The sequence below is a fragment of the Oratosquilla oratoria genome, chromosome 24 (assembly GCF_046742065.1).
Source record: "Oratosquilla oratoria isolate Oo_2021 chromosome 24, ASM4674206v1, whole genome shotgun sequence".
NCBI lineage: Eukaryota > Metazoa > Arthropoda > Malacostraca > Stomatopoda > Squillidae > Oratosquilla > Oratosquilla oratoria.
Window position 1 is genome coordinate 2,943,470 of NC_134800.1, and position 54,016 is coordinate 2,997,485.

The 54,016-nt window shown below is 38.6% G+C and overlaps 4 protein-coding genes across 5 annotated transcripts; all 4 read left to right on the top strand.

The window, feature by feature from the left end:
* Positions 1-2,948: 2,948 nt before the first annotated feature.
* On the top strand, positions 2,949-7,361 carry LOC143038388 (uncharacterized). Its single transcript, XM_076207494.1, has one exon. It carries the CDS (start codon positions 4,602-4,604, stop codon positions 5,934-5,936), a length of 1,335 nt encoding a protein of 444 aa, XP_076063609.1. The 5' UTR covers positions 2,949-4,601; the 3' UTR covers positions 5,937-7,361.
* Positions 7,362-14,075: 6,714 nt separating this feature from the next.
* On the top strand, positions 14,076-34,467 carry LOC143038390 (uncharacterized). The gene is made up of 3 exons (XM_076207496.1): positions 14,076-14,560; positions 29,583-29,619; positions 31,309-34,467. The coding sequence occupies exon 3, from the start codon at positions 31,721-31,723 to the stop codon at positions 33,176-33,178; it is 1,458 nt and encodes a 485-aa protein (XP_076063611.1). The 5' UTR covers positions 14,076-14,560; positions 29,583-29,619; positions 31,309-31,720; the 3' UTR covers positions 33,179-34,467.
* On the top strand, positions 14,483-24,117 carry LOC143038389 (uncharacterized). Its single transcript, XM_076207495.1, has 2 exons — positions 14,483-14,567; positions 21,182-24,117. Exon 2 carries the CDS (start codon positions 21,538-21,540, stop codon positions 23,161-23,163), a length of 1,626 nt encoding a protein of 541 aa, XP_076063610.1. The 5' UTR covers positions 14,483-14,567; positions 21,182-21,537; the 3' UTR covers positions 23,164-24,117.
* Positions 34,468-42,484: 8,017 nt separating the features above from the next.
* Positions 42,485-53,151, top strand: LOC143038391 (uncharacterized). Of its 2 annotated transcripts, none has more exons than XM_076207497.1 (2): positions 42,485-43,020; positions 48,082-53,151. In XM_076207497.1, exon 2 carries the CDS (start codon positions 48,864-48,866, stop codon positions 50,442-50,444), a length of 1,581 nt encoding a protein of 526 aa, XP_076063612.1. In that variant the 5' UTR covers positions 42,485-43,020; positions 48,082-48,863; the 3' UTR covers positions 50,445-53,151. The 2 variants fall into 2 exon arrangements, with proteins under 2 accessions (XP_076063612.1, XP_076063613.1); XM_076207498.1 differs by having other exon boundaries at positions 42,485-43,013.
* Positions 53,152-54,016: the final 865 nt, after the last annotated feature.

Sequence of the window (54,016 nt, forward strand, 5' to 3'; positions counted from 1 at the left end):
TCTGATTTGTAGCTACTACATCAAGCTAGTAAATTATATTCATATACCTACTGTTTTTTTATTTATGTTACTTCTAATGTCTTGAATTAATTAAATAAAATATCATTTCCATTTATGATTACATAAATGGATACACATGTATATTTCTAGTATCATTATTAATATCATCTCAATGTAGATATGGTAATGCAGTCCTGGTCATTGGAGCTACACCAGTAGAGCATTGTGGTGATACTTGTTGACCTCAATACTCCAAAGTGTTGTGACATTATTAATAATTCTTAAGTTTTTGTCAAGGCTTTGGTGATTATGTGATGAATTATAGAGAGTCTACTATATAAAGATGCAACAACATCTTAACAGGGCCCAAGATTTCTTGCCAACACAGAGAGTCACATACCTGGGTATGGTCCTGGACTCATACCTAATTAAGTCCTTCCCAGTAGAAAAGAGGATCCAGAATCTCACTTCTCTCGTCACACAAGCACTATCGACCGGGTTCCTGACGGCGAAACAGTGCCAAATCCTCCTGGGCCATATGGCCTCCGTAGAGAGATTAATCCCCAGGAGCAGACAAAGAATGCGACCGCTACAGTGGCTCCTCAAGTCTCAGTGGTCCCCGCAAGAGGGAGAACCCCTACAACACATCACCCTCACCGAAGAAGTCAAGAATTTTCTTCTCTAGTGGAAGGATCCGTGCAACCTGCTCGTGGGGATGCCCCTCGGCCCATCTCCCCTCGAAGTCCTCCTGTTCTCTGATGACTCCAAGGAGGGCTGGGGAGCCCACCTCAACGACGATCACGTCAGCGGTTCCTGGTCCACAGTGGAGCAGACAGCCCATATCAACTGGCTAGAGTTGAAAGCAGTACTCCTGGCTCTCCGTCACTTCAAGGATCAAGTCTCGGGGAAAGTAGTGGGCATATGTCAGATAATTCCTTGGTAGTAGCCTACCTGAACAAGCAAGGGAGCACAGTCTCCCAGGACCTATGCCTTCTGACAATGGACATCCTCAATCTAGCCGAGAATCTCCAAGTGTCGCTCAAAGCTCGCTACATCTTAGGGAAGAAGAATGTCTGAGTGGACCACCTCAGTAGAAGGAGTCAGATAATCAGCACAGAATGGTCCCTCCATCAAGAAGTAGCAAACTTCATCCTCAACAAATGGGGCTCCCCTCTAGTGGACCTTTTTGCCACGAGATGGAATCACCAACTCCCAATATATTTCAGCCCCCTCCTGGATCCTCTGGCAGCAGGAGACGCTCTTCTGCAAAGTTGGGACAACCTAGACACCTACGCTTTCCCACTATTTCCCTTGCTCCGGAGAGCAAGAAACGTATCCAACCTTTGGTGGCCAGAAGCCCCATGGTTTCCAGACGCCCCTGATGTAGCAGTAGAAGAGCCCCTGGCCCTTCAGGGAAGACCAGATCTTCTACATCAACCTATCAACAGGGCTTGGCACAAGAACCCTTCAGCACTCAATCTTCACGCGTTCAGACTATGGTCCGGATGCTCCTAAAGAAGGGGTTTCCCAGAGAGGTGGCGGAAGACATGTCCACTCCTATTCACTCTTCCTCAGCTAACCTTTATCAAGGGAAATGGAATGCCTTTGCAGAATGGTGCCACTCCAGGTAAATAGTCCCAGATCAAGCCACCGTTCCTGAGATCGCCTCCTTCTTCCACTTCCTCAGGAAGTCCAAGAAGATCTCCCTCTCAACAGTGCAAGGCTATAGGACAGCACTAAATCAGGTGTTTTCTCTGAAGGGAATGGACCTAGCCCTTTCACCAGAAATTTCCATGCTCTTCAGGCATTTAAAAAAATTGTGCCCCCCCCTAGGGAAATCAGTTCTCCTCTGTTGGATGTGGCATTAGTCCTGAACTCTCTAAGGGGTCCCCCTTACGAACTCCTCAGAGATGCACATCTGAAGGACCTCACCTTGAAGACAGTTTTTCTTCTAGCCCTAGCATCTTCCAAGAGAGTAGGGGAGTTACACACCATCTCTTATAGAGTCGCCCATTCAAAAGGATGGAAAGAGGTCTCCTTCACTTTCATGCCTCAATTCATTGCCAAAAACCAAGATCCTGCCAAGCCCGACCCTAGATTCTTGTCCTTTAGTGTTCCTTCCTTAGACGAATTTGTAGGGGAGAACAAATGGAAATAGTCCGGACCTACCTCAAGAGAACTGAACATCTTCGACCAGAATTAAAGAGGTTGTTCTTCTCTACTAAAGATGAGCCGAAACCCATCACTAAGAATTCAATTTCTTACTGGATCAAGGAAGTCATCCACAGAGCCTACGAAATGAACCACACAGATTGCCCTAGAGCAAAAGCCCATGAACTGAGGGCAGTAGGGACCTCCTTAGCTTTCAGAAAGAATCTGTCAATCAACCAGGTTCTTCAAACAGGTGTATGGAAGAGCCAGAATACATTCACTTCCTTTTACCTCAAAGAAGTAATGTTGGAATCTTTAGGGAACTTCTCTTTGGGCCCCATAGTGGCCGCCCAAGAAGTCCTGAAATGACATATCCCTCCCCAATAGCACACAACTGACCCTGACAACTCATCCAGGTTCTGGCTCGGCAAACACGGTGATAACTTTCCAAAGTCCTTCTCATACTCCTACATTCCCTTACCTCACCCGAGGGCTCACAAGCATTCCAAGGGAATCAATTCAAGCCCTTCAGTGGTACAAAAGTGAATATAACCTGACTGTCTCCACCCCTGGGAACAGAAATGGGTGCCCTTCAAAGTTTAGGGGTCTGGTCAACGTAAGTCTTAGCACACTACAATTTCCTTACGGAGGTTTTCCAGGCTAGATAACAACTTCCTTCCCTCCTAAGTCCGAGTCTATTGTAAGGAGTACCGAAGTGTTTGTATTCTTCGGAGCAAATGTAATATTTGCAGGAAAATTAATTTTTCCCTGATACAAACTTAAGGTACTCCTTACCTCTAATGGCCCTCCTCAACCACCCCTCTAAAAGTTCCCTCTCCCTGGCCTGACAAACCTTGTGCTTAATTTCATACCTGGCTCAGAGAATGGAGTATAGTGTGTGAGACTTGTGGTGGAGGGGAAGGGCCCCCTTGCCCCAATAGGGCCCCTTACTGAGGATAAGCGTTGTCCAGACCCACGGAGTGAGGATTTTAAAAACACACAGTGTTGAGCGGTAGGAATCTTACGCTACGCAAAGTATCCCTATTGTAAGGAGTACCTCAGGTTTGTATCAGGGAAAAATTAATTTTCTTGTGAAAATTACATTTTTGTTGCTGACATGTTGAAACAGAGCCATACTTTCTTGGGCATATCTAATGGATCTTTTTGTGTTCGGAGAATCTGGTGTTCAGGTCCCTGCTGGTTTGACCAAGATACACTAGATCACAATCCTGGCAGGGTAAACTATAAACTCATGGAGCCTCAGCTCCCCTTAATCTTGGTGGACATTGAAATATCTTTATGATCAGTGTTGGGGTAATGATAGGCAAGCCTGAGGCAGTTCTTGGGGATTAAATTAATAGAAGGATTGATGGAGTTACAATAAGGTAATTTTAAAATGTCTTTGTTAGAGTGTTGTGTGGTGGGAGCTGAAATTTTATAATAGCTAGCTTTAGCTTTACTGAGGCCTTGATCCAGGAACAAGGATGGATATGCTTCATTAATTGACTTTTGATGATGAAGTCGGTCTTCTAGTCCAAAACTTGAAGACTACAAATCCTAAAAGCTCTCAGAAAAAGACCGGATGCAGCACTCTTTTGCCTTGACTTCTTGTAGGAATATATTTAACAAGAAATTTACATTGTCCAATGACCCCTAACCTGATATATCCTAGCTTATTTATTCTGTAGTAAATATAGATCTTTAGAATACAAAAAAGGAAGGACTGAAAAATATGATTCTGTGATACTGGAATAATACTGAAATTATTAGTAATGAACAAAATCCAAAGAATACAAATTGGAAAACTTCCCATGTATGTGAAAAGTTTGTTTTGCAGTTTGCTTTTAAAGATCAGTTTGATTTTTTTTTATGATAAAAGTAGCACATCAAACATGGGAAAACAGCATTTTTTTAAATTTAGTCTAATTAGAATGGAGGGAAAAATACTGTGGTGTAGGGTATGTCTGTTTCTGTAGAAATATGTCATCTGATGCTTCTGGTGGTACATCGGCCACACATTATTGCCATATTCCACTTCATTTCACAAGTGGGTTATGTGTTGGAAGATTTACTACATTTTTAATTGGTTAGGTTAGCGTCTCAGGTGCACTTGTGTATATAGTGATACACCCATAATTCTTCCCATTACACAAATATGCTGATGGTAAGTCACAATTTTGTCATATGGGGATGCTTCTTTAGGAATACGCTGTTGCATTTAAATATTCATTGTCACTCCATTTCAGGTATTCAGGTTTGTACTTTGACACAGGCACAATTTCCAAAAGCATGTGAGGAACCACACATTTCAGAAGCCCTTATAATGTGATGCAGCTCTCTCAGACAAGTGCAGTCTCAAAAGGCATGTGAGGACCCACACAGGAGAGAAGCCTTTCCATTGTGACCTATGTCATGCAGCCTTTTCAAGGAAGTTTGATCTCATAAGCCATATGAGGATCCACACAGGAGAGAAGCCTTTCCATTGTGACCAATGTGATGCAGCATTCTCATGGAAGAGCCATCTCAAAGGGCATATGATGACCCACACAGGAGAGAAGCCTTTCCAATGTGGCATATGTGATGCAGCCTTCTTACACAAGAGTTACCTCACAAGGCATGTGAGGGTCCACACAGGAGAGAAGCCTTTCCATTGTGACCTATGTGATGCAGCATTCTCACGGAAGGGCCATCTCAAAGGTCATATGATGACCCACACAGGAGAGAAACCTTTCCAGTGTGATATATGTGAAAGAGCTTTCTCAGAGAAGAGTAAGCTGAAAAAACACATTATGACCCACACAGGAGAGAAGCCTTTCCTGTGTAGTCTATGTGATGCAGCTTTCTCACAGAAGGGCCATCTCAAAGAACATATGATGACCCACACAGGGGAAAAGCCTTTTCAGTGTAATGTATGTAAAACTGCTTTCTCAAAGAAGAGTAGCCTGAAAAGGCATGTGATGTTACATGCAGAAGAGAAGCCTTTCCAGTGTGACCTATGTGATGCAGCCTTTTCAAGGAAGTCTCTTCTCTTAAAACATATGAGCATCCACAAAGGAGAGAAGCCTTTCTCAGAGAAGAGTAAGCTGAAAAAACACATTATGACCCACACAGGAGAGAAGCCTTTCCTGTGTAGTCTATGTGATGCAGCTTTCTCACAGAAGGGCCATCTCAAAGAACATATGATGACCCACACAGGGGAAAAGCCTTTTCAGTGTAATGTATGTAAAACTGCTTTCTCAAAGAAGAGTAGCCTTAAAAGGCATGTGATGATACATGCAGAAGAGAAGCCTTTCCATTGTGACCTATGTGATGCAGCCTTTTCAAGGAAGTCTCTTCTCTTAAAACATATCAGCATCCACAAAGGAGAGAAGCCTTTCCAATGTGACCTATGCAATGCAGCTTTCTCTCGCAAGAGTAGTCTCAATAGGCATATGATGACCCACACAGGAGAGAAGCCTTTTCAATGTGACCTATGTGATGCAGCATTCTCGCAGAAGGGCCATCTCAAAGGACATAAGATGACCCACACAGGAGAGAAACCTTTCCAGTGTGATATATGTGAAAGAGCTTTCTCAGAGAAGGGTACGCTGAAAAGACACATTATGACCCACACAGGAGAGAAGCCTTTCCAATGTGATCTATGTGATGCAACTTTCTCAGGGAAGGGTAATCTCAAAAGGCACATAAAGACCCACACAAAAGAGAAACCTTTTCATTATGAGCTGTGTGTAGCAGCTTTCTCACAAAAATGTGATCTCAAAAGACACATGATGAAACACACATAAAATAAGTCTTTCTGTTGTGACATATGTGATGTGTTTCTCAAAAGGAATATCTCAAAATTCATATGAGGACCCATACATGAGAGTATTTTGTGAGCCATAACCAGCTCATATATCCTTAGGTGTAATATCATTCTGAAGTTGTAGTCATAGAAGTGGTAAAGAAGCTGAAAGTGATCAACATTTATTGTTGAATGAGATTTATATTTAAGTAAAAAGAAGAAGAAAAAAGCCATGTGACTTTTCTGTAGGAATGCCATTCAAATGTCCAATATATTGATTGCATAAAAGCTAGGCAGTCATTGATACATGTATGAGAAAAGCCCTTCCAATGTTAACTGTGATGTGGAGATTTCTCAGGAGATAGCTATCTTGTGTTAAATCCCTACATAGTAAAGAAGTATACATGGATAGATATATGTTTAGAAATATGTATATGTATAAGTGAACTCTGTTATTTATTTTACAGTATTATGGTTCAGTGTGTGCTACTGATATGAAATAAAATCCATCTTTATAGTAATTTTTTGGCAAAAAAAAAAAAAATATATGCATTTTCGTTGTTCCACCAGCTAACAGGCTGTGAGGCAGGTTCTGGTAAGCACAACAAGTTATGAGAACATATGGCATTATGTGATCCAGGGAAGGCCTGCACCTATAGGCAATTCAGCATTGCTCCTTTCCATCTACATGCAGGACTTTATGCTTCTTAACATCTGAAAACAATTGTCATTTTGGTTGTGCCCCTACTCTTGTAGGTAGTGTTTGTGCTTTATTTGGTCCTGGAGATTGTTTCTATGACCCCAGCACCCCTTCATAGAGTAAAGAGAGTCCTGACCCTGGAGAAAAAGCTAAAAATAAAGAAGTTTGATGGAAGCTGGACCATTTTTCATTGCTGTGAGCACTGTAACATCCCCCAGACAACCACACGAGAAATCAAGGCTGACTATTATTACCTTATATCACCACAGCAGAAAAGTTATGGCTAAGTCTACCTATGCAGACCTGGACCTTGCCTGAAATGGCTGGGGCAGCTAGGAGGGAAATGTGTGTTTGTAAAGACCATGGAGTTGGAAGCTAATTTAAGCCAGTTTACCAAACATTACTAATTTGAAGGCTTCCAAAGGATGGGAGACCAGGCTTAAGATTGGATGTGGTCTCTCTAATAAGAGGATATATAGTAAAGCCTTGGATGCATCCCCTGAAAGCGTTGAGTTTCAAAATAAGCTGCATAGACTAATAAAGTCTGAAAATCTATCATTCAATCAGGTGTACAACACTGACAAAATTAGTTAATTATCTGATTTGTAGCTACCACATCAAGCTAGTAAATTATATTCATATACCTACTGTTTTTTATATATGTTACTTCTAATGTCTTGAATAGATAAAATAAAATATTATTTTCATTTATAATTACATAAATGGATACACATGTATATTTCTTGTATCATTATCAATATCATCTCAACGTAGATATGGTAATGCAGTCCTGGTCATTGGAGCTACACCAGTAGAGCATTGTGGTGCTACTTGTTGACCTCAATACCCCAAAGTGTTGTGACATTATTAATAATTTTTATTTTTTTGTCTAGGCTTTGGTGATTATATGATGAATTATAGAGAGTCTACTATATTAAGATGCAACATCTTAACAGGGCCCAAGCTTTCTCTCTGTATATGTGTGTGTGTGTATATATATATATATATATATATATTGAGACATTCTGACAGGTTGATGTAAGCAGAATAGGAAACACAGGAATCTTAGCGCAGGTATGCTTTTTCAAAGGCATACCTTTGAAAAAGCATGCATATTCCTTTGAAAAAGCATACCTGCAAAACTAGTCAGGAATAAACTCAAGACTAAGACTCCTGTGTTTCCTATTCCGCTTACATATATATATATATATATATATATATATATATATATATATATATATATATATATATATATATATACACGTCATTGAAAGTGATGTCTAGTTGTGCACTTATTATTTTCTTAATAGTATTTTTCATATGCCATACTATGGACTTGGCAACTGTACATTCAGGATGAAATACGGGGAAGAAGAGCAAGGTGGGCTGGACACTGTACAAATGGAGGCAGACAGACTACCATAGAAGGTAATGGAAGGAGTAGAGGGCAGACGACCAGTAGGGAGACCCAGATGTGATTGTGGGAGACTTTAACTGTAGAAGCATCGACTGGGTAAATTTATTAGGTGGGGAATTTTTTTTTTTTTTTTTTTTTTTTTTTTTTTTATAACTTAAAACAATTGATTACCGATGTTACGAGGGAGAAAGAATACCCTGGAATTACTCTTAACAAACAATGATGATTTAATAAATGTACAAGTGGGTGATGGACTTGTTGTTGTTGTCGTTCCCTAGACTGTCTGTCCGAGCAGTCCCGTCTCCCCAAGGAATGCCACAGCCGAAACTGGGTTTTCCCACAAATCCTTTATAGAGTGTATGTTGTGTTGTTTGCATGCATGATTGTGTATAATGCAGTCTTCCATTATGTGTTTTATGGTATGGGGTGATGTGGTACATCCTGGGCAGCTGTTCACAATGCGGTCATCCAGCCTTTTCTGGCCAGGCGGGCTCTGTCCTTTCGCGGGAGAGAGGATTCAGAAGGGTGGATATCAGGGGGTCTGGCATGCAGCAGTGTGTTGTCTTTCAGTGTGTTAATGGAGCAGTGAGTGATATGGTTATGAATAAGTTTCTGGAGGCTGGTATTTGGTGGTTGTGGAGGAAGAGAAGAGAGTATCTGTGTGTGATACAGGTCTTTGGGTGTTTTAATGTTTCTTGGTGTGTGTGGGTGTTCTGCTATGTAGTGCAGTGGGTGTGATGTGTTTGTGGTGGCTGCGGCAAGTGTTTGTATGCCTCTCATGTCGAGGTGGTCCTTGACTTCGAGGACTTTTGTTCCATGGTGTAAATGGTCTGTAGGTGTTGTATTTGTGCAGGCTGTAATTGTTTTTAGGGCTTTGTTTTGTATGATTTGAAGGGTGTTGTGGTGTGTGTCACTGAGATTAGGAGCCCATGCAGGACTCGCATAATTCATCACTGAGCGTATGCATTGTTTGTATATTATTGTATTAGTTTCTTTGTTTTGTCCAAATGTTGTTCTAAGATTGACTTAAGTGCGTTGAGTCTAGGTGTGCATTTGTTTTTTATGTTTGTGATGTGTTGTTTGAAAGACATGGATGTATCGTATGTTACACCAAGTGTTGTTGATGTAGAGATGAGGTATGTATTTGTGTTCTTTGATAGACTAGATCATAGTGGTCATCAAGGAATAAGGTTTAACATGTAATGGGAAAAATTGAATAGTATGAATAATATCCCAGTACCAAACTTCAGAAGAGCCAATTTTGAAAAGCTGAGAAAATATTTAAGACATTTCGAAATCTGTCCAAGTGGTGGTGATCAACCTGCCTTGAGTTGTGACAGTAAGGTCAGTAATATTGGTCAGCTCTGAGGTCACTGATAAGGGTAGGGTGTCTGGCCCTAAGTTATGTCACACGGGAGAGCAGGAAATCTAGTATGATTACATACGAGCTGAGATTGGCACAGTTAACCAAAAAGTTAATTTTGTTAATCGTTAATCCTTTAACCAAAATGTTAAGTTTGTTAATCGTTACTGTTGGAAAGGTAGCATGACAAAATATTTGGGTTAGTTTTTTTTTTTATATTTCCAACATGAGTTTTTCAAACAATTTGGATTAAATACAATATAACACAATTGTAAACCATACTGAGACATGTTCTTGTAGAAATATAATTAGTCATACATAAGTTGACAAGTTCCTGTACACCCATACTCTATCTCTGACCCTTTCTGTCCCTCTTCCTGTCTGTCCGATGATTAAGTAGACTCATTGAGTTACCTAGTTCTGTATGTTCTATTCTTTCTACTTCCTAACTGACTTTTTACATTCTACTGTGTCACCATTGTCTTTATCATAACATGATCTATGGTACTTTATTTCTGATTAGTTTATCTGACCTTCGTTATACTTTATAATTTATTCTAACACCTAACTTGGGCATTCTGAGTTCTGCGTCTTCTGTATTTGTATGTTACCATGGCTTATCGTTGTGTTGAGTGATTACCTTAAATGCATCATCAGTCCCTATATGACTTGTTCCTTCACACTTTTCTCATCTGTGGGACCCGTATTTATGAGTGCTGGATACTCTATTTTTCCTACATTATAATACAATGCAATACAATATTATTCCATTAATTGGGGAAGATAACGGAATTACTGTTAATCCGTCACACCACTGGCAGTAGCCATGATGCTAAGAGACTCCCCACGACCTCGACAAAGTGCAACTACACGAATCCATGGAAGCTGAAGCCTAGCTTTCCCCCGAAAAGAACCTGCCTTCACCCTCTCAAACTATACGAGCTTGGCAGTGTGGTTTCTCTTCATGTGCTGTTTGAGACTGTTCAGACTTGATATGTGCCCCTTGATTAGAACATAAATATGATGAGAACATGGTGTCATTGGGTGGAAAAAGAGCAGAGTAAAACCTCAGAATCTAATTTATTATTATTATTATTATCATTAGTATTATTGTTGTTGTTGTTATGGAAGGCAGATGTGTGGGGAGTGAACATGAGGGGGCGACATAGGATGAGATGAATGGATGGGGTGAAAGGGGCTTTGGGGAAGAGGGGAATGTCTGTTGAGGAAGGATGGGAGAGGACAGGAGACAGGGATGAATGGAGAATGGTTGTATATGGATGATATTGTGTCGACAGGACAATAAGAATAAAGTGGCGGGGCTCTGTCCCAACCTTTTGTGCCTTCCACGCAACCAAGCTCTAACTCTTTCGTATGCGGGCGACACTAACCACATTAGCAGACACAAAACGCTGCAGGGAGCGTTACACGTAATGCAAAATATTCTAGACGGAGCACACGTGTGGGAGCAACAGTGGCGCATTAAGACCAACGCGTCGAAATGCAATGCTGTATACTTCTACTGCAAGCGAACCAACTGAACAATCACACTCTTAAAATAAACAACACAAACATCCCAGTGAAAGACCATACCTGTGTGCTGGGTAGCACACTTGATAGTGGCCTTACCTGGACCCCACACTTCCGCAAACAGGGAGCGAAGGCTAGGGCTGTGCTGGGAAGGCTAAGACGCTTCAAAACTGCAACACTGACCACCAAACGTCGATTGTACATAGCCCTCGTCAGACCGATTCTGTGCCAGTCCCCGGGACTAAGCCAGCTGACATGTCCCACTAATAACTACGAGCATCAGAAGGTTCAGAATGCCGCTGCCAAGTTCATCATGGGTTCGCGATGGAGCGACTTCAGAACTACTGAGTCTCTACACCGAATTTCCAACATCCGTCCACTCAACCAACACAAACACAAACTTCACACAAAACACCTAGAAAAACTGCACGACAGACACAAACACCTGATACAACACATTACACCTAGACCACACCGTACAGACTATCTGTCAGCTGCGCCCGTCCCACGTGCGGTGTACACGATAAGACGTGTATAACCGTACCTATCAATAATGCACCCCTTCACCAGCTTTGACTGGTGATAGCAATAATAATAGTAATAATAATAATAATAATAATAGTAATAATAATAGTGATAATAATATTGCATGTAGTCCATTAATTGACAGGCAACAAACATACACAAACAACTCAAACCCAACCTGGGGAAAAGCGGGAGAGCTCATGCCTTACCTGGGGCTAAACAGGAACGCGCTCTACACGCGGGAAGTGAACTTTACTCACTTCTCGTAAGATACACACACACACCTCTTACGAACATAGCCACGCCCCACGCACAAACATCGTACACTTCGACTAAAATTCGCTTCCTTTCTAACTTTCTCTTATACTACATCTTCTCATTTCAGTTTACCTCCCACTAAATATTTTTCCGTTTTTCCACCTTTCCTACCATTTTCTGAACTTTTGGTGATTGTAATCCCGGCGTCGGCGCCGCCGTCCGAGTTCCCAGTCCACTTCTCCCGAGCCACGACCACCGACAGCCCCTAATCGCTCGCTTAATCGCCCGGTGGCAATAGCCCTCTTTTATACACTACTATCTTTTCATTTTCCTACAGACCTTCTTCGCCTCCCACAAAAAACCGATCCCACGCAAGCGGGTGGTCTTTTCTTGCAAGTCGCAAGTCGCGTTCACTCCAGAACACGACATCTCCAAGCAGCTCTCCTCTCCAAGCAGTACTCCTCTCCAAGCTTCAAGTTTCCCTTCGCTCTTAGATTACGACCTTTCCCCTACGATCTTAGAGTTCATTAAAAAAGAAAAGAAAAAAACGAGTGCCTTAGTGTCATTGTGAATTTCATTTCCCTGGCTTCTCCGAACCATATCACAACACTCTTTTGGACATAAATTATTTCTAAATACAAGGTTGATGTTACAGATAATTCACCTCTAGACTTACAATAATTCTTGCGAGATCTCAACCTGGTTAACCTTAGTTGACAAAGAGAATGAAAGGGTAGCGTAAATTGGCCAAAGTTAAACAAATATCTTCGAAGGGGCACGTATGGTATCTCTCCAGCCAACCCGTCGTCCGTTCCTTTACGAAATCCATATACACTAAATACTTGGACATATATATTTATCACTGCACTTCAATACATTATATCCCTAAACCATCATTGGGCAGCTACCGGCAACACTGCATATCCTGTGGGTTCATTCTTATTACGCCACTCGCGTAGCTAACTTTACAGCCTGAGGCTTAGAAATGTACTAAGCCAAACTTGGCACGCCTTACTTCAGAAATAGAATGTCGCCCCTTGTAAGTGTATCTGTGGTGAATAGTGATTCAGTTGAATAGACTATGGGCCGATGTTTACGGACTTGTTGGAGTGCAGGGTTTGAAGTCTTTATAACTATCAGTCTTGGCTATTAAATATATGTCACTATATAGGTACATTTCCAAAGGGAGTGGGGGAGTATTTCAAGATTGGGAGGACTAGGATACAAGAAGGGTTACTGACCTGTTGGAGTGCAGGGTCTAGCTTGAAATGATGCCTTCCAGCGACCTTGGCATGGCCCGCGTACCCTGATAACACTAGGCAACATATTTTTTTCTGTTACAGACACGTGATCTACTGAATCTCTCTAAGGTGATGATGCTGATTTAAGATCTGATGTCTAAATTTCTCTATTACGTCCAGATTTTCTGTAACTAACAACACCTATTTTTCATTTTTTTCCCACTCGCTTAGTAGTCTAAGCTACTTTTCCATGTGAAGTTTTATTTAGGCATACTAAAATAATTATGTTAACATGGGTTATTTTCCTCCTTTTTTCTGGCTTAAGATAGACTGGATTTCCACTGGCGGAGTTACCAACCCCTGCACCCAGCCACCCACCCACAGCACATTGTTATTTACTTATGGCAAAAGGACATTCCTGTTCTTAAATGAAACTTTGGTGTTTCCTTCTCATTCGTCGTTTATAGGATGGCGAGCTCTCCTGGAGGAACCAACAGTAGTCACCCATTACATCTGGATTTAAATTACCTTGATGTCTGCTTTCCATAATGGAGACTGCTGGTGAAAGTGCACCATGCTCGTCGCTTACAGCACCAAGGTTGGCCGGGAAGAAGTCAAGATGAGAATGTAAAAAATGCATATTCAAAGACACTATGACCCACACAGGAGAGAAGCCTTTTCAGTGTAACCAATGTGACGCAGCTATCTTTGTACAGAATAGTCTTTAAAATCACGAAATGTCCCACACAGGAGAGAAACCTTTCAAGTGTGGTCTATATGGTGCAGCTTTCACTGAGAGGGGTAGTCTCAAACAGCATGTGATGACTCACAGAGGAAAAAAGCCATTTCATTGTGACATACGTGAAGTAGCTTTCTCAAGGAAAGATCACCTCAAAAAGCATGTGAAAATCCATACAGGGGGATGCCTTTCCAGTGTGAACAATGTGATGCAGCCTTCTCAAGGAAGGATCGTCTCAAAAAGCACGTGAGGACCCATACAGATTCCAGTGTGGTCAATGTGATGCAGCTTTCTCTGTGAAGGATAGTCTTAAGAGCCATGTTATCATTTTGGAGTTCGCTCTGGGAGGGCGATAAGTTGGCAACAAAAGAAGCAAGTCTCTACCGTCAAAGGCACCGCCGGGTAAACCAGCTTCACTGAGAGATGGGAACGAGCGTTACACTTATTGTGGATAATTGGAGAAATACAATGTTCTTCACCGATACCAATGAGAAGGGTCATTAGCTCACAACAAGATGATTAATTAAACCCTAATCTATTTTACTTTTATTCTCCGTATACAGTGCTGATGCCATGATAAATCACAGTAGAGTTGCAGATATGTAGATCCATTTATGACTTCACTCCAATGCATTGATGTGCATTATTAGACGACAGCATTTCCATTAAATTGTACGCTTAACAGTGGTTCACATGCAAACATTTAGACTAGGTAACTTGAGCGTAAATACGTGTTTTCAAATTCCTCGGTAATGTTGTCCTTTGCTCCTGACTCGACGAATGTAAACATTAGAAGCGACATGTGGCAAACTTTGGAATTTGTGTGTGAAGAATGTATATAAAAATCTAAAAGTAAGAAGTAGGTACATAGTTGAAGTTTAGTGGCTTTTGGTGGTATAAAATAATTGCAATGTGTCGATCAGATATGAATGTCTTGTAATTGTTTAAAGTACGTTATGTCATTGGAATTACCAGCTGATGTGCAGATTCCGTGCTGTGGGGGTGTTGCATGAATATACCCCTGTAGATGTACTGGTTTCAGTAATTATTCAAGACAAAACAAGTCGCTACTTTACAAATCTAATGTGTAAGTGTTGGCTTACCAGTTTAGATTGTGTCGCTTCGTTATTCTTGTATTATGGACATAATTACATTTTAATACATGATCTGGGACTTGGCCCTTGGGTGGAGGCACCATTGGGGAACTGAGGATTTTGCCTTCAACACATGTAAACATTAATGTGAAATTAAACAAATACACATTTTACTACAAACAATGTTATCTGCATTGTGTGGTCATTGTAGACAATCCATATAATAATATATTGGAACTCCATGGTGACACTATTTTGGTCCTAAAGAGTAGCCTGGAAATCACCCTCCAAATGATCTCCATTGTCTTTTATTTACATTACTTAGATGTTTTATTTGAGATTCATCCTGTACAAAAGAAAACTAAAATAAAATCATAATATGATATCAACTTAAACCCAATCATGGGGGAAGGGGGTTACCCAGTGAACTTATTATTCTTATAGTGGTGGGTACATAGTAAATTATATATATATATATATATATATATGTATATATATATATATATATATATATATATATACATGTATGTATATATATATATATATATATATATATATATATATATATATTTTTTTTTTTCTTTTACCAACATTCCACTGTTTCCTTTTGCCAGACATGGATGAACCCAATATTTTTTTAAGTGCACATCTATGTGAAATAGTAATAGAAAATTGAAAGATAATTTTGTAGATTATAGTACATCAATGTGATATGTGTAATTCTTGGCAGAAATAAATAGTAGAAACAGTTGCTAAATATTATAAACAAAGTTATGTAGACTCCTTAAGACGCCATCTTTGTTTTGATAAATTTGGAGGTCAGAGACGACGATGGCCTGATGACCTTTAGAATTACAGGTACTACATTGCTAAATACAGATTAGGTTAGGTAGGCAGATTTGGTTAGGTTAGGTTGGGTTAGAATATACAAAATTAGCATACTTTAATTTTTTTTTTACCTCCTCCTGTACCAAAACAAACATGGCGTCCTAAGTAGTCAAAGCAGCCATGTTTGCTTATTAATAGGTTTTAGCAACTGTTTCTACTACTGATTTCTTCCAAGAATAATGTGTATTATGTTTATGTATTATAATTTACAAGATTATTATTTAATTTTCTATTACTATATTGTGTAGGTGTGCAGCTCTAAAAAATTACCATAATCTTTTGGGTAAATCTTAAGAAGTGCACAACTAAGAGGCAATGGGAAAGCAGGTTTTTTGGGTGGGGAAGCAAAAATTAGGGGTGAAATTTGAATGAAAAATGCTAGGAAAAAAACAAAACAAGCTTTATGGAAAATAACCTAACCTAACCAAACTTTACCTTCTATGGAATATACTAAGTGGGGGGAGGGTGAAGACCCCCCCCCCAGGCCCCATTGTAATAAGTATGATTGATCTTTTAAGTGCTACTGTACTTTTCAAGAAGACCGCATTTCACAAGCTTTTTGTTATCGATTTCCAACTAGAAAAATTGGCATTACATTGATTTATTTTAATTCACAAAATTATTAATTCTCTATGTATATGTTGCTTAGTTGTTTACATCTAAGATGATACCTTCATTTGTACATACATATACCAATGGCTTTTCCCCCCTACACTGGGGGGTAGCCAAAAAGAAAAAGGTATACAAACCATTCCCACCCATTCCATTTCCAATACATTCCACTCCCCTCCACCCTCCTCCCTCCCTCCCATCTTGGCACCTCCTGGATAATGGGTCATCCCTGCATCCTGTCCAGTGCCCTGGGTCAGAAGCAGTGTCTCAAGACAGCACACCCACAGCAAGGCCGCTTCATAAATTCGGTGACCACTCTTTCCGTCCCCCCTTCGGGCTGCGTCAATTTTTTTTTCATACATACTTCTTCATCCCCCACCCACTCCCCCTCATGCATCACAGCATCATCTATACACAACCTCTCTCCATTGGCCCCTATCTTCTGTCGTCTCCCGTCCTTCCTCCACAGACATTCCTCTCATTTGTAATGCCCCTCTCACCCCATCTATCCATCGCATCTTAGGACGCCCCCTCATATACACTCCTTCCATCTCTGCCTTCAACACTTCTTTCACTAATCTTTCTTCACTCCTTTCCATGTGTCCAAACCATCCTAATACTCTTTCATCAACCCTATCTCCCAGTTCCCTTTCCACCTCCTCATTTCTCATGCTATCTTGCCTAGCAACCCCTATGATACTTCTCAGACATTTCATCTCAAACACATTCAAACTCCTTCTCTCTTCCTCTCTCATGTTCCATGTTTCTGCCTTGTACCCAGCTTATAATCAGTAATATTCATGGAAATGGAATTTATCATGCTACATACATATACCATACATATACCAAGGCTTTTTCCCCCTTACAAGGGGGGTAGCCAAAAAGAAAAAGGCATAAAATCATTCCCACCCATTCCATCCCTGAATACACTCCACACCCTTCCACCCTCCCTCTTATCTTAGCACCTCCTGAATGACGGGTCATCCCTGCACCTTGTCCACTGCCCTGGGTCAGAAGCAGTGTCACAAGACACAGCACATCCACAGCAAGGCCGCTTCATTAAATCAGCGACCCCCCCTCTCTGTCCCCCCATGCTAACGTGTGATAATTTCCCATGAGATTGGACTATTGTGGTAAATCAAAATGAGAGTATTGCTCTCATTTTCTGATAAAATTATTTTTTAATCAACAAAATGTAACAAAATTCATGCTTACATGAATATATAAGGAATGTTAATGTAGTAGCACATTCGTAAAATAAAACTTATTGACCCACTGTTGGAGAATAAGATAAGATGGATAGAAATTCTGTATATTCTCCGACAGTGGGTCAATAAGTCTTATGGATATATAACATGAAATTTATATTGACCAGTAGCTCCTTACCTATATATCATATCCTAACCATTCCATAGAAGAAAAAAATATTGAAATGCATAAATGAAAGAAGTGAAAAATGATACTGCAATAAGACCCAAGATCCAAAAATTATATACAGGGGGTCACCGCAATTCGACAGGGATGGGGCGGTCTATCATCGGTCGAACCTGGGTTCTGTCGAATCATGATGCAGTTTTTCCCAGAGGAATACATTGTAATTAGGGGGGATAGGGACCGACCTCCAGCCCAGACCCCCCCCAAAATATCACTATGACCTCTAAAAAACACTAACTTAGACTAAATCAGTAATATTAAAGGCTTCATTCTTATATAATTTTGTTTATTAAACACATTAAGCTGCTGTACAGTACATATTTGGTGGTGGATGTTGTGGCCTGCAAGTCCTCCTAGAGTGACAAGGCACGCTCCTGTACGAGCCCCATGCTGAATGGCATCTTGCGTTGTGTCCTGTCTTCTATCCACTTGATCAACATGTCCTCCATTGAGTTGAGATGCGAGTCCCATGAGCCACGGAGAACAAGGGGAAGTCATGGAAGATGCTGATGCAGCAGCCTGGCGGTACTTGTCCCTGTTCTTCCAAATTGTTGATACTGTTGATCTTGGGACACCCATTTCCACTGCAACGGCAGAATGAGCCATACCTCCCTCACACTTTCTTATAAACTCAAGCTTATCTTTGAAAGGCGGGAAAGTGTGTTTCTTAGGGGTGGGGCTGGAGGTGGATTTGCGCGGCATGGTGGTGGAACAGCGGGGCGTGGCTTGCCTCGACGATGGTTGGGGCAAGAGTGAGACAGAATGGCGCATCGGGAGTGGCGGCAAATTCGACCAGGTGCGTGGCGCGCGAGATTTGAATGTCGAATTGTCGAGTCTGGCTGTCGAACCTTGAGGGTTGGGTGTAAATTAGCTACTGTCGAATTTGCAATAAATCGAATTGCGAACGGTCGAATTGCGGTGACCCCCTGTACATACATATATATACATGTACCAAAGTTTTTTTTTCCCCAAAAACAAAGGCATAAAAACCACTCCCACTCATTCCATCCCTTTCACACTCCACTCCCCTCCACCCCCCTCCACCCTCTTCCCTCCCTCTCATCCTGGAACTTCCTGGACGATGGGTCATCCCTGCAGATCCAAAAAATAAAGATTGGAAAAGTTACTCAAGTATATAGAAAATTAGTTTTTACATGGACAATATTTGTATTTACATTGATAAGAATGTATGCAGTCTATTAGCATTTCGTTATGATAATGTATAGATATCTGTGACGCTAGCCAAAATAAAAATCACCACACAAAGAAATGTTATCTTTACATCACAATAAGCTAAGATTTAAATGAAGTAAAGTGTTGAAATTTGAATTTGTCTATATATCAAGGTCATTTCCCCCTTACTAGGAAGGGGGCTAAAGTCAAAAGGCATCTACCTACTCCCACCCATTTTATTCCCACCTATTCCACTCCCATCCACCACCCTTTCTTCCTTCTCATTTTATCTTCTCATAGATGATGGATCATCCCTGTATTTCACACACTGCTCTGGGTCAGAAGCAATGCAGCAAGACAGCACATTCACAGGAAGGCTGCTTCACTTAATTGCTGATCCCCCCCCCCCATTTTGTCCCCTCATGCAGAAAAAATAGAAGGTGGTGAGAAATCCCTTCATGCAGCATCAAAATATCATTCGTGCAGAACCACTCCCTAAATCATAACCCCATCCCCCACCCCCTCCCTTGCACCACAGTATCATCTATACCCAGCCATTCTCCACTCACCCCTATCTCTTGCCTTAGAATTTTTTGCTTAACACATCTTTCACTCCATCCCGTCTCATCATTGGTCACCACTTTATGTTCATTCCATCATTCTATCCACCTCTGCCTTCCACACCTCTTTTACTAATCTTTCTTCACACATTTTATCCACGTGTCCAAAGCATCCCAATACTCTTTCATCAATCCTATCTCCCATCTCCTTCTCCACCCCTGCAGTTCTTGTAAGCCCAACCATACTTTTCAATTAGTCTTAAACACTAATTTAGTCTTATCCCAGTCAAAACAATGTTTTTTGTTGCTGACATGTTGAAACAGAGCCATACTTTCTTGGGCATATCTAATAGATTTTTTGTGTTCGGAGAATCTGGTGTTCAGGTCCCTGCTGGTTTGACCAAGATACACTAGATCACAATCCTGGCAGGGTAAACTATAAACTCTTGGAGCCTCAGCTCCCCTTAATCTTGGTGGACATTGAAATATTTTTATGATCAGTGTTGGGGTAATGATAGGCAAGTGTGAGGCAGTTCTTGGGGATTAAATTAATAGAAGGATTGATGGAGTTACAATAAGGTAATTTTAAAATGTCTTTGTTAGAGTGTTGTGTGGTGGGAGCTGAAATTTTATAATAGCTAGCTTTAGCCTTACTGAGGCCTTGATCCAGGAACAAGGATGGATATGCCAGCTTCATTAATTGACTTTTGATGAAGTCAGTCTTCTAGTCCAAAAATTGAAGACTACAAATACTAAAAACTCTCAGAAAAAGACCAGATGCAACACTCTTTTGCCTTGACTTCTTGTAGGAATATATTTAACAAGAAATTTACATTGTCCAATGACCCCTAACCTGATATATCCTAGCTTAATTATTCTGTAGTAAATATAGATCTTTAGAATGCAAAAAAGGAAGGACTGAAAAATGTGTTTCTGTGATACTGGAATAATACTGAAATTATTAGTAATGAACAAAATCCAAAGAATACAAATTGGAAAACTTCCCATGTATGTGAAAAGTTTGTTTTGCAGTTTGCTTTTAAAGATCAGTTTGATTTTTTTTATGATAAAAGTAGCACATCAAACATGGGAAAACATAACATTCTTTAAAATTAGATATAATTAGAATGGAGGGAAAAATACTGTGGTGTAGGGTTTGTCTGTTTCTGTAGAAATATGTCATCCGATGCTTCTGGTGGTACATAGGCTACACATTGTTGCCATATTCCACATTATTTCACAAGTGGGTTCTGTGTTGGAAGATTTACTACATTTTTAATTGGTTAGGTTAGTGTCTCAGGTGCACTTGTGTATATGATAGTGATTCACCCATAATTCTTCCCATTACACAAATATGCTGATTGTAAGTCACAATTTGTTATATGGGGATGCTTCTTTAGGAATACCCTGTTGGATTTAACCTCTTCACTATGGTTCAAAATCTCGCCGGCAGCATTAGCTGCCAGATGTATGATGTTGCGTCATAATACTCGCATCATAAAAAATAGTCACCGCTTATATCGATCGTTCTCTCTTTCACCCGTGAATTTTGATAACCATAGAAAATGTGATGAAGCCAGTTTACAGAGTATGTCAGTTATGCAGGGACAACTACAATAAATATAATCAAGATGCTGATATGGCTCCGCATGCCGCCTACGTAGGCGGCACCGTATGGAAGGGGTGAAATATTCATTGTCACTCCATTTCAGCTATTCAGGTTTGTACTTTGACACAGGCACAATTTCCAAAAGCATGTGAGGAACCACACAGTTCAGAAGCCCTTTTAATGTGATGCAGTTTTCTCAGTAAAGTGTAGTCTGAAAAGCCATATAATGACTCATAGAAGAGAGAATACTTTTTAGTGTTATGAATGTGATGCAGTTTTTTCTGTGCAGAATGGTCTTAAAAACCAAGTAATGACCCAGACAGGAGAGAAGCATTTCCAGCATGATTTATGCAGTGTACCTTTCTCACATAAAAAGAAATCTCAAAGATAATTTTATGACCCATATGTGTGGCCTGTGTGATGGAACTTTCACAGACAAGTAATCTGAAAATGTAAGTGATGACCCATAGTTTGGAGAAGCCTTTCCAGTGTGCCCTATATAATATAGCTTTCTCATCAAAGGGTAGGGTCAGAGGCCATGTCATGGCTCACACAAAAGAGAAGCCTTTCCAAGGTGGCCTATGTGATGCAGGTTTCTCAGAGAAGGGTAGTCTAAAGCAACATGTGATGACCCACAGAGGAGAAGATCCTTTTCAGTGTAATGTAAGTGAAACTACTTTCTCGGAGAAGAGTAGCCTGAAAAGGCATGTGATGATACATGCAGGAGAGAAGCCTTTCCATTGTGACCTATGTGATGCAGCCTTTTCAAGGAAGATTTTTCTCATAAGGCATATGAGGATCCACATAGGAGAGAAGCCTTTACAATGTGACATATGTGATGCAGCTCTCTCAGACAAGAGCAATCTCAAAAGGCATGTGAGGACCCACACAGGAGAGAAGCCTTTCCTGTGTAGTCTATGTGATGCAGCTTTCTCACAGAAGGGCAATCTCAAAGAACATATGATGACCCACACAGGGGAAAAGCCTTTCCTGTGTAGTCTATGTGATGCAGCTTTCTCACAGAAGGGCCATCTCAAAGGCCATATGATGACCCACACAGGGGAAAAGCCTTTTCAGTGTAATGTATGTAAAACTGCTTTCTCAAAGAAGAATAGCCTGAAAAGGCATGTGATGACACACACAGGAGAGAAGCCTTTCCATTGTGGCCTATGTGATGCAGCCTTTTCAAGGAAGTATCTTTTCATAAAGCATATGATGATCCACACAGGAGAGAAGCCTTTCCAATGTGACCTATGCAGTGCAGCTTTCTCACACAAGAGTAGTCTCAATGGGCATGTAAAGACCCACACAGGAGAGAAGCCTTTCCAATGTGACCTATGTGATGCAGCATTCCCACAGAAGGGCCATCTCAAAAAACATAAGATGACCCACACAGGAGAGAAACCTTTCCAGTGTGATATATGTGAAAGAGCTTTCTCAGAGAAGGGTACACTGAAAAGACACATTATGACCCACACAGGAGAGAAGCCTTTCCAATGTGACCTATGTGATACAGCCTTCTTACACAAGAGTGACCTCACAAGGCATGTGAGGGCCCACACAGGAGAGAAGCCTTTCAATTGTGACCAATGTGATGCAGCATTCTCACAGAAGGGCTATCTTAAAGGACATATGATGACCCACACAGGAGAGAAACCTTTCCAGTGTGATATATGTGAAAGAGCTTTCTCACAGAAGAGTAAGCTGAAACAACACATTATGACCCACACAGGAGAGAAGCCTTTCAATTGTGACCTATGTGATGCAGCATTCTCACAGAAGGGCCATCTCAAAGGACATATGATGACCCACACAGGAGAAAAACCTTTCCAGTGTGATATATGTGAAAGAGCTTTCTCAGAGAAGAGTAACCTGAAAAAACATATTATGACCCACACAGGAGAGAAGCCTTTCCATTGTGATATATGTGAAGGAGCTTTCTCAGAGAAGAGTAAGCTTAAAAAACATATTATGACCCACACAGGAGAGAAGCCTTTCCATTGTGACCTATGTGATGCAACATTCTCACAGAAGGATGGTCTTAAAAACCATGTGAGGACCCACACAGGAGAGAGACCTTTCTAGTGTGATATATGTGAAAGATCTTCCTCAGAGAAGAGTAACCTGAAAAATCATATTATGACCCACACAGGAGAGAAGCCCATTGTGACCTATGTGATGCAACATTCTCACAGAAGGGTGGTCTTAAAAACCATGTGAGGACCCACACAGGAGAGAGACCTTTCCAGTGTGACTTTTGTGATGCAACTTTCTCATGGAAGGGTAGTCGTAAAGATCATGTGAGGACCCACACAGGAGAGAAGACTTTCCAATGTGACCTATGTGATGCAGCTTTCTCAGAGAAGGGTAATCTCAAAAGGCACATGATGACCTATACCAGAGAGAAACTTTTTTAATGTGAGCTATGTGTTGCAGCTTTCTCACAAAAGTGTGATCTCAAAGGACATGATGAAACACACATAAAGTAAGCCTTTCTGTTGTGACCTATGTGATGTGTTTCTCTCTCAAAAGGAATATCTCAAAATTCATATGAGGACCCATACATGAGAGTATTTTGTGAGCCATAACTAGTTCATGTATTCTTGGGTGTAATATTCTGAAGTTGTAGTCACAGAAGTGGTAAAGAAACTGAAAGTGATCAACATTTATTGTTGAGTGAGATCTGTATTTAATTGGAAACAGAAGAAAAAAAAAGCCATGTGACTTTTCTGTAGGAATGCTATTCAAATGCCCAATATAGCCATGTGACTTCTGTAGGAATGCCATTCAAATGCCTAATATATTGATTGCATAAAAGTTAGGCAGTCATTGATACATGTATGAGAAAAGCCCTTCCAATGTTAACTGTGATGTGGAGATTTCTCAGGAGATAGTTATCTTGTGTTAAATCCTTACATAGTAAAGAAGTATAAATATGTATATATATAAATGAACTCTGTTATTTTAAAGTATTATGGTTCAGTGTGTGTTATTGATATGAAATAAAATCCATCTTTATATTAAATTTTTGGCACTAAATGTATGCATTTTCATTGTTCCACCAGCTAACATGCTGTGAGGCAGATTTTGGTAAGCACAACAAGTTATGAGAACATATGACATCATGTGATCCTTGTGTGATCCAGGGAAGGTCTGCACCTCTAGGCAATTCAGCATTGCTCCTTTCCATCTACATGCAGGACTTTATGCTTCTTAACATCTGAAAACAATTGTCATTTCGGTTTTGCCCCTACCCTTGTAGGTAGTGTTGGTGCTCTACTTGGTCCTGGTGATTGTTTCTATGACCCTATCACCCCCTCAGAGAGTAAAGAGAGTCCTAGCCCTGGAGAAAAAGCTAAAAATAAAGAAGTTTGATGGAAGCTGGACCATTTTCCATTTCTGTGATCACTATGACCTCCCCCAGACAACCACACAAGAAGTCAAGGCTGACTATTGTTACCTCATATCACCACAGCAGAAAAATTATGGGTAAATCTTGCTATGTAGACCTGGACCTTGCCTGAAATGGCTGAGGCAGTACTGATGCCATGATAAATCACAGTAGAGATGCAGATATGTAGATCCATTGATGATTTCATCCTGATGCATTGATGTGCAATATTAGACGACAACATTACTAGTACATTGTATGCTTAACAGTGGTTCACATGCAAACATTTAGACTAAGTAACTTAGCATAAATATGTGCTTTCAAATTCCTCGGTAAAGTTGTCCTTTGCTCTTGACTCGACAAATTTAAACTTTGGAAGCCACATGTGGCAAACTTTCAAATTTGTGTGTGAAGGATGTATATATAAATCTAAAAGTAAGAAGTAGGTACATAGTTGAACTTTAGTGGCTTTTGGTGGTATAAATCAATTGCAATGTGTTGATCAGATATGAGTGTTTTGTAATTGTTTAAATTATGTTGTGTCAGTGGAATTACCAGCTGATGTGCAGATCCCGTGTTGTGGGGTGTTGCATGAATATACCCCTGTACAAGTACTAGTTTCAGTACCGGGTAATTATTGAAGACGAAACAAGTCATTCCTTTCCAAATCCAATGTTTAAGTGTTGGTTCACCAATATATTTAGATTGTGGCGCTTCGTTTTTTTTTTTTTCTTTTCTTTTCTTTTTTGTATATTTTAATACATGATCTGGAGTGGAGGCACCAATGGAGATTTTGCCTTCAACACATGTGAACGTCAATGTGAAATTAAACAAATACACATTTTACTACTACAAACAATGTAATCTTCAAGAAATAGCAGACAACAAATTAGCCCGTACATTGATCACAGGAGACAATTCTCTTATATACACAGCCTCTAACATTTTTAGTTCCTTAATGTTATTACACTGTGCTAGCACTTCAATGTTATGAACAACGGTTGCTTTATCCAACACAGACTTGTGATACTGTTCAAAATTATTTTTTAATGGCTCCCTGTTGGAGGTGAAGAGTTAAACATCTGCTAAGGCTGCATGTCGTATAACCAACATAGCTACGAGGAAAGAGCTCATAGTCTCCAGTAATGCATTTGAATTTATAGACTACATTAGTTTTTGACAGCATCCCAGAAGTGCCAGACAAATCAATATCAGACAATAAAAATGTTAGAGGCTGTGTATATAAGAGAATTGTCCCCTGTGATCAATGTACAGGCTAATTTGTTGTCTGCTATTTCTTTATTTGATACGTCCACGCGACATGTACATAACCTCCCTATGCAGGCTAGACACGCTACTTCACCTCACCTTACTCTGACTCCTACTCTCCCCCCCTCACCTCTCCCTCTCCCTTCCCCTCCCGCTCCTCAAGCTCTGAGAAGGTCTTCCAGGGTCAGGTCATTGGAGGTTTAAAGATCGAGCTTAACCTAAGAGTGTAGCATTCTAATTTTTCCTGTGACCATGTAACGCATATGTAAATTGTGTTGCCTCAACTGTTCTTGTATCTTGATAATGACTCTTTGCAGTCGAAACGTCAAATAATTAAAATGGAGAACTTTGGAAAGTTTGTTTCTGCTCATCCTCCCAATATAAGAACTTTAGTGAGGAAACTTAAATATTAAGAAGATTAATAACTGTGAAAATGCTGTGGTGTTCAATTCAGTGTGTATATATGTATATATATATAATTATATATATATATATATACAGTATGTATATATATATATATATATATACATATATATATACATACATATATATATATATATATATATATATATACATATATATACATAAGTATATATATATATGGAGGGAGGAAGAGAAAGACATGGGTCTAAGGCCGAGTTTATTTCTGACCGGTTTTCCTTACAGCTTCTTCAGTGGAATGTTGGTCCTGGATGATGCTGACGGTATACATAGTAGTCCGACACCACAATCCCACCAACTGGGCAAGGGACGTGGGTTGGTGGGCAGAGACGTGAGTGTGGGATTCCTCAAACCGTTCACAATGTTTCAATATATATATATATATATATATGTATATATATATATATATATGTATATGTACACACACACACACACACACACACACATATATATATACTCGTGTATATATATATATATGTACATATATACAACCACTCCTCGTTTAACGACGACAATTGGGACCAGCGCGCCGTCGTTAACCGAATTGGTCGTTAAGCGAAAGTGTATACATATACGTGCATGTACTATATGTACAATGTCCAGCAATACATGTATCTTTATTTTCGTGTATTTTCCCTCTTATACAGTACGTTAAAGCTTTATTTACTGTTTATTTACGGTGGTTAGGTTCCTGAAATTACTGTATATGACCAAATCCGCGTATGCTGACATTCCATATTGAATACCGGGGTATTTTTTTAGTTTCGACCATGGGCGCAATATAGCAATAGAAAATTAATTATTAATTTTGTAAATTAAATGTATCAACGTAATATGCAATTTTGTGGGCGGAAATGAAAGTAAGAAATACCATGCTACAAGAAAATATGCTGATGAACGAAGTCGGTAGCATAGGATTGGGACGCCATCTTGTCTGCCAACGTCTCTCACGATGACGACAACGAGGACGAGCCGGATGACATTTAATTTGCAGATAATGATTTATCAAACACAGGTCAGGTTAGTTTAGTTTAGGTTAGACAAATTCATCATCCTTTGATTTCTTCGACATTGGCATCTATCATAAACATGGTGTACCATTCGTCCGACATGACTTCGTTATTTACGAAATTTGTTTTAGCACCTTTTTTTTCCGCTCACATAATTGCATATTACTTTGATACATTATAATTTACAAAATTAATAATTAATTTTCTATCGCTATATTGCGCCCATGGTCGAAACTAAAAATTTACCACTACCGGTATATACTGTACCCCAGGTAGTTTTTGCAGCTTTCAGGATGGTCATGTAGACCGAAGCTTCAGAACACTACCTCACAGCTAATATCCACCGTACAAGTTCAATTATAACATCATACAAATTTGCCTCAGCCAACTTCATTATCGTACACGACGTCGTAACTTCGGGAGACTTACGTTAAACGTCTGTCATAAAGCCCGTCGTAACTCCGTGTCGTCGCTAACCGAATAGGTCGTTAAACGAGGAGTAACTGTATATACATATATACACATATATATACATATATATACATATATATACATATACATATATACATACATATATTTACCAACATTCCACTGTTTCCTTTCTCTAGACATGGATGAACCCAATATTTTTTTAAGTGCACATCTATGCGATATAGTAATAGAAAATTAAATAATAAATTTGTATAATACATCGTGATATGCGTTATTCTTAGCAGAAATAAATTATAGAAACAGTTGCTAAAAGCTATAAACAAAGTTGCGTAGACTCCTTTAGATGTCATCTTTGTTTTCATAAATTCGGAGACGACAACGACGGCCTGATGACCTCTAGAATTACAGGTACCGCATTGCTAAATTCAGATTATGTTAGGTAGGCAGATTTGGTTAGATTAGGTTGGGTTAGAATATACAAATTTAGCATACTTTTTTCGACCTGCGCCTGTATGGAAACAAAGATGGCGTCCGAAGTAGTCAAAGTGGCCACGTTTGCTTATTAATAGCTTTTAGCAACTGTTTCTACTTCTGATTTCCACCAAGAATAATGTGTATTACACTTATGTATTATAATTTACAAGATTATTATTTAATTTTCTATTACTATATTGCATAGGTGTGCATTTCTAAAAATTTACCCTAATCTTTTGTTTGGGTGAATTTTAAGAAGTGCACCACTAATATATTTTTCTAAAATGCAGTCTTATAGATTTGCCTTTATCCCATCACCCACATATAAATAGAGTGGCAATATGAAAGTAGGGTTTTTGGGTGGGGAAGCAAAGATTAGGGGAAATTTGAATGAAACAAAAAATGGTAGGAAAAAAAAAAAACAAGCTTTATGGAAAATAACCTAACCTAACCAAACTTTGCCTCCTATGGAATATACATTAACTATCTTGGGGGAGGGTGAAGACCCCCCTCCCCCGGACCCATTGTAATAAGTATGATTTATCTTTTAAGTGGTACTGTACTTGTGAAGAAGACTGTATTTCTTAATTTTTTTGTTATTGATTTCCAACTAGAAAAATTGGCATTACATTGATTTATTTTAATCTATAAAATTATTAATTTTCTATTTATATATTGCTTAGTTGTTTACTTCTAATATGATATCTTTATTTGTACCCAGCTTATGATCAGTAATGTTCATAAAGATGGAATTTATCAGACTAATGTGTGATAAATTCCCATGAGATTGGACTATTGTGGAAAATGAAAATGAGAGAGTATTGCTCTCATTTTTTTAACAGAATTATATCTTAATCAACAAAATGTGATAAAATTCATGCAAACATGGATATATAAGGAAGGTTAATGTAGTAGCACAATCGTAAAATAAGACTTATTGACCCACTGTCAGAGGATATGATAAGATGGACAGATATTCTGTATATTCTTCAACAGTGGGTCAGTAAATCTTATGGATATATAACATGAATTTAATATTGTCCAGTAGCACCTTACCTAACTATATATTAAAGTTAGACATTAGAGTATGTCGATTTTGGGATTTTGGAGCTATACTGATATTAGCAGTAGTAGCTTAGCAAAGTGCTCACATACACAGAGATCCACTACAAACCAATGTACTGTCGTTGCAGCTAGCATTTGTGAAGCCTTTGATGATGCTGTGTGATCTTTCCAGTAACATATTTCTTCCAAAGTGTTCACAATTAATTGGTAGAATTCCTTGAAATGAATAATACTGTCATGGTGTTCAGTCCATCTGGTTTCACAGAGACAGAACACCTTGTGAGATTACCCATATGCAGAAGACTGCTTCTGTTCAAACACTTTGGTGTCAAATTGTCTCATCCTCTTGGCACTGGTGTGCATCAAGTTTGTGATTTCCTTAACTGTTCCCACAAAGTTATTGACATATTGTACCTTTGCAGCTTGAGACAATACCAGTCTGATGATACAACTGCTGCAGTGAGTAATATTGCCTTTTTGTAAATCTGCCTATTGTGTTCTGAAGCTTTGTTTGTATCTTCCTTCATTGCTGCACATCTATCATGTGCCTGACCTCTCAGAAGCTCAGAAGGCTGAGATCCAAACCATATCCCTGAGTTTGGAAACAATTAGCTCTGCTATTGCATTGTCATTTTCATCCTGTGGCCACCTCAAATCCTAGAAAGTCCTCATGGATATTTCCCTTCATATCAATGTATCTTACCAGAAGGGCTAGTTGATCTTTTATAGAGGCTATGAAACAGCTCCACTCTCTCCAAAACTGTATATCTCCCAATCTACGGCCACATCATTGGATGCAGTTTCATGTCATGCCCAGAACCGACCATATATATATGACTATATATGTCAGAGTGACATAGATACATTAATGTACTTACTGCTGTGTAAAAGTACAAGGAGACATAAAACCAATTCAACAAGCAAACACCAGACAATAAATGGTTAGTGTATTTCATTTCATAAAAGGAAAGAAATATCGGGAGGGGGGGGGCATGGCCACCTCTTCTCAGCCTTATTATTAAAAAAATCATTATAGTTTTTGTCCACATGATTTTATTTTAAAATGCTCTTTGTGTATCTCACATGTATGGTACAAACTCAATTTTAACATTTAGAAAGTTGCAAACACAAGATACATCATATACACCATCTTGTTTGAGCTATAGGAACTCTGGTCCAAATAAGACTGAGTGCATTACTGCTGGACAGGTAGTGCGTTACCAAAAGATCTATATATATGCATACATATATGCATTGTGTGTGTGTGTATATATATATATATATATATATATATATATATATATATATATATATATATATATATATTTATATATATATATATATATATAATATATATATATACATATATATATATATATATATATATATATATATATATATATATATATATATATATATATATATATATATATATATATATATACATATATAATATGCATTGACGGCAATGCACCCCAGAATTTTCAGTAATGTACTACCTGTCTGGTGGTAACATTCCCAGCTGTAGATATTAGTAATGATCAATTTGGTCAGATAGCACAATGATTATGGTAAGAAATTTCAGGACTTCCTGTAGATGCAGAATTCCATGTCATGTAAATACAAGTGAAGTGTTTCTATGTGTACAATTACTTTGTGCCAGGTGTCATCATGTTATCAAATTATAAAAATTTTATTACCAGGTTTAGGATTAGCTTTTTTCTTTTTTCCAACCATACCCTATTTCCTTTCCTGAATCGTATTTATTAGGTTAATGTATGATAAATTCCCTCAAGTTGGACAATTGTGGCTTTTGAAAGATCAGTTTGATTTTTTTTATGATAAAAATAGCACATCATACAATGGAAAACATAGCATTCTTTAAAATCAAGTACAATTGGAATGGAGGGAAAAATACAATAGAGTAGGATTTGTCTTTCTGTAGAAATATGCCAACTGATGCTTATGGTGGTACATGGGCTACACATTATTGCCATACTACATTTTTGATTGGTTAGGTTAATGTCTCAGGTGCACTTGTGTATATGATAGTGATTTGCCCATAATTCTTCCCATATTTTGTTATATGGGAATGCTTCTTTAGGAATACCCTGTTTCATTTGAATATTCATTGTCACTTCATTTCAGCCATTCAGGTTTATAATCTGACATAGGCACGATTTAAAAAAATATGTGAGGAACCACATAGATCAGAAGCCCTTATAGTGTGATGAATGTGATGCAGCTTTCCCAATGTAGTCTGAAAAAAACATTTGAAGACCCATAAAAGAGACTAGTGATCTGAAAACGTGATGACCCATAGAGGGAGCCTTTCCAGTGTGCCCTATATGATATAGCTTTCTCAACAAAGGGTAGGCTCAGAGGCCATGTCATGGCTCACACAAAAGAGAAACCTTTCCATTGTGGCCTATATGATGCAGGTTTCCCAGAGAAGGGTAGTCTCAAGCAACATGTGATGACCCACAGAGGAAAGAAGCCATTTTAACGTAAGGTATGTGAAACTGCTTTCTTGGAGAAGAGTAGCCTGAAAAGGCATGTGATGACCCACACAGTAGAGAAGCCTTTCCGTTGTGACCTATGTGATGCAGCCTTTTCAAGGAAGGATCATATCATAAAGCATATGAAGATCCACACAGGGGAGAAGCCTTTCCAGTGTGACTCATGTGATGCAGCTTTCCTACAGAAGGGTGGTCTTAAAGACCATGTGATGACCCACACAGGAGAGAAGCCTTTCCAGTGTGACCTATGTGATGCAACTTTCTTACAGAAGGGTAGTCTTAAAGATCATGTGAGGACCCACACAGGAGAGAAGCCTTTCCAATGTGACCTGTGTAATGTAGCCTTCTCACACAGGAGTACCCTCACAAAGCATGTGATGACCCACACAGGAGAGGAGCCTTTCCATTGTGACCTATGTGATGCAGCATTCTCACAGAAGGGCCGCCATCTCAAAGGACATATGGCCCACACAGGAGAGAAACCTTTCCAGTGTGATATATGTGAAAGAGCTTTCTCAGAGAAGAGTAAGCTGAAACAACACATTATGACCCACACAGGAGAGAAGCCTTTCAATTGTGACCTATGTGATGCAGCATTCTCACAGAAGGGTACTCTCAAGCAGCATGTGATGACCCACAGAGGAGAGAAGCCTTTTCAGTGTAATGTATGTGACACTGCTTTCTCAAAGAAGAATAGCCTGAAAAGGCATGTGATGACCCACACAGGAGAGAAGCCTTTCCATTGTGACCTATGTGATGCAGCCTTTTCAAGGAAGTTTCTTCTCACAAGACATATGAGGATCCACACAGGAGAGAAGCCTTTCCCCTGTGACCTATGTGATGCAGCTTTCTCACAGAAGAGTAGTCTCAAAGGGCATGTGAGGACCCACACAGGAGAGAAGCCTTTCCAATGTGACCTATGTGATGCAGCTTTCTCACACAAGTGTAATCTCAAAGACCATGTGAGGACCCACAGAGGAGAGAAGCCTTTCCAGTGTGGCCTATGTGATGCAGCCTTCTTACACAAGAATCACCTCACAAAGCATATGGTGACCCACACAGGAGAGAAGCCTTTCCATTGTGACCTATGTGATGCAGCATTCTCACAGAAAAGCCATCTCAAAGGACATGTGATGACCCACACAGGAGAGAAACCTTTCCAGTGTGATATATGTGAAAGAGCTTTCTCAGAGAAGGGTAAGCTGAAAAACCACATTATGACCCACATAGGAGAGAAGCCCTTCCAGTGTGGCATATGTGATGCAGCCTTCTTACACAAGAGTCACCTTACAAAGCATGTGATTACCCACACAGGAGAGAAGCCTTTCCATTGCGACCTATGTGATGCAGCCTTTTCAAGGAAGTTTCTTCTCACAAGACATTTGAGGATCCACACCAGAGAGAAGCCTTTCCAATGTGATCTATGTGATAGAGCTTTCTCAGAGAAGGGTAATCTCAAAAGGCACATGATGACCCATACAAGAGAGAAACTTTTTTAATGTGAGCTGTGTGTTGCAGCTTTCTCACAAAAGTGTCATCTCAAAAGACACATGATGAAACACACATAAAGTAAGTCTGTTGTGACCTGTGTGATGTGCTTCTCTCTCAAATGGAATATCTCAAAATTCATTTGAGGACCCATACATGAGAGTATTTTGTGAGCCATAACCAGCTCATGTATTCTTGGGTTTAATATAATTCTGAAGTTGTAATCATAGAAGTGGAAAAGTAGCTGAAAGTGATCAATATTTATTGTTGAGTGAGATTTATATTTAAGTAAAAAGAAGAAGAAAAAAGCTATGTGACTTTTCTGTAGGAATGGCATTCAAATGCCCAATATATTGATTGCATAAAAGTTAGGCAGCCATTGATACATCTATGAGAAAAGCCCTTCCAATGTTAACTGTGATGTGGAGATTTCTCAGAAGATACAAAGGATTACAAACGCGGAGCATGCCGACAGGAGACCTTTTGGTCCATATCTAGGTCGGATGCAAAAAAAAAAAAAAAAAAAAAAACATGATAAAAATAAAAACTATAATAATGTAAATAACAAATAAAATACATAGGTAAATGCATAGGTATAGTACAAACAAACAAGTAAATAGTAAATAATAAATTGACATATAACTAATAATAAATGAAAATCAAACAGACAAATTATAACAAAACAAAAACAAATAATATAAAATAAATTATAATCATTACAGCATCTTGCTTAGGTGTTTATCTAAATGATTCTTAAAGCTTCGAACTGAACTTCATTGCACTACCTGTGCAGGAAGTTTATTCCATTCATTAACTACACAGTTGGCAAAGTTGTTTCTACCTACTTCCAAATTGAATCTATTTCCGGACAGTTTGAGACCATTGTTTCTTGTCTGACTCTCATTCAGTGTGAAAATTTTGTCACTTTTGATGTTGTCAATTCCCTTTAGAATTTTAGAGATCTGTATCAAGTCACCCCTGAGTCTACACTTTTTTAGGGAAAACAGATTCATATGTTTTAGTTGATTTTCGTATGATTTATTTTTGATATGTGGAATAATTTTTGTGGCTCGCTGTTGTACTTTTTCCAGTCTGTCAAGGTCTTGAATGAGATTCGGTGACCATATGAAAACAGCATATTCCAAATGTGGACGAACTAACGATTTATATAGCTTGTTAACGAGTGATGGACTTTTGAAATCAAAAGATCGCGCAATCAGTCCTAGAATCTTATTTGCTTTCTCAGAGGCTGAAATACACTGCTTGGATGATTTGAGGTCGTTACTGATAATTACGCCGAGATCTTGTATTCGTACTTATTGTTATTTTTACCTATGTGCATAACCTTACATTTACTGATGTTAAATTTCATTAAATACTTTTCAGACCACTGGTGTAATTTATCTAAATCTTGAATATTTAACTGGTTTAAGTGATCATTTGCCATTCTGCACAATTTTGTACCATCAGCAAATTTGGAAACAGCAGATTTTAGTCCATGGTCTATATCAATTATATATACTGTACTATGAATAGAAGTGGCCCAAGAACGGAACTCTGAGGAACTCCACATATAACATTTTTCCATCTAGAAGTTTTTCCATTTAAAACAACTGTCTGTTTTCGACCATTCAACCAATTACTAGTCCAACTTAATAGGCTACCAGCTAATTTAGTAAGTAGTCTTTCGTGTGGGATGGTATCAAAAGCTTTTGCAAAGTCTAGATATATTAAATCCATATTGTTTCTTTTGTCATAATTCGAGATAACTGTGTTGTAGAATTTGAGTAAGTCACGCAAGAACATTTCCGTCTGAAACCATGCTGGCTATCATTTATCAAACGGTTACTTTCTAAATGATGTTCGATAGCATCTTTGATGATAGTTTCCATTATTTTTCCTACGATTGAAGTCAAACTTATAGGCCTATATTTGGTTTCTTTTTGTCACCTTTTTTGAATATGGGAGTAATGTTACTCTAGCTTCCATTCTCTTGGGACATCTCTGGATAGTTATCTTGTGTTAAATCCCTACATAGTAAAGAAGTATACATGGATAGATATATGTTTTTAAATATGTATATATATAAGTGAACTTGAACTGTTATGTATTTTACAGTATTATGCTTCAGTGTGTGCTACTGATATGAAATAAAATCCATGTGTATAGTACATTTTTGGCAAAAAAATGTATGTATTTTCATTGTTCCACCAGCTAACAGGCTGTGAGGCAGATTCTGGTAAGCACAACAAGTTATGAGAACATATGACATCATGTGATCCTTGTGTGATTCAGGGATGGCCTGCAGCTCTAGGCAATTCAGCATTGCTCCTTTCCATCTACATGCAGGACTTTATGCTTCTTAACATCTGAAAACAATTGTCATTTTGGTTGTGCCCCTACTCTTGTAGGTAGTGTTGGTGTTTTACTTGGTCCTGGTGATTGTTTCTATGACCCCAGCAGCCCCTTCAGAGAGTAAAGAGAGTCCTGACCCTGGAGAAAAAGCTAAAAATAAAGAAGTTTGATGGAAGCTGGACCATTTTCCATTCCTGTGAGTAATATGATCTTCCCCAGACAACCAAACAAGAAATCAAGGCTGACTATTGTTACCTCATATCATCACAGCAGAAAAATTATGGCTAAATCTTGCTATGCAGATCTTGACCTTGCCTGAAATGGCTGGGGAAGCTAGGAGGGAAATGCATGTTTGTAAAGACCATGGAGTTGGAAGCTAATTTAAACCAGTTCACCAAACATTACTAATTTGAAGGCTTCCAAAGGATGGGAGACCAGGCTTAAGACTGGATGTGGTCTCTCTAATAAGAGGATATATAGTAAAGCCTTGGATGCATCCACTGAAAATGTTGAGTTTCAAAATAAGCTGCATAGACAAAGTCTGAAAATTTATCATTCAATCAGGTGTAAAACACTGACAAAAATAGTCAAATATCTGATTTGTAGCTACCACATCAAACTAGTAAATTATTTTCATATACCTACTTTTATTTATGTTACTTCTAATGTCTTGAATTAATTAAATGAAATATTATTTTCATTTATAATTGCATAAATGGATACACATATATATTATACTATTATTAATTATCATCTCAATGTAGACATTGTAATGCAGTCCTGGTCATTGGAGCTACACCAGTAGAGCATTGTGGTGCTCCTTGTTGACCTCAGTACCCGAAAGTGTTGTGACACTATTAATAATTTAAATTTTTTGTCAAGGCTTTGGTGATTATGTGATGAATTATAGAGAGTCCACTATATCAAGATGCAACAACACCTCCTTAACTGGGCCCAAGCTTTCTGTATATGTGTGTGTGTGTATATATATATATATATATATATATATATATATATATATATATATATATATACAAAATATATATATATATAGATATGTATATATATACACATGTCATTGAGAGTGATGTCTAGTTGTGCACTTGTTATTTTCTTAATAGTATTTTTCATGCGCCTTACTATGGACTTATTCGCATTTGAAAGGAGGTTTATGACTTCACTGTAGGTAGTCATTATTGCCAGATAGTGATATCGGGTACAAAACTCATCTTCTGCAGTTTGGGGTATTCTTTCTCTGTGGATAGGGAGGAGTGTTCCAATGAATGGTGTGATGATATTTCATTTTATATGTTAAAGTTCATACTTGCTCTTCACTGGGCGAGGTTACTGGGTAACGGTAATGTTACTGGGTAATTAGGAGAGGTTACTGGGTAACTAGGGTAGGGACAGGATGTTGTATGCTTGAAAGAGGCTAAGTCTATTACATTCATCGACCACCCAATTAGCACCAATTCTTGCCTATTTCCTTCTTAAATCTAAATTTTTCCAGTTTAAAACCATTACTGTGAGTTCTGCCCGGTTGTTTTAATATGACGATCTTGTTTGCATCACCCTTGTTAAAGCCTTTGATCTACTTGAACACCTCTATTAGATCACCGTGCACGTCTTTCCAGAGAGTTTAAGTTTAGGTGCCTAAGCCTCTCTTCGTATGGCAAATTTCTGAGTCCATGTATCATTTTGGTCATTCTTCTCTGTACTGATTCTAGTGAATTGATGTCCATTCTGTTGGACGGAGACCAAAACTGTACAGCATAATCAAGGATGGGTCTAACTACTGCTAGATAGAGTTTGATAATTACCTCTGCACTTCTATTCGATACTGTCCTAGCAATGAAAAGCTAATGCTCTGTTAGCTTTATTCCTAGCGCTAATGCACTGTTTCCTGGTTTTAAGGTCTGGACTTTTACGTAAATCTTCATTTACTGATTTGAACTATATGTGTATAAAGATCTACAATGAATATCGGTTGGAATCATTGTGTTACCTTATTGTGGCCATTGCTCAGATATTAACCTTAATTGTTGGAATGAAAAAAATTCATCTTTTAAATATATCACTTGATTAACAACATAGATATGATAAGAACATGGTGTCATTGGATGGAAAAAGAGCGGAGTAAAAAATCAGAATCGGGAAAAAATGTCAACAACGACATCGCGAGAGTGATAGAGCTCAAAGCTAGAGACGTCAAAGGATTATTATTATTGTTATTATTCTAATTATTGTTGTTATTACTATTATTATTGTGCCGAAAGGGCATGCATGAATGTTGCATAGTACGCCTGGATGGTTGGTCTGGACGTGACGTGATTTGTGTTGTGTGACTGATGCGTGATCCGAAGAGGAAGAAGGGGTGTGTAGCGAGGGTATGTGTGGGGGGAACGCAGGGGGTGGTCCCTGCGTCGCCCGTCATACCCACCTCGCCTGGAGTGCGAGCCTAGACCCGGTGCGAAACGAAAGTGTCGATCTTCCTCTCGTTGGAACTACTAAAGTGAAGAAAGTGACACTCCTGCCTTTCTCTGACCCGGATAGTTGCATGCACGATTTACTATTACTCGTGGATTCCGGATCGCGGCCTATGCGCCACAGAACTGGTGAGTGTAAAGAGAAGGTTTGTTGCATATTCGTAACATTATTCTTCTTCTGGATTTTTCGTACGAAGAAAGGGGGCATCTGCGCAAAGGCAAGCATCAATAAAACAAACAGTTGAGCAACCCTACCTCCTATTAACATAGGTACCGTACGTCAGACATATATATACTGTTGATGAGATTATGTCAACCAAACGGGAACGTGTCATGTGCTTCGACAGGTGTATATTTATACTTTTTTTCTATTCATTTTCCGTGGCTCATCCATCGCTGTACAGGTTTTACTGTAGAGTATTTATTTTGTTGGAAAGGGTTACAATGACATTTAATTATATTGTCATAAGAATTTGTACTAAAAGTCTGAAAATAAGGGAAAGTATATGAAGTTAACGGGCTACTAATGGAAGTTGCCAATTTAACTGAAGTTAATTAGTCCGTTAATTCTTTTCAAAATTGACTTTAAAGTTAATCCGTTAATAATTTTTAACTTAGTTAATTAACGATAGCATATTAACGGATTTGTGCCCAGCTCTGCATACGAGAGCATTCCTGAGGTCAGTAACGGGGTCAGCTGTCCAGATGAAATGTGCAGTGAGGACGTCAGTAGCGTAGTCAGCCCGGAGGGCATCAACGCGGCCAGGGGCGGCGTGGGCCTGGGCCATGTCATGGCGTGAGGCGGGATTCGATACGAGGTCAATGATGGGGTCTGAGGTCTACATGAAATATGTAGTAACTTGACCGCTAGGATTTTGCATGTCCAGCGTAATTATATATCCCTCAAACCATGTAAGGCGGATATTACTACCAAATGGATGCCGGGTAGGCTGAAAAATGAGATCAGAAAAAAAAGGGTTTTATGTAAGGATGAAAAAGGGAGAAACCATAGGTCTAGGTACGAGGTTGGTTGAAAAGAACTCGCGCACAGCGAAACGTAACTACGAAATTAAGGCTGCCAGACAAGCGGGATTGTGGCAACACGCCACTTCTGCAGTGTCCCCTTAATGCACATACCATTATTGTACAATAAAATTTGTAATCTTTGTCAAATCATTGTTTATGTTAATTGTAATCAAATTATATATTGTAAATATTACGTCACATACGAGGATGGTCATTATATTGTAAAATGTATATATACATATATATATATATATATATATATATATATATATATATATATATGCACACTCTGTACAGTGTATTATTATATTCATTATGTATAATTTACAATAACAAGTCCAAAGAGATGTAGTGTATAATTAATCCTTCTCTTACGGACGATACCCAATTAATTGACCATGATGTGGTAATTAACACACCACATCAGGATTTAACCCAAAAGGCTTCTTTCATCTCTACAGAAATAAAAGTAAGGAAAAGATAGGCCCAGTCAGATCCGACGAGAATGTCATGTTTGATTTAGAGGGGAGAAAGGGCGAGGTGTTTAATAAACATTTTCTCTCGGTATTTACAAGGATAATATGTGGTACCTGACTGCGACCCGATCTTTAGTGGGGATTAGGAAAGTAGACTAACTAGCATCAGCAAGGATGAACTAGTCAAACAGATTGATAGACTTAAAACTACAAAGTTCCCTGGTCCAGATGAAAAAATTCGGAGTGAAAAAAAAAATGTAAATTTGAAATTGCGACCAATTAACGGAAATATTAAGTCGGTAGACACTGGTGTTGTGTCGAGGGGGATATTATTACAAATAGCCAATAACCACTTTATTATTTTCTTCCTCTTTTTAACAAAACATATTTCTAAATAAACTATTGATGCTACAAGATAATTCACTTCTAGACTTACAATAATTCTTGCGAGATCTCAAGTTGGTTAATCTCACTTGACAAAGAAAATTAAAGGATAGCGTAAATTGGCCAAATATAAACATCTTCGGAGTGGCACGTATGGTATCTTTCTTCAGCCAATCCGTCGGTCGCTCCTTTACAAAATACATATACAATAGATACTTGGACATGTATATTTATCACTCCACACACGGGAGAAGCCTATCCAATGTGAACAATATGATGCAGTCTTCTCAAGGAAAGATCTTATCAAAAAGCATGTGAGGACCTATACAGGAGAGAAACCGTTCCAGTGCGATCAATGTGATGCAGCTTTCTCTGTGAAGGATAGTCTTAAGAGCCATTTGATGACCCACATTGTGACCTATGTGGTGCAGCTTTCTCACAGAAGGGTAATCCCAAAGGGCACATGAGGACTCACACAGCCTTTCCATTGTGGCCTATGTGATGTAGCCTTTTCACAGAAGAGTAATTTCAAAGGCAGCGGCGGCGCAAGAAATTTTTAGTTGGGAGAGGCTAAGGGGGGGCTGAACAATTTTTTTGGGGGGGGCTAATAGTAATATGATGATACACATATATTATCCTCATTTCAGAAGGGGAGGGGGTTAATGATTGGGCTAGCACTGATGGCTGACTAATCTTTAGCCCTGGCAATTAAAGATTCCACTTAATAAAATTATTTCAATGGGTGTTTTAAATTTTCAGTTTGCTCATTTCAGTTGGGGGGGGGGGCTGGCCACTTTTCAAAGGGCATATAACGAATCGCACAGTGAGAAACCTTTCCAGTGTGATATATTTGAAACGGCTTTCTCAAAGAAAAGTAAGCTCAAAAACCATGTGATGACCCACACAGGAGAGAAACCTTTTCAGTGTGGCCTATATGATGCTGCTTTCTCAGAGAAGGGTAATTTCAAAAGGCATGTGATGACCCGCACAAGAGAGAATCCTTTTCAAAGTGAGCTGTGTGTCGCATCTTTTGTACGAAAGGGATGTCTGGAAAGGCACATGATGACCCACACATAAGGGGAGCCTTCCCGCTGTAACTTATGTGTTACATTTCTCTCAAAAAAGGAATATATCAAAATTCATGTGATGACTCATGTTTTTAGGTAAAGGTTAATTGTAGAGTGAGAAAAGCGAGTAAGTTCGTTGGTGGTTGGGGAATTAAAAAGTGAAAGAGAAACTAGCGAAGGAACAGGTTTCAGAAGAACCAAGAAATAACTCCGATTAGGCGAGTGACAAGAATAAGAATATAATTGAGCATGCATATCACTGTTTATACGTGATTTTTTTTTCTCTATCTTTAATTATCACTGTACACTTATTAAATAATTAAAACCAATATGATAATAGTGTTCATTTTTTGGACCTTAAAGGTGGCGGGACATTAGGCATTTCTCACTAGCATACTACTTGCTTTTGCTATTTGCTTTGACAATAAATTCTTGCCTATCCGTCACACAGGAAATGTTTTACTATTGACATTTTGGCTAGCGGTTGCGGAAAAAACAACAAAGCTTCCCGCCAAGATCTATATATACCAGGTCTAACCACTTCCGACCGAATTTCGAGGGTGTTGGCGCAGCGGGCCCGTGAACGTCACCTGGCTGTTCAAAGTGGGGTTCGCGCGTACAATCGCTGTCAGTTGAAGCTGGTGCGTCGTTCGGGTATGTTGCTGCCTCCGCTCGCACCGCTCCACGCAATTAGTTATATTCTGACAATGAAGATCTGTATATACCGGTATATATAGATCTTGACATTATGGCTTATTGTGACATTAAGGATTGTGGCTCAAACCAAAGAGGAAGTAAGCCAAATGTTAATTTTCATCGTTTCCCTGCAAACACACACACACAAATGTGAACGTGTACACATATAAGCACACACGACGATATCTCACCTTCCCGTAAAATACAAGTATATAAATACACACACACACACTGATAATAGCAATGAGCTAGAGAGAGAGATAACGGGGGAGGGGGAAATATAATAGTTCCAGTCTTCCTTGGCGTTTCACACTTTTCTTCAGTGTTTCACAAAGAGAAAACGGAACCATCCTGATGACGTCAGAAGCTGCGCAGAACGGCTCAAACGGTTGGACCTGATGTATATAGATCTTGCTTCTCGCCAAAGCTAACACACGAGTCTATCTGGTAGTAAAAATAAAAATCATATTGTCTTTAATGCTTGGATAGTTGTATAGTGGCCATGCAAAGGAAGGGAACAAGAAAACGTATCTATAAAGGATAACACGCTTGTTAATTGTATTGATATTTGATATATAAATCCCAGCAATGGTGGCTCACTTGAGCATTCAAGTGAGAAGCAAAAATTCGTGTTGGTTTCCCCAACATGTTATCCACTTTTCCCAGCAGCAAGAGCCTATAGGTTGCTGCTTATTTTGGATACAAAAAGTCAGAGTAGCAAAATCAAGTAGCGTACTGGTGCGAAACGCCTAGTGTGTTGCTACATTAAAATCACCCAGAATAAATATACAGTTCATTTGAAACAGTCTTCGGTGCAGCCAGGATTATTGGTTCACCTTGGTCACCTTGGTCTTTGGATAGTTTGCAACAAAAGAAGCTAGTGTCTACCGTCAAAAGCACCGCAGTGTTAACCAGCTTTATTGAGAGATGGGATCCCACAAGGGTTGCACTTATGGTGGATAATTGGGTAAATGCAATGTTCTTCACCGATACCAATGAGAAGGGTCATTAGCCCACAAGGTGATTAATTTAGCCTTAATCCATATTACTCTTATTCTCCGTTTACAGTACTGGTGTCATGATAAATCACAGGAGAGTTGCAGAAATGTAGATCCATTTATGAGATCACTCCGATGCATTGATGTGCAATATTAGACGGCAACATTTCCAGTACATTGTACGCTTAACAGTGGTTCACATGCAAACATTTAGACTAAAGTAACTTAAGCGGAAATAATTATGTGTTTTCAAATTCATCGGTGTCCTTTGCTCCTGACTTGACGAATGTAAACATTGGAAGCCACATGCGGCAAACTTTCGAATTTGTGTGCGAAGGATGTATATAAAAATCTAAAAGTAAGAAGTAGGTACATAGTTGAAGTTTAGTGGCTTTTGGTGGTATAGATTGATTGCAATGTGTCGTTCAGATATGGATATTTTGTAATTGTTTAAAGTACTTTGTGTCAGTGGAATTATCAGCTAATGTCAAATGTGCAGATTCCTTATTGTGGGGTGTTGCATGAATATAGTATATACCCCTGTGGATGTACTGGTTTCAGTAATTATTCAAGACAAAACAAGTCGTTACTTTCCAAATCTAAAGTGTAAGTGTTGGCTCACCAGTCAATTTAGATTGTGGTGCTTCGTTATTCATATTTTTATGGACATAATTACATTTTAATGCATGAGCTGGGACTTGGGTGGAGGTACCATTGGGGAACCGAGGATTTTGCGTTCAACAGACATAAACATCAATGTAAAATTAAACAAATACACATTTTACTACAAACAATGTAATCTTCATTGTGTGGTCATTGTTACTGTATACAATCAATATGATAATATATTGGAACTCCATGGTGACACCATTTTGGTCCTAAAGGGTAGCATGGAAATCACCCTCCAAATGATCTCCATTATCTTTTATTTACATTACTTAGATGTTTTATTAGAGATTCATTCTGTACAAAAAAAAAAAAAAAAATAAAAAAAAATAATAATAGTAATAATAATAATAATAGTAATGATAATAATAATAATGATAATAATAATAATAATGATAATGAAATAAAAAAATAGATCAAATAAAATCATAATATAATACCATCAACTTAAACCCAATCATGGGGGAAGGGGGTTACCCAGTGAACTTATAGTGGGGGGGTACATTATAAATTTTGTATATGTATATATATATATATATATATATATATATATATATATATATATATACATATATATATATATATATATATATATATATTTTTCCAACATTCCACTGTTTCATTTCTCTAGACATGGATGAACCCAATATTTCTTTTTAAGTGCACATCTATGCGATATGGTAATGGAAAATTAAGTTATAATTTTGTAAATTATAATACATCAACGTGATATGTATTATTCTTGGTGGAAATAAATAATAGAAACAGTTGCTAAAAGCTATAAACAAAGTTGCGTAGACTCCTTTAGACACCATCTTTGTTTTGATAAATTCGGAGGTCGGAGACGACAACAACAGCCTGATGACCTGGCAGCATTAGTTGCCAGACGTGCGATGTTGCGTCATAATAATCACATTATAAAAAATAATGTCAGTGCCCAGTTGTTTGTTTTCTTTCAGCAGTGTGTTTAGATAACCTTAGAAAATATGATGAAGCCAGTTTAGAGAGAATGGAAGTTACGTAGGTATGACTACAATAAATATAATCAAGATGCCGACATTGGCATCATCGAGTACCCACTTGCTCCTCATGCCGCCTATGTAGGCATCACTGTATGGAAGTGGTTAATAGAAAATAACCTAACCTGAACAAACTTTACCTCCTATGGAATATACATTCTAACCAGGGGGAGGATGAAGCCCTCTGGGCTCCATTGTATTAAGTATGATGGACAATTTATAGTTTCGCCCAACCAACGATTTTCTTATGTGGCTTATGTGTTTCTGGTGAGATATGCTGTGTATTGATTGATGGTGTACATCATTTCCATCGCATATGCATAGTTTTCAAGTAATGAGTATTTAAACTTGATACTTATGCCTACATCTCCTCCCCAACAATCTTGGGGCACTTGTGGGAAATCGGGGTTTTTGGGTGGGAAGCATTACATTGAGTAATGTGCGTTGCAAAACAGGTGCAAAATCAACAAGAGCACAGAAAATATATGAAAATACATAAATTACACCTTTGATGGCGGCAGTGGCAGCGGCTGATGCAAGCGTAGCCACGTTATTGTTGAGCAGCGTTACCAACGATTTGCGAAATTTCTTGGTCTATCTGCTATATTTAGTGAAGCCCACCACAACCCTCAACCACTTCCTCATAAGGTAATGCTAATGTTATTATTGTGGTTTTTAATTTATGGCAAATATGGTTACCATTTAGTTGATTAAACTCACATTTATACTAATATATATACTCTAAAGAGAGCTCGTTACATTACTAAGAGTGCTTTGGTGGGGATTGGAGGGGTCTGGGGGGGGGGCAAAGCCCCCCAGCTAGGTTTAGTTAGGTTTGATTAGGTTCAGTTTGGTTAGGTTGAGGTTAAGTTTGATTAGGTTCGGTTTGATTTGGATAGGTTTGGTTAAGGTTAGGTTAGGTTAGTTGTACACAAAATTGCAACTCTCGGTCCTCTCGAAGCTTCATGAATTTGTTCCTTAATTTAGGGTTAGCAAATCTTGCATGGGCGGAGTGGACTTCGCTAAATGTAGCGGATAGAGCGAGAAATTATGCAAATCGTTGGTAACGCTGCTCAACAGTAACATGGCTACGCTCGCATCAGCCACCGCCACTGCCGCCATCAAAGGTGTAATTTATGTATTTTCATATATTTTTCATGTGTTCTTGTTGAGTTTAGACCTGTTTTGAAATGCTCATTTCTCGATTTAATGCTCCCCACCCAAAAACTTCGATTTCCCACAGGTCCTCCAAGATCATTGGGGAGGAGATGTAGGCATAAGTTCAGATATTCATTACTTGAAAACTACCTATCTCACCAGAGACACAAAAGCCACATCAGAAAATCGTTGGTTGGGTGAAACTATAAATTGACTGTATTTCACTGTTTATCAAAACATTAAGGTCACTATAATTATAATTTCCATTCCTTAAGACTTCTAGGAGGCTTACAAGTTAGCATGATGGAAAGTCACAATCGTAAACTCAGAATCTAAGGAAAATGTATGAACTGTTCAAACAGAAAGAAGACATCCAATATAAGTTTGATAGTATCCAATACATTGAGGAAGGATTTAAGAAATCAGAAACGGAATGAGTTGTGACATCTAAAAAGAAAATTTAAATGCAACTTGATCAATATCCAATGGGTGAAACAGGCTTGCCAGCCAGCTCGGCCCATTGCCAACTGGGCCCATTGGCATTGCCTGCTTGAGATGACATCTTTATTTTTTGATAGTTGTGGTGGTCAAAGAAATTGAAGTACAGTATAGTAAATTTGTCCACTGATGTACATACCCTAAGCTAACTTACCTAACTGTGGTGGGCTGACTTGGTCAAGTATATGGGCCAACTTGGCAATGGGCTGAGTTGACCCTACACCAGAAACAGGGGCCAATGGAGGGTATCTGCCTATGATAGTTCTGCAAGATGAACATAGAATTTTCACAGTAGACTTGGGAATTGCAGCATTAAGATAGTATTACATTTACATGATAATTTAACTAAATTTAAACTAACCAAACCTCCTTAATATTGCCTCAAAATTAAGTATAATCACATTACTGTTTGGGATCTTTTTCACTTTCCAAATAGATGTGGGGCACATTTCTAATATTTCTATTTCAGTCAACTCATACAAGTCTTTATCATAGATAACACCTCTTCCATAACTAAAATTTTGGTGAGGACTAATCTTTTCTATTATATCACTATCTTCAGTTTTCATCATACAGAGCATCTTGGATTGTGTCTTTGCTTTGGCATGAACAAGTATTGAATTCTTACCAAATCTTGTTATATCTCCATTTTTAATGCCACCTACCCTCTGTTGAAAGTACCTATTGAATTTTGTAGTAATTAAATTTTTCTTCCTTAGCCTTAATTACTATCCACATAGTATGTTGGGGGATTCTCTCTTTTATAGTATTATCTTGATGGTCATCTGAATTCCATTCTGCAGGTTTATATACATCTAGATTTCTAGGAACCATGTCTGTTAAGGCTCCTTTGACTAGAGAATTGTAAATTTTCAAGGCATTGAAGTTTCTGCTCAGGTTAAAGGCAGATATCGAACAATTGAAAATATTATCATCTATAAACAATGCAGAGCTAGATTTCGTAAAGCAATGAAAGCTGCCAGAAGACAGTCATGGGCATCCTTTGTATCTACCATAAATTGTCGAACACCCATCCACAGTATTATGAAAAAAATTAATAAGCAGGGAAATTTACACCCAACCCTCCACCAGTGCTTAAAGGTGACAATATCCTTGTCACAGATTGAAAAAAAATAGTAATATTTTGGCTGACCATTTTGCTCAAGTCTATAAAAGACTGACAATAGCCTAGGACACCAATACAGAATAAAAGAAGAACAACATTTAGATTTTTCATCAGACAAGACAAAATCATACAACATACCCTTTACAGAAAGAGAATTTGATGCTGCCCTAGATAGAAGCAAAAATACAGCCCTTAGTCCAGATATGATCCCCCTGTAAAATGGTTAAACATATTACAAGGAATACAAAACATTTTATGATAAGTATTATAAATAGATTGTGACGGGAGCAAAGATACCCAACCATATGAGAAACAGCTTTTATTATCTATTCTAAAGCCAGGAAAAGACTCATATTCAGCTTCCAGTTACCATCCTATTGCTTTAACATGCAGTCTAGGCAAAATAATGGATGTTTTCCACGAACAGAAGATGGCCAGTAATCTAACAACAGAACCCTTAAAATCAACTTGTAGCCTTTTTCCAGCTATAACTTTTACTGTTACCTTTTTCTTTGCTCTTGCCATGTTTTGAGGTAACTGTATTGTACATTTGTAAAAGATGAGTCTTGCAAAAGCATTTATGTTTGGAAGCATGTTGTCTGCTATTCATTAGGAAATAACATTTCTCTATCTCTTTGATGATCTTAACAGAAAAAAAGAAGTTTCCACCAACATGTGGGATGGCTATGTTAGGACTGAGTTTTCTCATGAATGCAAAGCTAAAATATTTAACACATTATGATCACATGAATGCTCAAGTTGATCAGTGACAGACACTGTTGACCACTGTAGACTTCTTTGGTGTCTTTTCTGTGTCCCTTGGCATCACATAACTTGTTAGGCAATTTAGAACTCTCCTAGTTCTTGTAATCCTGTTATCAATATCAAGCCATTTTGGACTAGATTGATTTGGAGGATTTTAAGTTATTATTATTATTAATGTATTTTATTTTTTCCAGAAATGTAATTTTGAATCATATAAGTGTGGTTTGGAATATTCCCCATATCAGAACCATAGGGATCCTCAGCTCATCTTGTCTCCCTGTCTTAGCCAAGACTCATGTGTCATGGACTAGTAAACTGAACTTTGAAATACAAAGGAAAAACCCTTTCCAATGTGATCAGATGCATCTTTCTCACAAAAGGGTCATCTTAAAATATATAGTATGAAATACATAGGATAAGCATTTCTAATGTGACATTTGCAATGCAGCATCTCATTAAAGGAAAATGGGATGACTTACACAGGAGAGAGACCTACCGATGTGACCTTTGTGGTTTAGCTTTATCAAAAGACATGTGATGCTCCACATAGGAGAGAAACTTTCCCAATGTAATCTGCAAAAGTGTTTTTTCCCGTGAAAGCAATCTCAAATTATGTGATGACCCACACAAGACAGCAGACTTTCCAATGTGATTAGTGCAATAATTATTTTTCACAAAAGAAACATTTTAAAATGCATGTGATGAAACAGGGGAGAAGCTCATCTAGTGTGACTTTTGTGAAGCAAGCTTCCTCATAAAAGGATACTCTCAAAAGAGTATGTCATGACCTACAGAGGAAAAACTTTCCTAGTATAACCTCTGCAATGGAGAGGCCATGTCTGTGTGACCATTGTGACACAGCTTTTTCCTAGAATGATAATCTCAGAAACTGTATGATAACCCATATACAAGAGAACCTTACCAGTGTGACCTCTGCAATGCATATTTCTCACTGAGTAGTGTTCCCAAAATCCATATGATGTCTGATCTCAAAAAGCATATGAGGACCCACACAGGGGAGAAACCTTTCCAGTGTAACCTATGTGATGCAGCTTTTTCGTCGAAGAGAAACCTCAATAGGCATGTAATGACCCACACTGGAGAGAAGCCGTTCCACTGTGATATATGCAATGCAGCTTTCCCACAGAAGGAAACGCTCAAAGAGCATATGAGGACCCACACTGGGGAGAAACCTTTCCAGTGTGACCTGTGTGATGCAGCCTTCTCACAAAAGTCTAATCTCAAAGCCCATATGATGACTCACACTGGAGAGAAGCCTTTCCACTGTGACATATGCAGTGCAGCTTTCTCAGTGAAGGGTTATCTCAAAAAGCATATGAGGACCCACACAGGGGAGAAACCTTTCCAGTGTGACCTATGTGATGCAGCTTTTTCGTCGAAGAGAAGCCTCAATAGGCATGTGATGACCCACACTGGAGAGAAGCCTTTCCACTGTGACATATGCAGTGCAGCTTTCCCACAGAAGGATAGACTCAAAGAGCATATGAGGACCCACACAGGGGAGAAACCTTTCCAGTGTGACCTGTGTGATGCAGCCTTCTCATGGAAGAGAAGTCTCAAAGGGCATGTGATGACCCACACTGGAGAGAAGCCTTTCCACTGTGGCATATGCAGTGCAGCTTTCTCAACGAAGGGTGATATCAAAAGGCACGTAAGGACCCACACAGGGGAGAAACCTTTCCAGTGTGACCTATGTGATGCAGCCTTCTCACAGAAGGGTACTCTCAAAGCCCATATGATGAGTCACACTGGAGAGAAGCCTTTCAACTGTGACATATGCAGTGCAGCTTTTCCACTGAAGGATACTCTGAAAAAGCATATGAGGACCCACACAGGGGAGAAACCTTTCCAGTGTGACCTATGTGATACAGCCTTCCCACAAAAGTCTACTCTCAAAGCCCATATGATGACCCACACTGGAGAGAAGCCTTTCCAGTGTGACATATGCAGTGCAGCTTTCTCACTAAAACATTGTCTCAAAAGGCATATTAGGACCCACACAGGGGAGAAGCCTTTCCAGTGTGACCTATGTGATGCAGCTTTCTCACAGAAGAGAAGTCTCAATGGGCATGTGGTGACCCACACTAGAGAGAAGCCTTTCCAGTGTGACCTATGTGATGCAGCTTTCTCATGGAAGGGAAGTCTCAGTGAGCATGTGCTGACCCACACTGGAGAGAAGCCTTTCCACTGTGACATATGCAGTGCAGCTTTCTCAACGAAGGGTAGACTCAAAAGGCATATGAGGACCCACACAGGGGAGAAACCTTTCCAGTGTGACCTATGTGATGCAGCCTTCTCACAGAAGGGTACTCTCAAAAGCCACATGATGACCCACACTGGAGAGAAGCCTTTCCACTGTGACATATGCAGTGCAGCTTTCTCAAGGAAAGGTGATATGACAATGCACATGAGGACCCACACAGGGGAGAAACCTTTCCAGTGTGACCTATGTGTTGCAGCTTTCTCAAAAAAGTTCAATCTCAAATGCCATATGGCGACCCACACGGGAAAGAAGCCTTTCCAGTGTGATCTATGATGTGCATCTTTCTCACAAAAGGGTACTCTCAATAAGCATAAGATAATCCACACAGGAGAGAAGCTTTTTTAATGTGATTTTTATGTTGGAGTGAGGTTTGGTATAAAACTTTATCAATGGAGATTCATAATTCTACAGTGGCTAGCAACCTTCCTCATAACCTTTCATAGATTCCTCAAGGTTTAGAAGATGAATGCAGGATGATGATATTCCCTGAAATCCATCTCACATGACCATCACATGCAGAAACTCGTTCCTTGGGCAGAATATCCTTCTCAAGAATGATCACTTTCAAAAGGCCTGTCATTACCTACATATGAGAGGAGCCTCTCCAATTTTATATTTGTGCTGTAGTTTTCTCAGAGTGGTGTTAAACTGTGCATGATGACTTCTACAGAGGAAAATATTCCAGTGACCTGTGGGATGGATGATGATAGTAATCATTAATAAAGTTTATTTGGCAATGAATCAATATACATGAAATGCAGATAATGAAAAGAACACATAGTTCGAAGTAACAATTACAAATGCAGAGGATAACACAAAAAAGCATGTAAGCTTATTTCCATTGTCCTATGTGCATCCACCACACAAAAGACACAGAGCACCTCACCCCACAATAACAATTCCTAAACAACAACACAATATTTCTTCCCTGAGTGAATTATGGGCCTTCCTGGTGACCCAAGCCAGATACCTAGGAGCTGTGTGTCTCCTGCAAGAGACCTGGAGCAACAGATTGATTGATTGATGAATGTATTGGTTGTGGTCATGTCTACAGGAGTTCTGTTGTTAACAGTACTTAGAAATTAGACTCTACTTTAGATTTTAAAATTGTTAGAAAACCCTAACAATATTTGGCATTTATTAAGTGACACTTCTCTCTTCAAATACACTTGATGTATTTATGTGTGTCGAAAATTATTTATTTTGTTGCTACCACAAATACCTAAAATCACATCATCTTTAATTTCATCATCTTTTCATTCATGACCCTTTCACCCCATCCAAGGATGAGATCAATGGATGGGATGAAAGGGTCTTTGAGCAAGATAGGAATGGCTGTTGAGCAAGGGAGGATGGAGGCAGGTATATGGGTGAGTGGAGGATGGTTGTGTATGATTTTTTTTATGCAACCTAAAGGAATTTCTCCCTGTTTTCTCTATTTTCTGCATGAGGGGACAGGGAGGGAGGGGAGGGGTTGCCATGTAAAAAAAGTGGCTCTGCTAGGGATGTGCTGTAAAATTTCAGAAACACACAAGTGCAGATATTTAACCTAACCTATTTTTAGAATAAAATGGCATCATTATCATATATAATTGGTAATATTGTATTGAAAAGAAATTCCATAGAAAAAAATAATCTTTCAAATACAAAATTAAATAAAAAAAGATACTATTGAATTTTTTTTATTAGTGTGCTACTAGAATAGAACCAGTATCTTATTACAGTTTAATCAGTTATCAATTTGATCTTATTACTTCACTACATATGTTTAGGCATGCATAAGCATATAAGCATGTCACTACCAGTATACTTCTCATTTGGAAAATCAACCACAAGGTTGCCAATCTGTGAAATCCTTGTATCAATAATGGGAATGTCTTTCAATACCTCTGTATTGTGATTCTCATCAGTACTCGCACTAGAAAGCTCAGTCAATTTAATATGGGGGCAAATTCAACTATTCACTGCCTCCTGCAGATCATCTACCATCTTAGGTTATTTAACTTCCACAGAGTACAGATCCATAACATTTGCTGAATGCTGTATTTTCATAAATCAACCTTCCTTATACATACTTCAAATCCAAACTTGTAACCAAACCATTTATCAAATTCTCCACTAGTTAAATCTTAGAGCAAGTATCCTTCCTTCTGCCTTCTCCTTAGAACCTACTATTCCAATCTTCCCCATTCATTTGTAATTGTACTTTAAATTATTGCATCAAACACTATATTACTTGAAACCAATGTAGCTAAAATGCAATCTTGCTTGGTTACCCACCTTAGGGCCATCCTTTTGTTCATCTACTACATGGACAAAATTTACATAAACTTTGTCATGTTTAAAAAAAAATACTCAAACATAAAAATATTATAAAGATATCTCTATAACTAAATCTCCAACTCCTTTCCTAACTTTGTTGGTTGAGGTGACCTCTTCAGTACGGACCAAAATTTCACGGGCAGCGTTACCTGCTAAACGTATGATGTGTCGTAATAATACTCGCATCATCAAATATAGTCACCGCTTATATTGATCGTTCTCTCTTTCACCCGTGAATATTGATAACCATAGAAAATGTGACGAAGACAGTTTAGACTGAGAGTATGTAATTACGCAGGGGCAACTACAATAAAAATAATCAAGACGCCGATATGGCAGCCTCGCGTATCCACTTGCTCATGCCGCCTACGTATGCGGCACCGCATGGAAGGGGTTAAGCCCAACCAGTGACAGAAACCACCATATACGCCTGAATAATGACAAATGAAAAGTTAATCAGGGACTTTTAGTATCTAATTTTACTTTTATCTTATATTAACTGTAAATGAAGACTTACAATAAAATGAATATTTTTTCATCATACAGATTAATATCAATTATGCACTACGAATTATGAATTTTAACGAAAAATGAAAAATTTATTATGAATCAATCTCTGAATGAACGTTCTTATTAATTCTTATCCATGAGCAACGCCTATATATTTTTTCTAATACATTTGAATAAGTATTGGTAATGCAATTGTTTTCTTCATGTAATGCAACTCGGTATCAACAATGAAGTGCGAAATTACGAATAAAAAAAAAATAAAAAATTATGAATCGATTTACATTTTGAAATAGTTGCCGTTGGGGTTTGCCTTCCCACCACCACCCAAACACTCGGGCGATAACGAGCGTAAACGGGCAGCAAGTAAAATAATATGCGCCTGAAAATTAATATATAAAAAGTTACTTCCTATTCAATTATTCGCACGAAATACCACGAAAAATAGCTCGTACCACCTTGTAGAAAAAAAGTCATCGTGAGTTGTGGTAGGTTGAAATATTTGTAGACGGTTCTCGGTTCAACCTGGGCTCCGAAAGTAATCATTTGGTAATCTATTCCCGGAAATTTCACGCTGGAGTCAGAATAAACGATTACACCCACCAATAGTATATATATATATATAAGATAGTAGAGGCTGAAAACAACGATAGTAGAGAAAATAGGAATGCAAGTGTATCTAATTTTCTAAATAGAATTACGTAGTTATCTTTTTATCTGCCGTGAATCTGCACTGTCACTTAGCAGAATTTAACAAAAGATATTTCAATAACAAATTTAAATGTGAAACTACGTTTTTGCTTATCATTATTTTCCTTTTCTTTTCAAAACTACTCCGTCAAAACAGAAGTGTTATAACATGCTCATAACCAAAACAAATCTTTAACCTACTACAGGAAAATAGGGACTAAATAAAGATATATGGAAAACTAAACTAGAGAGATAGATATAAGACTACTCCGCCCCTTCTCCAAATCCCAAGCAATGTAAAACCTTTGTAAATGCAATAAAGCCCT

Bases quoted from the DNA above. Each gene is read 5' to 3' on its own strand.
- LOC143038389 (XM_076207495.1), top strand. From the start codon at position 21,538: ATGACCCATAGTTTGGAGAAGCCTTTCCAGTGTGCCCTATATAATATA.
- LOC143038391 (XM_076207497.1), top strand. From the start codon at position 48,864: ATGATGTCTGATCTCAAAAAGCATATGAGGACCCACACAGGGGAGAAA.
- LOC143038390 (XM_076207496.1), top strand. From the start codon at position 31,721: ATGACCCACACAGTAGAGAAGCCTTTCCGTTGTGACCTATGTGATGCA.
- LOC143038388 (XM_076207494.1), top strand. From the start codon at position 4,602: ATGAGGATCCACACAGGAGAGAAGCCTTTCCATTGTGACCAATGTGAT.